Source organism: Triticum urartu, unplaced genomic scaffold (assembly GCF_003073215.2).
Source record: "Triticum urartu cultivar G1812 unplaced genomic scaffold, Tu2.1 TuUngrouped_contig_2116, whole genome shotgun sequence".
Lineage (NCBI taxonomy): Eukaryota > Viridiplantae > Streptophyta > Magnoliopsida > Poales > Poaceae > Triticum > Triticum urartu.
In genome coordinates, this window is record NW_024112583.1 from 1 (window position 1) to 63,273 (window position 63,273).

The following is a 63,273-nucleotide window of genomic DNA, read 5'->3' on the forward strand; positions in this document are numbered from 1 at the left end:
AACACCCATGTGGAAACGATGGTTCCTTCACAAATCGCAACATCCAGGGAGACTGCTCCTCAGCTCCTCAGCACCCTCTTTCCAAACAAGGAGAAGGCCTATTAGCTCAGTTGGTTAGAGCGTCGTGCTAATAACGCGAAGGTCACAGGTTCGAGACCTGTATGGGCCACCAGTCTTTTACTTTTATTTTTTTTACACTATGCAAAATGCGAAAAAAAAACAAAATATAAATGGCTTCGAACCGGAGACCTTCAGTGTGTTAGACTGACGTGATAACCAACTACACCACGAAACCATTGTGTTTATTTTGTTTCATCTAATTTATATATATTAATAAATAATGTTCAGCATTCTTCCAAGACATACAGTATACATCATGTGCTGTTCATCCACTATTTTTACAAGACAAGTATCCTTTAAGTACGGATTTTTCATGGAAAAAAGTCTGCATTGTATTCCAAGATTTATGGAGATGAGCCTGCAATAAATTATATATATAAATCAAGAAAGGACCAATGAAACATGTACATGGGCAAGTGGAGAAGAAACAAAAACAAATATGTCCAACATGATGACTGGGGAAATCCCCACTGGGCACAACCTGTCTCGAACCTAGCATCAATGTTGAAAACAGCTAACCGACACCTCCGATTGAAATGGAGGAGGAAGAGTCCCCTGGTGCCATCGAAGATGCTGAAGCACATGCATCAATGATGACCATGGACTAGGGGTGAACCCAAAAAAGGGTTCGCAACATTAGATATCAAGCTCACATCAATACATTCTCTGCCGGAGGACCTCCGGAAAGGGGGTTAAAGGAAGAAATGGCAGCTTGACCGGGACGAGACCAACAACAAAAGACGGGTCTCCTGGTAGTGCACAAGAAAATCAAGAGAGAATAAACCAACACCACGAGTCTGGTAAATAGAACATGTATTGTCCCCAAACCATTCCGCTTGGACCTCCTAAATATCGAAGTCGAGCAATACAAGGTGGTCGTTTGAGAATATAAAGGGGAAACACACAATCCGGCCACCCATATTTCAAACCAACACATAGAGATTTAGCAAAAGCAGAAGAGAGGCCATGATTCGCCAGCATGGCGTCCAATGGTTCAAATCGACATTAAAGGAAGCAAACGCTACTAAAAACTACATTATCATTAAGAAATGCTTAAACCCCGCTAAGATCTAGTAACAACTATTGAATAATGGGCATCACTCACTTCTCTTTTCCTTTATTCATATCTATGAGTTTATATTAATCTAGTTTTCAGGGAATTTTATACTACCCTAGTTTGGATGGAAAGTGGAAACTGACTCGTGGCTTGGGATGAAAACAAAGTGGAAATGGATGGAACTTGGTGTTGCCACGTGTGTTTTCATATTTGCTTCGAAAATTGGAAATGAATATAGAAACCCTGCAAACGAATACTACCGGAAATGAAACCGCAGCGAATACGACAAGGACACGGAGACGAAATCGAGTATTTGCCGGAACCAAAGACCCCTTGAACCGTAGAAAAAACACAATGGAACCAACAAAGTACAATTGAACTTCCGCAACACAAAAACTTGAAAGGTATCAAAATATTAAGATACATGTTGGGTATATAATATGATATTCATTTGTGCATAAATATTTAATTGGCAACACAAAAACTTGAAAGCCATCAAACAACCAAACACTAGAGCGCAAATCACAATAGTGCTCATACGGTCATACTACTAACATATTGTTCTATAATAGAAGATAGATCACACACCACTGTTTATATAGCTGACGACTTCAATAGTAGTATATACTAGTAATATAGTAGACACTTCAACTCAGAAAGAGAAGTGTCCATGATGCATTGATAGTAGTGAAGAAGTTAGGCCATATGGGCAATTCTGCATGATATGTGGAGGGCCTAATTATGTGTTTGTCAGGCTACAAAATAGCCATATGTTCATACTCAACACAGAAAGTGTCGTATTAATAGAAATGAAAAGTTCCATTTCCTCGCATGTTCCACTGTAAAACGTTGTTCCATTTCCATTTATGTTTCCGCATACAAAATTCCAGTTTTATTTCAGTTTTGAAAATTTCAGTTTTGTTTCTGTTTTTCCTCTCTGTTTTTAATTTTTCCCTAGAAAAACAAATCATCCCTACTCGTGGCATTATAGTAGTTTTTTTCCAGTGACGAACGGATGTTGGGCCTTTTATTCACAAGCCCAGCTGCACAGGTCTGTCGCATCTTGCCAAGCCCGAGTCAACCTTTTGTTTGAAGCCTAAAAAGAAAACCTTTTGTTTGTTCTTGCTGGTAGCCTCGTCAAAAAAGAGTTTTGTACTGCCTAAAAAAAGAGTTTTGTATATTGTGATCGACTTGATTCTGGCTCCTCATTTCTTTTGTAGCATGTTTTCCTTAGGTGATGCCTCGTGTGTCTCATACACAAAATCAGCCTTGCTACGGATATAACATAAACAACATTCAGTGTTGGTAACATTTGTGTTTTTTTGCGGAAATAATTCTTGTATTACTCAATCAATGTATAATCACGCTTAACATCGTCTAATACGACATCTGGTCCCGACCCAAGCCATACAACAGTTCGACCTTGAGTCCTCCCAAAGTTTGCCGAAACATGACTAGCTAGTGGAATTACAGCCACGACGGATGTGGGTAATACAAGAACTACGATTCGGACATGCTTCCTTTATCTCTCTAACAAGAAATGTCTATCTTGATCTGTTTGTGTCTCCACTCTTCAACATGTTCACAACCTCCAAATTGTCACTTTCAATGTCAATTGGTAGATTGCCCCATTGTAGGGCTAGCATGAGTCCCTCCCGGATAGCTAAAATCTCAGCCTCCAACACATCATTGCATGAAAAAAGGTGCCTACAGGAGCTGAAAACAATACCGTCGGAGTGGTCACGGAGTATCATACCTATACCATCAACCCCATCCAATATGGAGCCATCTGTATTTAGTTTAACACGTCTAGCAGAAGGAGGTGACCAAGGGACAGGAGTAGTAAATTTATTGTCACATGTGCGTATTACCAGTGGGTAGCAGAACTGAACCGGGGATTTTCCCTTAGTATGATCATCATTTGGGCAAGTCGCAACAGACTGTAAGGAGGATAGATAGCTCTATAGAAACCTGACAGGGACATCCACAGGGGGCCGGTCTTTGAGTGCACTATGGTGGTGTTTGGTTCAATGGCAAGGTTGGATTGGCTAAGGGTGCCCCTGTCCACCTAGTTATGGATAGCCATCTTTGCATGTTTGGTTGGAAGGTTAGATAGTGGTCGGGATAGCCAATTTTATGTTTGCTTGAAAGGATGATAGGTGGATGAATTGTTATGATTACCTCTCAGGTCAGAATACCCCCAATATATTCCCCTCAAAGAAAGAGAAAATACCCAAGTAGTATATGCAGATTTTTTCCGTTTACCTTCTATGATACAAAATCGAAACAATTCGGTCATGACTATCCTTTCTACTCGCCGGGCATTAGCACGGAGGCTAGCTTCCACTGTCCAAACAATTCATCGAAATCGCCAAACTCACTAATCAGATCTGGTGTGACCGTGTTGCCTATTCATCTGTTTGTCTCTTGTCTCGGTGCTAATCACCAAGATAGGTAAGCTGAAGCAGAGCGAGCGTGGGTGGCTGCCCTTGTCCGCCAATTTTTTGCGGCTCTCGATAGCCAAGTTTTGGAGCGAATATTCGTTATCCCTGGTTATCCTCAGCCATCTCATCCTCTCTTCCAAACGTGTGGCATCCTCAAAAAATCAGGTTATCCCTATCCCATCCAGGGATAGCCTGAGAACCAAAGGCCACCTATATCATTTCGAACATGATAGATTCTCCAGAAGAGCATAAGAAGTTGAACCCTTGTTGGTTCATCTAACTCACAAAGCAGTTGAATAAACCAATCTGGACCAGTGGGCTTGATAGATATAACATCATGTAAAGTCCATTTAGAAGACATTGTCCGTCATAGCGTTCTTGCATTTATGCACGGGAAAAAAATCTTCCTCACATGTGCTACATATAGAGCATAATGTCTTGGGTTCCAAAATTCGTTTGTTTTTGTTGCACCACGTACCAAGGGAATTATTTGCTAGGCACCAACCGAAGCTCAATACCTTTGGTGATGCACTGCATGACCATAGGGCCTTCCAACCGTCACGTCGGCCGTTTGGGTGGTGGCCTGAGGAGGTCACGCGCCCATTATGAAGATCATCCGTAGCCAAACGGTACACACTTCTCACACCGTATACACCAGATTTCTTGGGCCCATGCTATCAAGTCATCGCCAAGACGATGAGAGGGGCCAATTTTTTGGATGTCACAAATGTCGATTGGGAGAAAGAATTGCTGCAGTTTAGAGTTATCCCAATTTCCATTGTGGTCCATAAGCTCAGGAGGCCATTCAAATCTACAATGTCCTTTGGGCGATATGAGTCCACCAGTAAGATCTCTTACAATCCATCTATCACGCCAAATTCTAACATTTTGGCCATTTGTGATCATCCACACTATCCCTTTCTTTAGCAATTCAAGGCCATGACATATTGCCTGCCAAGTAGGAGACGGGTTACCCGTACAAACAGTATCTTCCAACCTCCCATTTAGATAATATTTTGCTTTCAGTAGTCGGGCACGGAGACTGTCGGGGCAAGGTAGGAGACACCACGCTTGGCGTTCTAACCAAGCTTGGTTTCTGAAGCCCAAACCACCTTGGCAACATTTTTGTTCTTCCATGATCTTTCTTCTCTCCTCCAAGGTAGTGGTCCATGAGCTTAGGAGGCCATTTCTGTTGCTTAATGCTTATCCTTTTTTTTTGAGGATGCTTAATGCTTATCTTGATGCAGCGAGGTGAGATGCATACATATGGTTTAAGTTATCCATAAATATTTTACTATTGCAGCCAGCTACCACTATCTTTTTCCCTTCCTGGTATATGGTTTAGTTTGCTGGAATATGGACCTGAACTAAACACGGTGGTCCTACTAGTACTATTTGTGCCCCCAAAGTACACTTTGATGGAGTGATGGATCTAGAGTACAACTGCTTTGATCCATTATAGAAGTAGCGAGGCTCCATGTATCGTCTTGTTTACTTCTTGATAGTTGAGAACCGTCGGATTTTCTTTTTCTTTTTGGCATCTTGAACTGAGCCTCTTTTCATTGTGTCCAGAAGTGACCAAAGGTACCAGACAGATGCAAGGAGGAAATCACTAATTTTGTTGTCTACACAGACCATGCATCTGGAATCTCTGCAGGAAGATGCATATGTAAAACTTGGGGGGGGTGGGGGGGGGGGGGGGGGGTGGTTTGAATACTAATATATTTATGCCTGGCTACTTGAGTCTAGAACCAATTTGAGTAGTGATAACCAACCAACCTACTTGCTGCCGTCGAAGTTTGTATCAACATATATATGTCGTCATGTTTCTGTAACACGCCTTTACCTATTTCTACCATCTGGTTAACCAACTCGGATTCTTCTATTTTTTTCACAAACATAGTATAAAATTACGTCAATTACAACACATATAAGAGATATCCAAGTACAATAAACTTTGATTTAAGAAAATAACACAAGGGGGCAGTGGCGCAGTTGGCTAGCGCGTAGGTCTCATAGCTAAAGCGAGTGATCCTGAGGTCGAGAGTTCGAGCCTCTCTCGCCCCAATTTTTTCTTTTGCTCCTATATTTCCTGTAACCATTCTTTCTGGAACAAAATTATTCCACTTGCTGTTCCTAGCGTTGAATTTCAATTTTCTGCCCTGTGCAGCAGGTCGGGTCTGCACGAATTCCTTGCAAATTGAAGCTGGCAAGAACACCTGCACTCCCATCAGGCATGACTCAGGTCTTCAGAGCCAAAGCTGAAGCCACCAGACTGGCATGAAAGTATGAAACACAAACCAAGCAGCAACAGCTGCTCCAATTGTTAATTCCACAGCTCACATGATTGATTCGCCTCGCCCAGATTGTTTAATCAAGCACTCTCTGACAACAACAGGGAACAATTGATGGATGGATGGACAAATATCATCCATATGTACCTTTCTTTTCTCGCAAATCTTCCCTTCTTTTAGTTAAGCACCCCACTCTAGTTAAATCATCAGATAGGCAATAGTATTCATATAGCACACACCGCTGCTGCTGCTGCTGCTTCTTTCGCATGGAAAGATTTGTGTGTTTTTCTTCCGCAAAGGACATAATTAGTTCGAGGGGACAAGAGGATGCATGATAGAAAGGGTTAGAACATTCCAATCTTGGTACATACCCTTTTCTTCAGAACCAAACCAGGCACAACAACATACACTACATAATTCTTCAAAACACATACACACTTGGTAACAGGAACGCCGCATGACACATCCATTGTTGGAAATATGAGCAATTTATCGGATGATTTTATTAACAGAAATACTAGATAAAGCATGACTAATATAGTAGAGATAAAACAAGTCATGCGTTCTGACAGAGAGAAGGAAAATAGCTTCTGCATATATGAACCGTAGCTTATCATATCTATAGCAGACAGTAGAACTAGTTGCATATATGAGGTAGAACCTAACATATTTAGGGCAAGTACTAGTACGAGAAACTGTGGCAGGATATCTAACAGAAAGAAGAACACATACGGGACAACAACATCAGTAGCACTGGACTTGGGGTCGGTGTCCTCGCCAGCCATGTCGTCGAGGAGGTTGTCGACGTCGGGGAAGAAGTCGTTGGAGTCCGGGACGTCCGTGACGAAGGAGTCAGTCAGTAGTCGCGCAGAACGCTCCCCAAAAACCTTATCACCCTTCTCCCGTACAGGACTCAAAGAGGTGCGGTTCCGGAGGCGTACTGTCCCAATCTGCAGTGCACGCCGCAAGCCGGGATGCGGAAGACAGCAGCAGCTCAGAGATTGAAACCGGTGGCGAGAGGAAGGAGAAGTTCTGGTGCGTCTTTCTGAGAGGAGCGACCTCCCTTTTATAGGCGCAAGAGAAGGAGGCGAAGGGTGCAGCATTCGTATTCAATATCCCCAAAAACCTTATCACCCTTCTCGCGTACAGGACTCAAAGAGGTGCGGTTCCGGAGGCGTACTGTCCCGACCTGCGGTGCACGCCGCAAGCCGGGGTGAGGAAGACAGCAGCAGCTCAGAGATTGAAACCGGTGGCGAGAGGAAGGAGAAGTTTTGGTGCGTCTCTCTGAGAGGAGCGACCTCCCTTTTATAGGCGTAAGAGAAGGAGGCGAAGGGTGCAGCGTTCGTATTCAATATCCACTATAGCAAAAACTTTCCAGCTCCCGAGTGACCTTTCGTATACCCGTAGTGCCTCCACTATAGCAAAAACTTTCCAGCTCCCGAGTGACCTTTCGTATACCCGTAGTGCGTGGCAAAAATTTAGACATCGGCTCGGCTCATTCCCGCAACCCGCGGCGCGTCGTGACGAGGCGTGGCGTGGCGTGGCGAGGCGGGCGGCGAAGGAGGAGCGCGCGTGGATATCCCTCTTGTTCTCATACTCGTACAAGTGGGGAAAGAACCTCCCTTATAAGGAGGTTCAACTCCCACTAAACTAGCAATGTGGGACTAAACTTTAGTAGTATCCCTTGCCTTGCACAGATGGGCTAAGTGGGCCTCTAGGATTTATTAGGAATTTCTGAAATAGTTATTGGGCTGCCCAAAATGGACTAAATTCCAGCAATCCCCCACCAGATCCCAGAGACACACAGAAATTTTCCTTTGGTTCCAAAACACTGTTTTATATACCGGTATTGCAGTGGAGACTGTTAAGTTGAACTTCCACCTAGAACTCTATGCTACACTAGTAAGCAACTTGAACAGTGGACTGGGCCTTGAACTGCAAGTTTTCTGCTAATCTAGCTTCACATAAAGCCTTGACCGATACGTGGCTACCGTGGGTCTTCCCCGCGGATGGAGCTTATGCGTCATACTCCGAGACCTTTCATGAGTTTACTAGAGAGAACCCTACTCTCATAGATTGCGACGTTTAACAATCAGACTCATATAGGTGCGTTCTTCAAAAGATGTTCTGCAGGACAACATCTCTGCTTCAAAGAGCCACTTAGAACACATTACGATATACATCAATCTGCCATGCAGATTAGGAGAGTATTGCATCTTTATGGAGTGGTATTTTAACAGTAAGGGTACTCTCCTCCCAGTTGACCAACAGCTTGTCTTCCACATCTAATTCACGGGATCTCCGATCACAAAGAATAGGTTACCACTGTGAACAACTCATATTGTGGGTCTCATACCCATCTCCCTCGATGCATTATCTATCACATTACGTGATAGACCCTTGGTAAAAGGATCTGCCAGATTTTTAGACGTTTGGATATAATCCAACGCAATAACTCCGGAGTTTTTCATTTTCCTGACAGACTTTAACCTTCTCTGAACGTGTCTTGATGACTTCATGTTATCCTTTGAACTCCTCACTTTCGTGATCACAATTTGATTGTCGCAGTTCATAAGGACACCCGGTACATGTTTCTCAACAACCGACAAGTCATTCAAGAGCCGGCGAAGCCAATCTGCTTCAACCGTAGCTGTATCTAGTGCTGTGAGTTCTGCTTTCATTGCTGACCTCGTTAAGATGGTTTGCTTGCAAGACTTCCAAGAAACAGCGCCACCTCCATGAGTGAATACATAACCGCTCGTGGCCTTTATCTCATCAGCATCTGAGATCTAGTTTGAGTCACTATACCCTTCAAGCATCTTTGGGTGCCCGGTGTAGTGAATTCCATAATTTGCAGTGCCTTTCAAATAACGCAAAACTCTCTCTAGAGCTTTCCAATGCACATCTCCTGGTTTTGAGACAAACCGACTCAGTTTGCTAACAGCAAAAGAGATGTCAGGTCTTGTAGCACTTGCTAAGTACATAAGCGAGCCAATAATCTGAGAATATTTCAATTGATCTCTAGCAATTCTTCGATTCTTTCGAAGTAACACACTCGCATCATATGGTGTTGGAGAGGGCTTGCAGTCACTATAGCCAAAGCGACACAAGATCTTTTCCACATAGTGAGATTGAAAATGTAATCCCACCATCATCGTCTCTCAACAACTTGATGTTCAGAATGACATCAGCCACTCCTAAATCCTTCATCTCAAAACAACAAGATAGGAAATCCTTGACCTCCTTAATAACATTCAGATTTGTTCCGAAAATCAGTATGTCATCAACATACAAGCACAGGATAACTCCCTCGCCCCCACCATGGCGATAGTACACACATTTGTCAGCTTCGTTCACAACAAAGCCTGCAGCTGTTAAAGTTCTTTCAAACTTCTCATGCCACTGTTTGGGTGCTTGCTTAAGTCCGTACAAAGACTTCAGCAACTTGCATACTTTCCCTTCCTGACCATCTAGTACAAACCCATCTGGTTGTTCCATATAAATTTCCTCGTCCAACTCTCCATTTAGGAAAGCAGTCTTAACATCCATTTGATGAACGAGAAGACCATGCGAGGCAGCTAGTGAAAGTAGAACTCGAATAGTGGTCAGTCAAGCCACAGGTGAGTAAGTATCAAAGAAGTCTTCACCTTCCTTTTGGGTATAACCCTTAGCCACGAGCCGAGCCTTGTACTTTTCAATAGTACCATCAGGCCTAAGCTTCTTCTTGAATACCCATTTGCATCCTATAGGTTTGCACCCATAAGGACGATCAATTATCTCCCAAGTTTCATTTGCCAAGATGGAATCCATCTCGCTATGAACCGCTTCCTTCCAGTAGTCAGCATCTTCAAATGCATAGGCCTCTGAAATAGAACTGGGAGTGTCATCTATGAGGTACACAAGAAAATCATCACCAAAGGACTTTGCAGTCCTCTGTCTCTTGCTCCTAATAGGAACTTCATTGTTCTCCTCCACAGGACTTTCAAAGTGTTCCATCGAAATTGTAGGTTCGGTAATTGTAACTGGTTCCTGATTCGATGAACTAGGCATCTCCTGATTAGATGAGGTAGCCATATCCTTCATGGGAAAGATATCTTCAAAGAAAGTCGCATCATTCGACTCCATGATCGTACCGACATGCATGTCAGGTACCTCAGATTTTACAACTAAGAATCTATAGCCAATGCTATGAAAAGCATATCCCAGGAAAACACAATCCACAGTGTTTGGTCCAAGCTTCCGCTTCTTTGAAATTGGAGCATTGACTTTCGCCAAACAACCCCATGTTCGCAGATAAGAGAGTTTTAACCTTTTCTTCTCCCATTCCTCGAATGAAGTTATCTCTTTGTTCTTTGTGGGGACTCGGTTCAGGACATGACATGCTGTCAATATCGCCTCCCCCCACCATGCCTTGGAGAGACCCGATGTGTCTAACATGGCGTTAACCAAATCAGTTAGAGTACGGTTCTTTCTTTCGGCCACCCCATTTGACTGAGGTGAGTAGGGAGGCGTCCTCTCATGGATTATACCATGTTCCGCACAAAAAGCATCAAACTCATTGGAAAAATACTCTCCACCACGGTCAGACCTAAGCCTCTTGATTTTCCGATCAAGTTGGTTTTCCACTTCAGCTTTATAGATCTTGAAAAAATTCAAAGCCTCATCCTTAGATTTTAGAAGATACACACGGCAGTATCTAGTGGAGTCATCAATTAACGTCATGAAATATTTCTTTCCACCTTTTGTCAACACACCATTCATTTCACACAGATCTGAATGTATGAGCTCTAGTGGTGCAAGATTTCTTATTTCCGCAGTCGTGTGAGACTTACGAGGTTGCTTAGCTTGCACACACACTTGACACTTAGATCCCTTGACGGTGGTGAAACTAGGGATTAAGTTCAACTTCGCTAGTCACGACATGCAACCAAAGTTAACATGACAAAGACGTGAATGCCACACACTGGATTCACTATTGTTGCAAATATGATTAACAACTTTATTGCAAACGTCTGATAAGGATAAACGAAACAAGCCTCCCGACTCACAGCCTTTACCAACAAAGGTTCCATACTTGGATATTACAAATTTATTCGACTCAAAGACAAGCTTGTAGCCATCTCTACACAGAAGAGATCCGCTAACAAGATTTTTATTGACGGAGGGGACATAATGCACGTTCTTCAGCCACACGATCTTTCCCGAAGTAAACTTCAGATCGACCGTGCCAACACCACGAACAGAAGCACTTGAACCGTTGCCCATCAGCACGGTTGAAGTCCCCGTGGTCTGATAAGACGAAAACATGGAAATATCACCGCATACATGCACATTAGCACCCGTGTCAATAACCAGTCAGGAGAATGACATACTGAAAGAATAGTGGGAAATATACCATACCCAGCATCCTTCATGTCAGTGTCTCTAATGACAACATTAGCGGTCTTGCCGCCTTTCCCAGGATGACGCTTGTCATAGTGATTAGGGCAACTAGGAGCCCAATGATCAGGATCCCCACACACATGACAAGCACCTTTCTTCTTGCCATTCTTCTTCTTGAAATTCGTGTGTTGCACAGCCTTGTTCTTCCCATCAAACTTTGCTTTTCCATCAAACTTGCCCTTGTTCTTGAACTTGTGGGGCTAGAAGTTCTGCTTCTGTACCACATTGGCACTAGATCCTCCCTCAATACCTCGAGCACGTGTGTCCTTTGCTCTCGCCTTTTCTTCCACATCAAGAGTGCCAATGAGATCCGGGACGGAAAACTCCTGCCTCTTATGCTTCAGCAAGGTAGCAAAGTTCCTCCATGAAGGAGGAAGCTTAGTGATGATACCTCCGGCAACAAACTTGTCCGGTAGCATACAACTGAAGTGCTCAAATTCTCTAGCAAATGACTGTATCTCATGAGCTTGCTCAACCACGGAGCGCTCTTCAGTCATCCTGTAATCATAGAATTGCTCCATGATGTACAACTCAGTGCCAGCATCCGAGACCCCAAACTTGGCCTCGAGTGCATCCCACATATCTTTTTCATTATCAATTGACGCATAAGCATCAACTATGTTCTCACCAAGAACACTCAAGAGAGCAGCCTTAAACAGAGTATCCATTTTCTGAAAAGCTTGTGCCTGTTGAGCATCAGGCTCTCCTTCAGGTTTGCCGAGAGTGGCGTCATAGCAACTCATGGTTTGAAACCATAAGACTGCTCTCACGCGCCACATCTTATAGTGGATACCCTCAAACATAGGAGGTCTCATGGAAGCAGCAAAACCACTCGGGGTAAATTGCCTATAATAAGGTTTTTGGATTGTTGGAAATATGAGCAATTTACCAGATGATTTTATTAACAGAAATACTAGATAAAGCATGACTAATATAGTAGAGATAAAACAAGTCATGCGTTCTGACAGAGAGAAGGAAAATAGATTCTGCATATATGAACCGTAGCTTATCATATCTATAGCAGACAGTAGAACTAGTTGCATATATGAGGTAGAACCTAACATATTTAGGGCAAGTACTAGTACGAGAAACTGTGGCAGGATATCTAACAGAAAGAAGAACACATACGGGACAGCAGCAGCAGTAGCACTGGACTTGGGGTCGGCGTCCTCGCCAGCCATGTCGTCGAGGAGGTTGTCGACGTCGGGGAAGAAATCGTCGTCGGGGAAGTAGTCGTTGGAGTCCGGGGCGTCCGTGACGAAGGAGTCAGTCAGTAGTCGCGCAGAACGCTCCCCAAAAACCTTATCACCCTTCTCCCATACAGGACTCAAAGAGGTGCGGTTCCGGAGGCCTACTGTCCCGACCTGCGGTGCATGCCGCAAGCCGGGATGAGGAAGACAGCAGCAGCTCAGAGATTGGAACCGGTGGCGAGAGGAACGAGAAGTTCTGGTGCGTCTCTCTGAGAGGAGCGACCTCCCTTTTATAGGCGTAAGAGAAGAAGGCGTGAGGCTGCGCCGGGAGCTGAAGGGAACGCAGGAGATGAAACGAACAGACAGCAGCCGAAGGGGGCAGCGTTCGTATTCAATATCCACTACAGCAAAAACTTTCCAGCTCCCGAGTGACCTTTCGTATACCCGTAGTGCGTGGCAAAAATTTAGACATCGGCTCATTCCCGCAACCCGCGGCGCAGCGCGTCATGCCGAGGCGGGCGGCGGAGGAGGAGCGCGCGTGGATATCCCTCTTGTTTTCATGCTCGTACAAGTGGGGAAAGAACCTCCCTTATAAGGAGGTCCAACTCCCACTAAACTAGCAATGTGTGACTAAACTTTAGTAGTATCCCTTGCCTTGCACAGATGGGCTAAGTGGGCCTCTAGAATTTATTAGGAATTTCTGAAATAGTTATTGGACTGCCTAAAATGGACTAAATTCCAGCATCCATAACATCAAAAATTGACGTGAGGGAGAAAAATTGTGACAACTCAGTTGTACACGGCATGCTAGCGCGTTCATCAACAGCATCCATCTTTCACCGAAGAAACAAAAAATGAAAACGAAAAAGAATCTTGCGTATTTTTTTTTCCTTTTGTATAGTAGCAGATGACTTTATTGTTATGTAGCTGTTGCATGATGATTTGCGCACACATCACATCACATAAAGTCGGAAACAGTGACAAAAAAGATTCCAACAAAGACAAATATTTGCATGCAAAGATAGCGAAATGGGAAACTAGACAAGGACGAAGATTTATTGGTGTATTGTGTGGATGGCTCCTATGAGCAAAGATGATTTTCCTACTTGCTCCTTGTGATGATTTTTCTTCTCATCATAAGATGGATATACGACTTTTATCCCCGTTTATACTCCCATGGCTTTAAACGTCGCAAACCCTGACAACGATCAATTAAGTGAGGTGGCCAGTATTTCATATGGCGTCTTGGTTGATCCATGCATGCCAGCCGTTATTTTCGTATCCAGGTATAGAGAAGGGAGGGATACCACGAAAAACATAGTTCTTCTTCCAAAAGATAGTGTCCTCGGTCCAAAAGAATTGAACAAAATTTGGCTATGTGCATCCTATGATACAGAAGTCGAGAGTGATTATTTTCTCTTGGAGGGCTTAGATCGGGTATATATAGTTGCCATTAATTACCCGCTTGCGCATATGCTTTTCATCACTATGTAGCTGTTGCAAGATGATTTGCATACCCATCCCATCACAGACACAATGACAAAAAGGCTCCAACAGCTACGAATACTTCCCAACGTCGACAGTCAAATGAGAATCTTGATAGCCAAGAATTTTGCTGATGGCTCCAACGAACAAAGATGGCTTTACCTCTGGTTCATATTATCAGTATAAGAAAGGCAAAAAAAAAAAGAGCTCCGGTGATCTGCTTACTCTTTTCATCACATCACAAGGGAGATACCGTGCAAGCCATATTCAGTTTGAGCGTCCAGCAATACGCAGTGAATTATAATACGACAAAATATGAATTTCGCACCCGGCCTATTAGCTCAGCTGGTTAGAGCGTCGTGCTAATAACGCGAAGGTCACAGGTTCGAGACCTGTATGGGCCATTAATCTTTTTTTTCTTTCTTCTTTTTTTTACTCAATGGAAAATGCGAGCAAAAAGAAAACATAATTAGATGGCTTCGCCCGGGTTCAAACCGGAGACCTTCAGTGTGTTAGACTGACGTGATAACCAACTACACCACGAAACCAGTTGACGTCTTGATCGGTAAAGCTTATAAGATCGGTATAAGCGTCCAGCAATCTCCAAAGACATGCACAACATCATTCACTGTTGGTCCACTATTTTTACGAGACGGTTGTCCTTTAAATTTTGGGGGCAGCTATGCGTCCGCCGGCGGATCGTTTTAAAAGATCGGTTGGGTCGCCAGCCATCGGATCTGGTGCATGGAGTGGCCAACGGCACTCTCCATTATTGCAACACAAGCCTTGTTGTGGAAATATTTTGCAACCAGCATCGCCCTTCATTATTGCAACGCATGCCTTGTTGCACATTTTTTTTACACCCTTCATTATTGCAACACAAGCCTTATTGCGGAATTTTTTTGCAACCAAGATCTTGTTGCAGATTTTATTTTTTTGCAACTAGCAACATCCTCCATTATTGCAACACAAGCCTTGTTGCAGAATTTTTTCGCACCATAGATTTTGTTGCAGAATTCTTTTGCCATGTTATTGAAGAAGGAGCTTTTGCAACACACAGGATATTGCAGAAAAAATTGCAACAAAGATGATGTTTCAGAAACACCGCCGCCGTTGCTGACAACACCGTCGCTATTCGCACGGCCGGTGATGGTCAGGGGCGGCAAGGACGAGGTCTTGCATGCAGTCGCAGTTCCCTGAACCACGCACTAGCTGCAAAAAACAACATCATCTAGTAAGAGATTTGGGTGGGAGATTGAGAGAAGGCTTGAGAGAGACAAAACGCCATGGAAGAAAGGAAAAGGTTGAGTGATTGGTGTGGGTGAGATAAAGATGAAGGAAACTACTCCATACAGATAATGCTGGACGGGTCCCACGCAACACGCACATCGCACGGGAGAGGCGGCGGATGCTCGCGCTGGATCGGCCATCTGATCTGAATCGTTTTCCTTAAGTTTTCCATGGCAATAATTCACTGCATTATGTTCTAAGATTTATGGAGACAAACCTGCAATAAATTATAAATCGGTGCCAATGAAAGCAGAAAGCACATGGAAAAGACACACACACCCGTCCAACATGAATACATGATGCTTCAGAAATTCCCTTCTACCATGATGTATCTGGGATAGTAGTCATTAGTGAAAGAACAATAGTTATACAAACGAGTGAAGTGAAACCATCTCCAATAGTTCAACGATTCTTATCTTCAGACCATTCTGGGCGATTTATGAACATTATGGCGAATATGATTGCGACATTTATGGCTCCCACATAAATAAGAAGTTGTGCGACAGCTACAAAGTACAAATTAAATAATAAAATGGAATACGGATATATAAACAAGAATTAATCCCAATGAAAAGGCAGAATAAATAGGGTCGGTAACTAATACTACTTGTAAACCCCCTAGTAGAAGAAGAAATCCCCCAAATAGCATAAGAATCTGATATATTGGTCTAGATAAATCCACTATGGATAATACTAAATTAATAGTTTTAAATTTTTCATGAGCTAACTAAAACTAAAGGATTCAAGAGGAAAAACGGATCAAGATAAATTTTATGTGTATAAGCTGTATATAGTTAGAAATTATATTATATCACGAAAATCTAGTATGATTCGGACTAAGAAATAATTTCCAATAAGCAGTAGTTATTTTTAGTTTAATAAATAATAATTATTTTTTATAACAAAAAAGGCAAAATCAAAGTTTAGTAATCAGTAGTTGTTCTTGAATTCAAAGATTTTTCTTTGTTTATTTTACGTTCAGAAAAATTCCTAATTGTTTGAACTATGTAATCTCCCACTATGGAGAGGCGAGACTACGAACCAACTTTGTGTTTATCGATACGTACAGTACACCCATATATGGATTCTCATCACAACCTGCTATTATCTGTTTTTATATCGGATGGATTGGTTTGCTGGCCAATGAACCTGCATAAAAGAAGTGCAAGGGCTGGATCAGATGGTGGTCCATTTGTGCCCCCAAAGTACACTTTGATGGAATGATGGATCCTTGAGAAGTAGGCTCCATATTTTTGCATTTTTCTTTTCTTTTCTTGAGAACCATGGGGTCGTTGGAATCATTAACTGATTGGTTGATAGTTATTATCACTGTGTCGGCCATGAAATGAACAAGATGAGCTTGCTGCTGTTGCATGAGCTTTGCTGAAATCGAAATGTACAGACACCGTTTAGAATCTCTCGCGGTTGCATACGTAAAACTGGTGCTGGGAATGAACATGAGTAGAATCAGATCACTAACTGATGCCTCGCAGCTGGAGACTGGACCGTGACACCACACTATTTTACTGGCTTCAGAGATAACATTTATAACTAACTTTTGATAAAAAGAAATATCACAATGGGGCGGTGGCGCAGTTGGCTAGCGCGTAGGTCTCATAGCTAAAGCGAGTGATCCTGAGGTCGAGAGTTCGAGCCTCTCTCGCCCCATTTTTTATTTAATATTTTGCTGGCATTAAATTATTTCCCTTTTGGCTCCTAGTTAAAAATCTTTTGGTGGCTTAAAAAATAAGCCGCTTTCCCCAGCTTTTTTCATAAGCCGTCTCTCTTATACATTGAGAATTTTAAACTAGTTATGGGATAATTAAATTAGAAGCCTCGTCAAGTTGGCCCTATGTCTGACCTTGTTACGACTTTTGCTGTTGCTTAGCTCGTATGCAACCACGAAACTTCTTGCCAGCTTTTTTCTTTTTTCATTTTCCCGTACGATGGATTAGGCAGGCGGTACTGCAATCAAGAGATAACGGAACATCAAAACTAAAGATTAAAAAAAGATGATAAAGGAACAACACCTAGGAAGGATAAAACTTCAGGCCATGCTTCCACGGTTCTTGTACCAAATCCAGTCCTTGGTGCCCTCTTAAGTTCTTATGTTTTGCCGTCGAGTTAAATATATATATAACCCCCTAGACTTCCAGATTTCGACCATATCACCCCCTCAATTCAAAAACGGGTACTTAATCGCTTGAAATACCGGACAAAACACCCCCAAGGCACTTCTTAAGCGGTTTCTGACGGTGATGTTGGTAACGTGGCGCGAACCAAGACAGAGAACACGGCTAGACCGGCCACATCGAGCGCATCCGCTCAGCCTCCTGTTAAAGAACTCAACTATAAATAACTATTAAATAAATAGAAGTGGTGAAGTGCCCTAAGGAGGGAAGGGGGGGCATATGCCCCTTTTCATGTTGATTTTGTGTTCTGCAAATCAATTTTTTTGTAATTTATTTAATATGTAGATATATTGGACCCTTAATTAAGATGGGCCTTAGGCCGCCACACCTTTTGCCATAGACATTCAGATTTCGACCATATGACCCCCTCAATTCAAAAACCGGGTACTTAACCTCCCAAACTTTGAAATACTGGATAAAACACCCCCAAGACACTGCTTAAGCGGTTTCTGACGGTGGTTTTGTGACGTGGCGCGAACCAAGACAGAGAATATGGCTGCACCGGCCACATCGAGCGCACACGCTCAGCCTCCTGTTAAAGAACTTAACTATAAATAACTATTAAATAAATAGAACATGACAAAGTGCCCTAAGGAGGGGGGGATATGCCCCTGTTCGTGTTGATTTTTTGTTCTGCAAATCAAATATTTTGTAATTTATTTAACATGTAGATATATTGGACCCTTAATCAAGATGGGCCTTAGGCAGCTGCACCTTTTGCCATGGCCTAGGGGCAACCCTGGCGTCCGAATGGCGAGGACGGGCAGCGCGCGCTCTTATGGTCGATAGCGTTGGCCGGGAATAGACGGGGCATGTGTGGAAGCAGTGCGCTCAGCGCGGCCACCACCATGATGAGGAGTGGTTGGGAGAGACCCAATGCAAGCGGTCGGTGCAGTGACGTTTTCGGCCTTACCTCATGGCCACATTAGCGCAACGGTCGTCAAAACCACTTAGCAGGGTATCATGGGGTGTTTTATCCGGCATTTCAAATTTTGGGGCACTAAGTACCTGGTATTTGAGTTGAGGGGGGTGATGTGATCGAAATCTGGAAGTCTAGGGGGGCTATATACATTTAACTCTTTTGTCGCCCCACCTGCTACTCTGTTCCTGAACCACAAAGGTGTGAGAAGGACAAGGTAACACTTGTGTGTTCATCCCTCATGTGCCTAGGATCAAGTCGAAATCGCACATATATTCCCTCATGTGTGTTCATCCCTCTCTCAGTAAAGCACCCACTCCAGTCTAGTAACTAGAACACGTCACATGATAACACATACAACAAATGTTGTCGGTCGCTTGTTTCACATGCAAAGATTCTCCTATTTTTCAATCATAAATTTTATTAGAGAGGACAAGAGGATGAAGACTTTGCTTCACAGGCAGTTGTTCAGACTTGGCTTGTACGAGTTCCTGTGAACCTGTTGGCACGTGACTTGTAGTAGTAGCCTGCGCAAGTGGGCTGGCAACATCAGATGACTTCTTTGTTGGTGATGCTCCTTTGAGTACCGAGTTGTCATTTCCACGATGCAAACCCAAGATCTTGCTTTTATTGGTTGTGTCTGACAGTGACCTTGTTGAAGACATTGTTTTGGGAACGTAGTCTTTCTCCAGGGTGAAAACCTATGATATTTGATCAGGCGCCGACAAACGTTCGTGCATTGTTTCCTTCCTGGCTTCCTGGAGGCATTGCTTTTGAAGAACCTTCTTTGTAGTATGGGTGCTGTCTTTGGTGGTGGTTAGAGTACTGCTACTGTGGGTGATTGATCATCATGGCAGGGTATTTTTTTTTTTTCGTTTCTCAATCTTTTTTGGTTGTGTGCATGCTAGATGTCCTTTTTAGACATCTTGTTGATGCAGAGACTAGATGTAATTGGTATCTACTTAATATTAATATATTCCCCTTTTGAAAAATGATGGAAAGGGTTATGAGCATTTGATCTTGTTACATATGGGGGTATCCCTTTTCTCAAGAACCAAACCAGGTACAACAACATACAGTACACAATTCTTCAAAATGCATACGCACGTGTAAGACTTTGAACGCCACATAACACATCCGTACGTATATGCTCAAATATCTTTACTTCTAATGGAGCAGTTGGTAGTCTCCGCCGGTCAATTTTCGTCCCACTAGAGATGGTTTTTTTCGTCCTCGATCCCACCTCCCGCATCCCATCGATTCCCCCCTCCGCCCTCGAACCAGAAAAAAACGGTATGCTCCCACAATGTCCAGTGCTAAACCCTCCGGTTGATAAAAGAACTCGTTCTGAAAATAATCTACGAAAATAAACCTACAAAAATTAGCCAGACGCTCGCACCCAAATCCTTGTGCCCTCGATGCACTTGCCCACCGCCGCTCTCCTCTGCACCAACCCCAACCCCGCTGCCGCCTCAATCCCACCGCCGCCGGGTTCCTCCTCCTCTAGCGCCGCCGCTCTAGCCCCTCACCTTCTTAGCCTGGATCCGCGCGACAAGGTGTTGGGGCTATGGGAGAGAAGGCTCCATATCGCGCGACAAGGTGAGGGGCGCCCAGATCCGCAGCGGCACCACCACGCCCTCGTCCACCTGGCCCTCGAGGTCAGCCATGAAGGTCCGGCCCGACCAATGGATGGATGGGGATGAAACCCTAGCCCAAAACCCACCCATGGATGGATGGGGATGGGGTGACGACAACGGCGGCGACGGCCTTCTCTCGGTGCTTGCTGATGTGGTGGACATCGACGTTGGTGACGGGTTGCAGCACGTAGACATCAAAGGTACTGACGCCCTCCATCCTCCTGTTGGGGATCGTAGCAGAAATTTAAAATTTTCTACGCATCACCAAGATCAATCTATGGAGTAATCTAGCAACGAGGGGAAGGGGAGTGCATCTACATACCCTTGTAGATCGCTAAGCGGAAGCGTTGCAAGAACACGGATGAAGGAGTCGTACTCGCAGCGATTCAGATCGCGGTTGATTCCGATCTAAGCGCCGAACAACGGCGCCTCCGCGTTCAACACACGTGCAGCCTGGTGACGTCTCCCACGCCTTGATCCAGCAAGGGGAGAAGGAGTGGTTGGGGAAGACTCCATCCAGTAGCAGCACGACGGCGTGGTGGTGAAGGAGGAGCGTGGCAATCCTGCAGGGCTTCGCCAAGCACCGCGGGAGAGGAGGAGCACTTGGGAGAGGGGGAGGGCTGCGCCAGAACTTGGGTTGCGGCTGCCCTCCCACCCCCCACATATATATAGGGGCAAGGGAGAGGGGGGCCGCTCCCCTCAGATCCAATCTGAGGAGGGGGCGCCGGCCAGGGGGGTTGCCTTGCCCCCCAAGGCAAGTGGGGCGCCCCCCTTTAGGGTTCCCCCAAACCCTAGGCGCATGGGCCCTAGGGGGGAGGCGCCCAGCCCACTAAGGGGCTGGTCCCTCTCCACACACAGCCCATAGGGCCCTCCAGGGCAGGTGGACCCTCCCGGTGGACCCCCGGAACCCCTTCGGTGGTCCCGGTACAATACCGGTAACCCCCCGAATTGTTCTGGTGACCGTATGATGACTTCCCATATATAAATCTTTACCTTCGGACCATTTCGGAACTCCTCGTGACGTCCGGGATCTCATCCGGGACTCCAAACAACATTCGGTAACCACGTACATCTATTCCCTATAACCCTAGCGTCATCGAACCTTAAGTGTGTAGACCCTACGGGCTCGGGAGTCATGCAGACATGGCCGAGACAACTCTCCGGTCAATAACCAACAGCGGGATCTGGATACCCATGTTGGTTCCCACATGCTCCACGATGATCTCATCGGATGAACCACGATGTCAAGGATTCAATCAATCCCGTATACAATTCCCTTTGTCTATCGGTACGATACTTGCCCGAGATTCGATCGTCGGTATCCCGATACCTTGTTCAATCTCGTTACCGGCAAGTCTCTTTACTCGTTCCGTAACACATCATCCCGTGATCAACTCCTTGGTCACATTGTGCACATTATGATGATGTCCTACCGAGTGGGCCCAGAGATACCTCTCTGTTACACGGAGTGACAAATCCTAGTCTCGATTCGTGCCAACCCAACAGACACTTTCGGAGATACCAGTAGTGCACCTTTATAGCCACCCAGTTACGTTGTGACATTTGGCACACCCAAAGCACTCCTACGGTATCCGGGAGTTGCACAATCTCATGGTCTAAGGAAATGATACTTGACATTAGAAAAGCTTTAGCATACGAACTACACGATCTTGTGCTAGGCTTAGGATTGAGTCTTGTCCATCACATCATTCTCCTAATGATGTGATCCCGTTATCAACGACATCCAATGTCCATGGTCAGGAAGCGTAACCATCTATTGATCAACGAGCTAGTCAACTAGAGGCTTACTAGGGACATGGTGTTGTCTATGTATCCACACATGTATCTGAGTTTCCTATTAATACAATTCTAGCATGGATAATAAACGATTATCATGAACAATGAAATATAATTTATTATTGCCTCTAGGGCATATTTCCAACAGTCTCCCACTTGCACTAGAGTCAATAATCTAGTTCACATCGCCATGTGATTAACACTCGCAGGTCACATCGCCATGTGATCAACATCCAAAGAGTTTACTAGAGTCAATAATCTAGTTCACATCACTGTGTGATTAACACTCAATGAGTTCTGGGTTTGATCATGTTATGCTTGTGAGAGAGGTTGTAGTCAACGGGTCTGCCATATTCAGATCCCTATGTATTTCGCAAAACTTTATGTCAATATCGTAGATGCTGCTACCACGTTCCACTTGGAGCTATTCCAAATTGTTGCTCCATTATACATATCCAGTATCTCTACTCAGAGCTATCCGGATAGGTGTTAAGCTTGCATCGACGTAACTCTTTACGTCGAACTCTTCATCACCTCCATAATCGAGAAACATTTCCTTATTCCTCTAAGGATAATTTTGACTGCTATCTGGTGATCCACTCCTAGATCACCTTTGTACCCTCTTCCCAGACATGTGGCAAGGCACACATCCGGTGCGGTACTCAGCATGGCATACCGTATAGAGCCGAAGCATAGGGGACGACCTTCGTCCTTCCTCTTGCTTCTGCCGTGGTCAATCTTTGAGTCTTACTCAACTTCACACCTTACAACTCAGGTAATAACCCCTTCTTTGACTGATCTATTTTGAACTCCTTCAAAATCATGTCAAGGTGTGCGTTCTTTGAAAGTATCATCAGGCGTCTTGATCTATCTCTATAGATCTTGATGCCCAATATGTAAGCAGCTTTATCCAGGTCTTCCTTTGAAAAACACTCTTCAAACAACCGTTTATGCTTTCCAGAAATTCTACATTATTTCGGATCAACAATATGTCATCCACATATACTTATCAGAAATGTTGTAGTGCTCCCACTCATTTTCTTGTAAATACAAGTTTCTAGCAAACATTGTATAAACCTAAAAGCTTTGATCCCTCCATCAAAGCATATATTCTGACTTCGAGATGCTTGCTCTAGTCCATAGAAGGATCGCTGGAGCCAGCATACCTTTTAGCATCCTTAGGATCGACAAAACTTTGATTGTATCACATACAACTCTTTCTTACAAAAACTGGTAAGAAAACTTGTTTTTGACATCCATCTGTCAGATTTCATAATCGAAAAATACAGCCAATGCTAACATGACTTAAGCATCGCTATGGGTGAGAAATTCTCATCGTAGTCAACTCCTTGAACTTGTGAAAAGACTCTTTCCCACAAGTCGAGCTTCATAGATGGTAACATTACCGCCCACGTCCGTCTTCTTCTTAAAGATTGATTTATCTCAATGGCTTGCCGATCATCGGGCAAGTCCACCAAAGTCCATACTTTGTTCTGATACATGGATCCTATCTCGGATTTCATGGCTTCTAACCATTTGTCGGAATACGGGCCCACCATCGCTTCTCCATAGCTCGTAAGTTCATTATTGTCTAACAACATGATATCTAAGATACGATTACCGTATGAGGGAGTCCTGGATTAGGGGGTGTTCGGATGGCCGGACTATACCTTCAGCCGGACTCCTGGACTATGAAGATACAAGATTGAAGACTTCGTCCCGTGTCCGGATGGGACTTTCCTTGGCGTGGAAGGCAAGCTTGGCGATGCGGATATTCAAGATCTCCTACCATTGTAACCGACTTTGTGTAACCCTAACCCTCTTCGGTGTCTATATAAACCGGAGGGTTTTAGTCTGTAGGACAATTTCATCATACAACAATCATACCATAGGCTAGCTTCTAGGGTTTAGCCTCTCTGATCTCGTGGTAGATCTACTCTTGTACTACCCATATCATCAATATTAATCAAGCAGGACGTAGGGTTTTACCTCCATCAAGAGGGCCCGATCCTGGGTAAACATTTTGTCCCTCGTCTCCTGTTACCATCCGGCCTAGACGCACAGTTCGGGACCCCCTACCCGAGATCCGCTGGTTTTGACACCGACATTGGTGCTTTCATTGGGAGTTCCTCTGTGTCGTCGCTTTTAGGCCCGATGGCTCCTTCGATCATCAACAACGATGCAGTCTAGGGCGAGACTTTTCTCCCCGGACAGATCTTCGTCTTCGGCGGCTTCGCACTGCGGGCCAACTCGCTTGGCCACCTTGAGAAGATCGAAAGCTATGCCCCCGGCCATCAGGTCAGGTTTGGAAGCCTAAACTACACGGCTGACATCCGCGGGGACTTGATCTTCGACGGATTCGAGTCATAGCCAAGCACGCCGCATTGTCTCGATGGGCATGATATAGCTCTGCCGCCGAGCAACACTTTGGAGGCCGCACACGCACCGGTTCCGACCATTGATTCGGAGCCCACTGCGCCGATTGAGGATCAACGGTTAGACGCTGCCTTAGGGGCTGCGATCTCAGAGGCGATCGAGCCGAACTCCAGCCCCGCACTCCGCATAGTCCGTGACTCCGAAGAGTCGGATTCCTCTCCGAACTCCGTGCCCCCCGCGCCCCTGCCGATCGAATCCGATTGGGCGCCGATAATGGAGTTCACCGCCGCGGACATCTTTCAGCACTCGCCCTTCGGCGACATCCTAAATTCTCTAAAGTGTCTCTCTTTATCAGGAGAGCCCTGGCCGGACTACGATCAGCAAGGTTGGGATGCGGACGATGAAGAAATTCAAAACCCACCCACCACCCACTTCGTAGCCACTGTCGACAACTTAACCGACATGCTTGACTTCGACTCCGAAGACATCGACGCCATGGACGACGATGCAGGAGACGAACAAGAACCAGCACCTGTAGGGCGCTGGAAGGCCACCTCGTCATATGACATATATATGGTGGACACTCCAAAGGATGGCGAAGGCGATGGAACAGTGGGGGACGATACCTCTAAGAAATAGCCCAAGCGCCGCTGTCAGCGGCGCCGCTCTAAATCCCGCCAAAGCAAAAACGGTGATTCCAACACGGGAGATAATACTACTCTGGATAGCGCCGAAGAACACCCCCTCCAGCAAAATTCAGCACAGGAGGACAGAGAAGCCAGCCCTCACGAGAGAGCGGCGTCCCAAGAGGTTGAGGACGATAATTATACGCCCCCCCTCTGAAGACGAGGCAAGCCTCGACGACGACGAGTTCGTCGTGCCAGAGGATCTCGCCGAACAAGAGCGTTTTAAACGCAGGCTTATGGCCACGACAAGCAGCCTCAAGAAAAAGCAGCAACATCTTAGAGCTGATCAGGATTTGCTAGCTGACAGATGGACCGAAGTCCTTGCGGCCAAAGAGTATGAACTCGAACGCCCCTCCAAGAGTTACCCAAAGCGCAGACTGCTACCCCGACTAGAGGAGGAAGCACCTACATCACCAGCGCATGACATGGCCGACCGGCCACCTCGTGGCCGCGACAGAGAGGCCTCTTGGCCCTACACTCAAGCCATGCCCCGACACCGCGTTAAGCATACTAAGGCATGGGAAAACACGCCCGACCTGCGCGACATACTGGAGGACAAGGCAAGAAAAACAAGATCGATCTACGGATCGCGCAGGTGCCCCACGACACGTGACGGTGATCGTCACTCCGGATGCAATAAATCCGGTCGGGCCGAACTCAACAGACAAAGCTCCTTCGAGCTGCGTCGTGATATAGCCCAATACAGAGGCACCGCACACCCACTATGCTTCACAGATGAAGTAATGGATCATAAAATCCCTGAGGGCTTCAAACCCGTAAACATCGAATCGTACGATGGCACAACAGATCCTGCAGTATGGATCAAGGATTATCTCCTTCATATCCACATGGCCCGCGGTGACGATCTACACGCCATCAAATACCTCCCACTCAAACTTAAGGGACCGGCCCGGCATTGGCTTAACAGCTTGCCAGTAGACTCAATCGGTTCTTGGGAGGACCTGGAAGCCGCATTCCTCGACAACTTCCAGGGCACTTACGTGTGACCACTGGACGCCGATGACCTAAGCCACATAATTCAGCAGCCAGAGGAATCGGCCAGGCAATTCTGGACATGGTTCCTAACGAAGAAAAACCAGATAGTCGATTGTCCGGACACAGAGGCCATACCGGCCTTCAAGCATAATATCCGTGACGAGTGGCTTGCCTGGCACCTGGGACAGGAAAAGCCGAAATCTATGGCAGCCCTCACGACACTCATGACCCGCTTTTGCGCGGGAGAAGATAGCTGGCTAGCTCGCAGCAACAACTTAACAAAGAACCCTGGTAATTCGAATACCAAGGACAAAAGTGACAGGTCGCGTCAGAACAAACAAAAGCGCCGCGTTAACAGCGACACCAACGAGGATACGGCAGTTAATGCCGGATTTCGAGGCTACAAATCCGGTCAACGGAAAAAGCCATTCAAAATAAATACTCAGGGCCCGTCTAGTTTGGAATGAATACTCGACCGGTTGTGCCAGATACATGGCACCCCCGAAAAGCCAGCCAATCACACCAACAGGGATTGTTGGTGTAGGGTAACGCAGCAGAAAACAAAAATATTCCAACCTACGCACCAGCCCAGGACCACTATGGAGACTGCATACATGGTTTGATCCTTTTCGTTACCAACTCGTAGTGCAGCGGAAGTAGAGTCGATGACGAACAGCGGTGCAGATCCCCGCAGCTAGGATTTACAACCTCCCAACCGCGAGGATGCATACCCTCATCCGCCCCACGGACAGCCCTCCGGGAGGCGGTCGGGCAGTCCCTCGGACGGTGTCGCGGACAGCCCTTCGGGAGGACCCTCAAAACTAGGACGGTCACTCGGGCAGCCCTTCGGGAGGATTCACAGAACTCGGACCGTCACTTGGACAGCCCTTCGGGAGGCACTCTCAAAACATCCCCTCGGGCAAAAGGATCGAAACTATGACCTCTCTACGGGGTTGCACACATACGGTGTCATCTATCCGGTAGGGCTTCGCCGTCCAGAACTAGTTCCTGCCGGAACCCAGACAGCCTTACGGCTCTACGAAACTCTTTTCGTGGGAGGGAGAGAAGAAGCCAGATAATGCATGACATGTGTATGAGAGCAAGGGATCATCCTTTAGGCAGCCCCCTCCACCCCTATTTATAGGCCAAGCCCAAGGGTGGCTTCTCCAAGAAGCCAAGGGGGGAAATACCAAAAAGGCCCTAAAGGCGGCTTCTCCAAGAAGCCAAGCAAAAAGCACTTTCACTATTCATGACGACATTTTTCAGCATCCGTTCGAACTGAAAATATTTATGTGGGCTCAGAACATTTCCAGTACCCACTAAAACTATTTTCAATGTGTTCTGAAACAATTTCAGTTTAGTGATTTTCATCTGTGAAAAGCAAACAAGAATGCGTTTTCACTATTCATGAAGACAATTTTTCGCGTCCATTAAATCCTAAAATATTTCTGTGGGTCTTAGAATAATTCCAGTACCCACTAAAATGATTTTGGATTCGTTCCGAAACAATTTCAGATAAGTAAATTTGACCTGGTGACGAAGATACTATTATCTTGTCAAGTTTGCACTATCCTCCCACTCACCCTTTTTGAAAGAACCATTCTCTTTAAAAGCATACCGTTTCGTGGCAAAACTATTTGCCTCAGTATAGTGAGGGAGGAATACCCAATTGCTTGGGATAACCTACAAAGTAGCACTTGTCTGATTTGGAATAGGTTTGTAACCTTTACACAAACCCCATATTCCAAATGTTAAGAAAAGATATAACATGGTTGGGCGTACCATACCATGGTGTCATTTCAACAGACCCGATGGAGCTCTTTTCAGTGTAAAAGCTGCAGTCTCTAAAGCATCACTCTTTTAAAAGGGATAATGGCAAATTTATTTATGTCATCTTTGATCTTACCATGTCATAAATGGTTTGATTACATCTTCACAGACTTTCCACTTTGCAGTGGTGTTCTGGGAAGTGCAAGTTATGAAACCCCTTTCACAACTCATCAGACATTCGCTAAACTTGTAACTCAAATATTCCTTTCTGCAATTGAATTGTAGAAATATAATTTTCTTGTTACAATAACTTCTACTTCATTTTTGAAAACCTTTCAAATGATTTCAAAAGATCCAGACTTACGTCTCATCAAGTAAATATCCATATATCTACTTGAGTCATTTCTGAAGATAGATAAATCCACTACTAACAACCTATATCGGACTACACACATCAAATGTATGATCACCAATAAGTTTGTTACGCGTTCCTTATGGCCTGTGAACGGTATTTCAGTCACTTCACTTTTCGGAGGAAAGTTACAAGTGTCAGGCGATTCAAAATCAAATGACTTCAAAATCCATCATAATGGAATTTTCCATGCGGGTTTCTCCAATGTGAACGAATGCAGTGCCACACTTGTGTGGTATTTTTTTAGTCTTGAGACATTTAGCGTCAGTGTTATGGATGTATCATATTACCATCAATATTCATAACATACATCCCATCTTGGATGGAAGTATGGCCCTTCATGTTATTCATAATACTGAACAACAATTGTTCCTTTTGTGAACAACTCTTTTGCAACAAACATTGTGCAATGGGCTAGAGTGTATGAAACTCTAAAATGAAACAAGAAATTAAACCCAGAGGTAATGTATTATTATCAATATTCATAACATACATCTCAATCTTCTGGATCCCTTTCCCAACAGTCAAATGCATAGTAAACACTTTTACTAATACTTGCAAACAAACATTACTTTGTTTGTATCTGAAAATAATTTTCAGTGTCCATGAATATCATATAACTATCCCAACTTTCGAAGTTTGGGTTTCATGGAAGCAAACATATTCCACTTGACCGTAACAGAATTCTAGCTTTTGGATCGAAGGACGAGAGTCACATGATCCATAGCATTAGCGGGAGGATACGGAAAGCATGCGATAGGACAAAGTCCTTCTCGGCACTCTTGAGGACAATCCTCACATTACGTTACCAACCGTAAAGTTTTAACCAGATATTTAACAGCTATTCAATTTTAATAGGGAAGGTGGAAACGCGAGCCATTATTCTACAACTATTTTGCAAGAAACACTTAGACAGTGTTCATAATTAATTGCACTAAGAATTAAACAAGTTAATTCAACAGTGCGCTCCCACTCAAATCAATATCTCTCATAATTGATCGTGAGTGATTCAAGATCCGCATTTTAATTCAACGCCATTGGTGTAACACCACTGATGACGAAAATCTCAACCGGTAGGCCAACTTGCCAATCACATCTCTATGTGACTCTTGTTCATCTTTCGATGTGTGTGTTCCGAGCTCATGACGGTCATGCCTGAACGTCAAGACAACCAAGTGATCTCGCTGCGAGGTCTCAACTCACCCGCCTCACACTTCTCTAATCGTTCGTACCCGTGTGACACGGCGCACCCCGAAAAGATAGGTGCCGTGACGGTGCTACACTTGGGAGAACACTAACTACTTGATATTTTTGTGAGAGATCACCCTAATAAAAAAGCGACTACGGCGCAATCAAGAAGGGTGCATCAAAGGGATAAACATCTCAGGCAATTCATAATTAGCATGATATGGTATAGCCCTTTCTGACGGAGAAGTCTTCATTTCTTCGTCTTCGGCACTCGCGTCGGTGTTCACCTTCGCGAAGATTGCCACCACCTTGTCGATGCACCACATAATATTGCTATCTCTATAGCTAATAAAATAATGCATTACAACAAGGTTGACACGCAGGTCATTTAAAGTGCAATCATATGGCTCCAGCCATCATGCTGAATCATGACACGCAGGTCATGTTAATCAATTTACATCATATAGCCATCTCATACATAATCAAATTATTATGAGCACTGCTATACCACATCACATGCACATCCTGCAAAACCAAGTTAGACGCCTCTAATCGGTTTATGCAAAATTTTATTTTCGTGGCTTCTAAGGTTTTGACTTAAACCGCAGCTACCAACGTTTTATCATCAAGTATGATTATTCAAGTTGCTAGATTAACATCTCAGGGTGTATGAAACACGAGATAATTAAATCTCGAGCCCCATACTAAACTTCGTCATACGCATGACCCCTGTGCAGATCATATCTGCAATGCCCTTTCATCTGCGAATTTCATCTTTCTTTTGACTATGGCGGAACCCAAAGAACTGATAGCACTTCCATGATCAATCAGGATCACGGATTGCCAGAACTTTGTCAAATTCCACCATGCTGTCTCGAGATTGAGCAAACGCAAATTCTAGGGAAGCAACAAAAATGTCGGGTAACAGATTTCATCTGTCACCCGCATAAATAATTTTCACAATAGATCTCATCTACTACCTAATTATATTATGCAATACCCATACATCTCCATGTATTCTAGATCGAAACCTGCATCTACGCATAGCACGGCTCTTGATGCCACTTGTAGGGTAACGCAGCAGAAAACAAAAATATTCCAACCTACGCACCAGCCCAGGACCACTATGGAGACTGCATACATGGTTTGATCTTTTTCGTTACCGACTCGTAGCGCAGCGGAAGTAGAGTCGATGACGAACGGCGGTGCAGATCCCCGCAGCTAGGATTTACAACCTCCCAACCGCGAGGATGTATACCCTCATCGCCCTCAGGACAGCCCTCCGGGAGGCGGTCGGGACAGTCCCGACGGTGTCGCGGACAGCCCTTCGGGAGGACCCTCAAAACTAGGACGGTCACTCGGACAGCCCTTCGGGAGGATTCACAGAACTCGGACCGTCACTTGGACAGCCCTTCGGGAGGCACTCTCAAAACAGCCCCTCGGGCAAAAGGATCGAAACTACGACCTCTCTACGGGGTTTCACACATATGGTGTCATCTATCCGGCAGGGCTTTGCCGTCCAGAACTAGTTCCTGCCGGAACCCAGACAGCCTTTACGGCTCTACGAAACTTTTCGTGGGAGGGAGAGAAGAAGCCAGATAATGCATGGCATGTGTATGAGAGCAAGGGATCATCCTTTAGGCAGCCCCCTCCACCCCTATTTATAGGCCAAGCCCAAGGGTGGCTTCTCCAAGAAGCCAAGGGGATAATACCAAAAGGCCCTCAAGGTGGCTTCTCCAAGAAGCCAAGCAAAAAGCACTTTCACTATTCATGATGACATTTTTCAGCGTCCGTTCAAACTGAAAATATTTATGTGGGCTCAGAACATTTCTAGTACCCATTAAAATAATTTTCATCACGTTCCGAACCAATTTCGGTTTAGTGAATTTCATCTGCGAAAAGCAAACAAGAATGCGTTTTCACTATTCATGAAGACAATTTTTCACGTCCATTAAATCCGAAAATATTTTTGTGGGTCTTAGAATAATTCCAGTACCCACTAAAATGATTTTGGATTCATTCCAAAACAATTCCAGATTAGTGAATTTCATCTGCAAAAAGCAACCAAACCGGTACCGACAGCTCCGGAACAATTCCAGAAAGTTTCCAGAATGACTCTGGCACCCTCCAAGAATTATCAGGCATGTGCCGAAACCAATTTGACTTAATAGTATATCCCGAAACAACTTTTCGGTTTCACCGAAACTCATCCGATGACCTCTCTCTGCGGAACTTTTCCACTGTCCAAAACATTTCAGTGTCCGAAACTTTTTCGGTGATTTTCTCTCAAACTCCCTGTCTAGTATTCAGCAGATAGATGACCCTTAAGCTGTGACCCTATAGGTTCGGTGAAGTATAGACATGACCGGAACCCCTTCCGATCAATGATCAACATCGGAGCGGGACACCCATATTGACCCCTATACCCACACGAATGAATATTCGAGTGAACCTCCAGTTGCCGTGTGCTATTCCTGTTGCTTCACGATATGTTACAAATACCCGAGGTGAGACATGTTGGCATCCCCGTGGATCAACAACTTGTCCACTATGCTAGTTACCTCGTTACCGGTATTGTTCTCTTTTCTCGTTCGTGTTCCGGCATCCCTGTGATCAAATCACAAAGTGTCTGGCCAGACGATGATGGATACCGTAACACCGAGAGGGCCCAGAGATATCTCTCCATCGTCGGAGGAGCAAATCCCAATCTTGAGCTATCAAGTTACCTTGACATACTTTTCCATGAACCCGTAAGCCGCCGTAATAGCCACCCATTTACGGATGACGTTTAACAAACCCCAAAGTTCATGAAGCAAGCATGAAGAAACTCGATACTCTCATGGTCTAAGGAATCATGCAAACGTTAACCATCTCTGTGTTATTTACCATTAACTTCTGACGAATGTATCTCATAGCATAACATCAATCGGGTCGATTCAACACAAATGTTCTGCTAACATTGTGCCCTCAAAATTGTTGGCATAGACATGCCCATGATCAGGAAAACAGAACCATCATGCAACACTTGAGCTAGTCTTAGAGGCCAGACTAAGAATACATTTTATCGTTTATTATTCCACACGTGCATATGAGCCTTCCTCCGAGCCTCGTTTTATTTGCAGACTCGGGAACCATAGCAGTTATAGCATGGAACAAAAACCTAATTATGAACAGGGAGATAATCAATAACATTTATTATTGCCTCTAGGGCATATCTCCTACAGACTCCCACTTGCACTAGAGTCAATAATCTAGTTAATGCTAATGCACTTTACACCTGTGGCACACTGGTGTAAATTTGCTTCGCTTGTGGTATAGCCTGATGTCCAACGGATCTGACGACTTCAGCTCCGTGTGTATCTTTGCATATCCTAGCATTTTCACGCTTTCACAAAATTCATATTTTGTGTGGACTTGGCTTTGTATGTATGTGAATCACAGGTCGAACCTGGATTCCTCAGAATGAGTTATGGAGCAACTACCTGCAGTAGTGTCCCATTGACAAAAGCCATCTTGGAACCATACTAAGTTTATGAATGAACTATATGATTCAACATCTTGTTTGTCGCTTCTAAAGCGTCAACATACTTAGCCCTTGTTATAGAAATTGCCACAGTATATTGTTTGGAACAATTTCAAACTACCGTGCCACCATATTGTGTATCACACAAAAAACCCTTAATTTAAATCGAAAATCGCATGGAGCATTGATGAAGACTGTATCGATGTAATTACTTACAACAAGCACTTTCATAATCTCTGCTTGCGAGAAAACATGTCATCAGTACTACTCTGGTACTAAATGACATCTTTCACTGTTGTCCTATGATCAATAATTTTGACCACTTTGGTATCTATACTCACAACACCTTTGGAGTATCGGACATATTTGGTTGTTTTACATACCATGGAATACATGATTAATCCAAAACACGAAGGTGTGTGGAATCTCCATCATGTATTTTACTCATCAGTGTTTCGGGACACCGAGTCTTGTAAAAACTCTTTCCATGTGACTTCGGCAAGAATCACTCCTTGGCGTTTTAAATGCTAAAAGGTTTTAGCATCTTGTCAATATGTATTCATTGCTTAGCCCCATTAGGTAAATCTATCTCCATAGATCATCATGCCTAATATTGAGGCTATTTAGCCTAAGAACTTCATCGAAAAACTATTTTCAAATGAAGTCCTAATTTGTGTCAAGGAATTTATTTCCAATTACCAATGTGTCAAGCACACAAGGTTTTTAGAAATATTATTGCGCTCCCACTTACTTTCTTGAATTACAAGCATCTTCATTACCCATTGATGAAGTCAAAACCCCCTTTTAACCATTTCATCAAAACACGAAGATTCCAACTCCATTTTGCTCTCTTCTGTCCATCGCTGGAACTCTGAAGTTTGCATACCTACTAGCATCCTTTGGATCGACAAATTACTTTGGACTGTATCACATACAAGTCCTAGGTTTCATTTCCATCAGATGGAAATCCTTTTGTTATCCATGTATCATATCTCAAGATTGAAATATGTATTAATTGCTAGTTCAACCCGAACCGACTTTAAGCATCTCTACGGTGAGACAATCTCATTGTAGTCAACTCCTTGAACTTGTTATTGCAACAAGTCGAGCTTTATGGATAAAACATTTTTATCCATTATCAGTTTTAAGTTCCATAAATATTTGATAGACTCTAAGTCTTCCGAAAGGTGTATCAAGGTTTTAATCTTGAATCACTTATATGGAAACTAACTCGGGTTGTATTTGCATTTAGCCAATTCTGGAGTCAGGGCCCATCAACGCTTCCTTGTGTATCGTAGGTATATTGTTGTCTAACAACAATATCTCGTTTGCGCACCTGAGAGGTTTGCACGAGTTTTGCTAGTCTTGCGACATTTAGCGTCAGTGTTATGGATGTATCATATTACCATCAATATTCATAACATACATCCCATCTTGGATGGAAGTATGGCCCTTCATGTTATTCATAATACTGAACAACAATTGTTCCTTTTGTGAACAACTCTTTTGCAACAAACATTGTGCAATGGGCTAGAGTGTATGAAATTCTAAAATGAAACAAGAAAGTAAACCCAGAGGTAATGTATTATTATCAATATTCATAACATACATCTCATTCATAATGAAAGTATGACCCTTATGTTATTCATAACATCGAACATTAAAAGTTCTCTTATGAACAACCTTCCTGCAAGATACCTTATGCAATGAGCTAGAGTGTGTAAAACTCTAAATGAATTATGAAAATAAATACAGACGGTAATACACCGATGGAAGGTATAGTAACATTTACTATGTTCCCTGTGTATACCTAAACCTCATTTCTGGCTAGTCTTTTAGGCCATAGTAGTTCTTACATCGATTTGCAATAGAATGCAATCGAGCGGGTATCTTTGTGATTTAACTCACAATACCCAAGAATCAGTGATCAACAATTTAATCATAATTCCCAAGGACTATATCTTTGACCAGCCTTCTATACATCAAAAACTTGTATGACACTCATACATGAGCTGGATATTTCAGTCTTCTTTCTATTTGCCTTTATACTTCTAACAGTTTAACTTTTAGTATTTCTCCTACTCGCAAAAGAAGCACCCAACTTAAGAGTGGCATTAGCCCCGGACTTCCTAGGCGTGTAAGTCATACTAACACCCTTTGGACACTTCCTTTCCCTGTAAGTTGTTGTTTTATTCACCTTTCATTATATGACAGGCGTTCTTCTGGATCCCTTTCCCAACAGTCAAATGCATAGTAAACACTTTTACTAATACTTGCAAACAAACATTACTTTGTTTGTATCTGAAAATAATTTTAAGTTCCATGAATATCATATAACTATCCCAACTTTCGAAGTTTGGGTTTCATGGAAGCAAACATATTTCACTTGACCGTAACAGAATTCTAGCTTTTGGATCGAAGGACGAGAGTCACATGATCCATATTATTAGCGAGAGGATACGGAAAGCATGCGATAGGACAAAGTCCTTCTCGGCACTCTTGAGGACAATCCTCACATTACGTTACCAACCGTAAAGTTTTAACTAGATATTTAACAGCTATTCAATTTTAATAGGGAGGGTGGAAACGCGAGCCATTATTCTATAACTATTAGGCAAATAACACTTTAGACAATGTTCACAATTAATTGCACTAAGAATTAAACAAGTTAATTCAACAGTGCGCTCCCACTCAAATCAATATCTCTCATAATTGATCGTGAGCGATTCAAGATCCGCATTTTTATTCAACGCCATTGGTGTAACACCACTGATGACGAAAATCTCAACCGGTAGGCCAACTTGCCAATCACATCTCTATGTGACTCTTGTTCATCTTTCGATGTGTGTGTTCCGAGCTCATGACGGTCATGCCTGAACGTCAAGACAACCAAGTGATCTCGCTGCGAGGTCTCAACTCACTCGCCTCACACTTCTCTAATCGTTCGTACCCGTGTGACACGGCGCACCCCGAAAAGATAGGTGCCGTGACGGTGCTACACTTGGGAGAACACTAACTACTTGATATTTTTGTGAGAGATCACCCTAATAAAAAAGCGACTACGGCGCAATCAAGAAGGGTGCATCAAAGGGATAAACATCTCAGGCAATTCATAATTAGCATGATATGGTATAGCCCTTTCTGACGGAGAAGTCTTTCATTTCTTCGTCTTCGGCACTCGCGTCGGTGTTCACCTTGCGAAGATTTCCACCACCTTGTCGATGCACCACATAATATTGCTATCTCTATAGCTAATAAAATAATGCATTACAACAAGGTTGACACGCAGGTCATTTAAAGTGCAATCATATGGCTCCAGCCATCATGCCGAATCATGACACGCAGGTCATGTTAATCAATTTACATCATATAGCCATCTCATACATAATCAAATTATTATGAGCACTGCTATACCACATCACATGCACATCCTGCAAAACCAAGTTAGACGCCTCTAATCGGTTTATGCAAAATTTTATTTTCGTGGCTTCTAAGGTTTTGACTTAAACCGCAGCTACCAACATTTTATCATCAAGTATTGTCGGTGTACTAGAGTAGGGGTACCCTAGTATCCCGAACTCGTGCACGGGCAGTCGCAGCATCCCGCGGCAAGGCTTGCCGGGTGATCGCCAAGGTCCTCCGGGATTCCTTTGGAGCCATTCAAGAACAAAAGCATCCCAAGACCCCGGCAAGAGGAGCTTGCCGGGAAGGCCCACCAAGGCACTTCAAAGAACTTGCCGCGGCACAGCACGCATCCCGGCAAGGCCCGGTGAGCGACAAGCTCCCGGACGCGACAAGACAACAACCGCGGCAAGGCGCTTGCCGTGGCAAGACACCACTGTGCCCGCGCTCCAGCACATCCACCAACGTGTCGCTCTGGGACCCCTCCAGGCGTACGTGGCGGAAGGCTGTGCAGCTTGCAGTGTGCGGTGGCAAGCGGCGCTGACAAGTTTGCCATCGTGGCGAGCGGTGGCGCCCCTGACGGTCTCTTTTTGCACTGTTTAGGTGACACAGACGGGCATTTAAGGCCCTTGTCCCCTGCCGTCAGGGTTAGGTATGGTACACTGTAGCAGGTAGCTGTGCCTACTACAGCACCTTTCCATTTTTTCCCTTTACCTCCGTTGCCACCTATCGGTAACCCCTTGAGCATATAAAAGGAGGCCCGTGTGCAACGAAAGGGGGGGTTAGCCATTTCAGAGAACACTCACGCTCGGTCTCGCTAGCTGCTGGTGTGTACTGTAGCACTCCGCGCTCCCGAGCAAGAAATCAATACAAACCACAAAGCATGAGTACGGTTTTACGCATCCGTGCGGCCCGAACCTGGGTAAATCGCTCACGTGCATCGCCTCGATTTGCTCTTTGCACGACCTCCGCCCCCGCCGAACCGAAAGGGACCCGGTCCGCCGGTCCCATAGGTGCCCGTGGATCAGTACCCCGGCATCTTTGGCGCGCCAGGTAGGGGGCGTAGAGGTTGTGTGAACCAGATCCGGCGTTCTCGCGAGCTAGATCTTCATCATCTTCATCAACATGCCGCCGAAGAAGAAGGTTTCGGAGGCGGTTGCTCCGTCCGCGCTGAACCCACCATCGCCGGAGCAAACGGCTGATGGGGCAGGCGCCGGCGGAAGAACGCGCGTCGACGAGGGAGCTCACGGTGCTGCCAGGTCCAATGACAAGGCTGCGCTGCCCATCGGCGGCGTAGCCGGCTCCCACAACGACCGGGCGCACTCCAAGACCTCGGCGTCCGTACATGCACCGTGCCCGTCACAGGAGGCATGGGACCGGCAGCGTCATGGTACTCACGGTACAATGTGCTTGCTGGATCAAGATCGAGCTGGTGGATCTCAAAGTGCTCAAGACCACCATACACGCCAACATGCTGGCGCGAGCGAGACACGGTCGCCTGGACGGGATACTGCTCCTTTTAACGTGGTTAGAAGTCCGAGCATATCCCGCTCCTCGCACCGTTCGCCACCGCCACCCGCCACTGCAGCAGAAGCTTTGGCACGAGCTCAGCTGCTCCTAGAATACCCTCCAACGGCGGACAAGATCGATGACTGGAGGGCTACCATCCAGAGTCTCATCGGCTTCGCCAACGGCGACACTCCACGGCAACCGAGCGCATCACAACCGCGGCAAGCCAGCCAGGCACGAGCCGGAGACGACAAGACTGGTGGGGGTGCAACTACTGTGCACTCTCCGCCCCGAAGGCCAAGATCACCGACTCGCCGGATCCACCTCGACATCGACTCCACCGCGTCGTCAGATCCGCGAGCTTGTCACGATCAGCGCCAAGTTCTTCAAGAACGACAACAAGAAGACGCTCGTACCCGCATCGAATGCCGGAGAGAAGCGCGACGTCAATCAGACCAGCGTGCTGGGCCCTCTGTTGACATGCATGCGCCAGGGGAACCAGGCGACTTGCCGTACGTGGTAGGTTGCCCTGCGTTCACTCGTGAGCTGCGGCAAGTCCTGTGGCCCAACACGAAGAATTTCAAACCAGATGTACCAGAGAAGTACGACGGCAAGACGCATCCGTCGGAGTTCCTCAGCATCTACACCATCGCGGTGCAGGCTGCCGGGGGGCGAGACGACAAGATCCTTGCCAACTACTCCCCGTTGGTGCTCAAGCCCAACGTCAGGTCCTGGCTCATGCACTTGCCGGACAACTCCATATCATCCTGGGCAGACCTATGCCATCAGTTTGTCGGCGCCTTTACAGGCGGCCACAAACCTCATGGCCAAGAGAGTGATCTTCATCTGCTCGTCCAGAAGGAAGGAGAGCCCCTGCGCAAGTACATTCAGAGGTTCGGCCGTGTACAGTACAACATCCCAGACGTCCACCCCGCCGCGGTCATCAGCGTGTTTCATCAGAATGTGCGTAACCGTAGGATGCGGAAGGAGATGGCGATGTGCAGGATCAGAGACGTCAGTGAGCTATATGCCCTGGCCGACAAGTGTGCACGCGCTGAGGAAGGGAGGAGACTCCCCGGAGAGAATGCAGGAGCGGGAGGATCTGACAGCGAAGATGCTGCCCCGGCAAAGAAAAACCGGCGGCGGAACAGGAAGAAGAAAGGCAAAGAGGTGCTAGTCGTTGAGCAGTCCGGCAACGAAGGTGGCGCCAACAAAGCCAAGGTTGGTAGCTCCGGCAAGGAGGTTGCCACATGCACCAACTGTCAGGCTGTGGAAGTCGCCGACAAGCAGGACGGCTCCGACAAGCAGTACTGCAAGATTCACCGCACCAAGGGCCATGACCTCCAGAGCTGCAAAAAGGTCGAGCAGCTTGTCCAGCAGCAAAAAGCTGAGTACGAGCGACGCGACAAGGAGAGGGCCCAAGGAGGTGCGGGAGAATCCGGCAAGAAGCGCGCCGGCCGGGGAGGACGCCGCGGCAAGGCCAAGCAGCGGCAAGGAGACAGACCTCCCCGCGGCCGCGACAACGATGAAGACGACGACGACAAAGACATGGATGATGTTGAGACCAGTGAGCAGGAGTTTCAGAAAGCCACAGAGGTTTTGTGCGTTGACGGCGGTGCCTCTCTGCATACTTCACACCGCCAACTCAAGCAGTGGGTGCGGAAGTCAATGCAGCGGAACCACCTGTCGAATCGCGCAAACTTCTGAAATGGTCCAGCACGCCTATCATCTTTGACATTGAGGACCACCCTGATCGCACAACTGCGGTCGGGTGTTTGCCGATGTTGGTTTCACCAACTATCCGCAACCTCAAGGTCACCAAGATGCTAGTTGACGGCGGGGCCGGCTTGAACCTGATTTCCTCCGCTGTACTCCAGAAGCTCCAGATCCCCGACAACGAACTCGAAGAGACCGGCACATTCCAAGGAATCAACCCGGGAAGGAGCAAGCCGAAGGGGAAAGCCACGCTGCCAGTAACATTTGGCAGCGAGCTGAACTACAGGACTGAGAGGGTCACATTTGACGTTGCCGATATTCCATTGCCTTACAATGGGATACTTGGCCGTCCAGCACTCGCCAAGTTCATGGCAGCCTCTCATTACGCGTATAACATGCTGAAGATGCCAGGCCCGATAAGCGTCATTTCTGTCCCTTGCGACAAGAAGGATGCACTTATCTGTGCCGACAAGATCTACCGGGAAGCAGCAGCCACAACAGATCACAAGCCACTTGCCGCTGAAGCTCCCGGGGGGAAGAAGACCAAGTTCGGCAAGAGTTCTGATGCCCACTCCGGCAAGCGCACCTCTTCGGAGTGCTGCGCTGCCGTCGAGGACGCACCATCGAGCTCCACCGGCAAGTGTAAGAAGACGATGGCAGCTCCGCCAGAGACGAAAAAGGTGTCCGCCAAGGAGGACGACACTGGTGGTACCTTCACCATCAGTGCCACTCTCGACCCTAAATAGGAAAGCGCGCTCGTTGCTTTCCTGCGGGCGAATGTCGACGTGTTTGCGTGGCAACCGTCTGACATCCCCGGTGTTCCCAGGAAAGTGATTGAGCACCACCTTGCCATTTGTCCTCATGCGCGGCCCGTCAAGCAGAATGTCAGGAAACAAGCAGTGGAGCGCCAAGAGTTCATTGCAGAAGAGATCAAGAAGCTGGAAGCAGCAGGCCTTGTCAGAGGAGTGCTCCATCCTACGTGGCTAGCCAATCCTATAGTCGTGCGCAAGGCAAATGGGAAATGGAGACTTTGTATCGATTTTACTGATGTTAACAAAGCTTGTCCCAAAGACCCATTTCCTTTGCCGCGCATTGACCAGATTGTTGACTCCACAGCCGGATGTGATTTGCTTTCATTTCTTGACGCATATTCAGGATATCATCAGATCTTCATGGCAGAAGAGGATGAGGAAAAGACCGCATTTATTACTCCATGTGGCACGTATTGCTTTATACGGATGCCTTTCGGATTAAAAAATGCTGGTTCAACATTTGCAAGAGTAGTCCATGTCGCTCTTGAGCTGCAAATACACAGAAATGTGGAAGCCTACATGGATGATATAGTAGTCAAGAGCAAAGACAGAGCAACCCTGATACAAGATTTAGACGAGACCTTTGCAAATCTGCGCAAGATCAGCCTCAAGCTCAACCCAGAGAAGTGTGTGTTTGGAGTCCCCTCCGGCAAGCTTCTTCGGTTCTTCGTGTCTCAGCGGGGAATTGAAGCCAATCCCGACAAGATCAAGGCCATTGAGCAGATTGAAGCACCCAAGCGCGTCAAAGATGTACAAAGACTTGCCGGTTGCGTGGCTGCTCTCAGCAGGTTTATCTCTAAGTCTGCTGAGCGCGCCCTGCCCTTTTTCAAATTATTGAAAAAGGCAGGTCCAATGAGATGGACTCCGGAAGCGGAGGCTGCGCTGCAAGACTTGAAGAGATACCTGTCCTCCCCTCCAATACTTGTTGCACCTAAGCCACAAGAGAAGTTGCTGCTGTACATAGCGGCAACCAATCAAGTGGTTAGTGCTGCGTTAGTAGCAGAGAGGGAGGCAGATGACGAGCCCGCAACCACGGCAAGCACATCCAGCGACAAGCAGGGCGCTCCCCCGACAAGCTCTGGTCCCGACAAAGATGAACCTGCCCAGATGCACGAGGAGATACAGAAGAAAATGGTGCAGCGCCCAGTTTACTTTGTCAGCTCCCTTCTGCAGGGGGCTAGGTCAAGGTACTCTGGTGTGCAGAAATTGCTTTTCGGCCTTCTCATGGCCTCAAGAAAGCTGCGCCATTACTTCCAAGCACATGAGATCACAGTTGTCACTCGCTTTCCGCTGAAGAAGATACTGCAGAATCCAGAAGCGACAGGCAGGATTGTTGAGTGGGCACTGGAACTGTCAAGCTTTGGCCTCAAGTTTGAGAGCACTTCAACTATCCAGAGCAGAGCATTGGCAGAATTCATAGCAGAATGGACGCCAACACCAGATGAAGAAATTCCAGAAACAAGCATCCCCGTCAAGGAAGCAAGCAAAGAGTGGCTGATGTACTTTGATGGTGCCTTTTCGCTGCAAGGCGCCGGCGCTGGCGTGCTGCTTGTCGCACCCACCGGAGAGCACCTCAAGTACGTAGTCCAGATGCACTTTCCCAAGGAGCAAGCAACAAACAATACTGCAGAGTATGAAGGCTTGCTTGCCGGTCTCCGGATCGCGGCAGACCTTGGGATCAAGAAGCTCATTGTCAGGGGTGACTCACAACTTGTCGTCCGCCAAGTAAACAAGAATTATCAGAGTCCGTTGACGAAAGCTTACGTCGACGAAGTGAGAAAGCTAGAAGAGCACTTTGACGGCCTGCAGATGGAGCATGTTCCAAGAGCTCAGAACGCCATTGCAGATGGCCTGTCAAAGTGCGCCGCACTTAAGTTACCTGTGGAACCAGGGATCTTTGTGCTCAAGCTGACTCAACCGTCTGTGACGCCATCAACTGGACAGAGCAAGAAGAGGAAGTTGGTTTCTGGTGACTATTTGCCGGCAGAGCTTCCCGAAGACGTCGCCAAGAAGGTCCCCAAGATCAACGCCAAGAGCTCTGCGGAGCAGTCTGCTCCGGCAAGCCCTAGGGTTTGTTCCGTTGAAGCAGAAGCTCCCGACAAGTTTTGCTCCGGCATGCTTGCCGGGGAACGTCGCGCTCCGGCAGAGCCGCAAGTTCTTGCTGTAGAAGCGGATGTTCCCGCAGCAGGCCCCAAGATCAACGCCAAGAGCGCTGAGGAGCAGTCTGCTCTGGCAAACCCCAGGGTTTGTTCCGTTGAACCAGAAGCTCCCGACAAGTTTTGCTCCGGCGAACTTGCCGGGGAACGTCGCGCTCCGGCAGAGCCACAGGTTCTTGCCGTAGAAGCGGACGTTCCCGCAGCCGCAGATTTGCCTTTAGTCCTTGTTGTCGAGCCACAAGCTCCAGCATGGGCGCAGCAGATTGTCTGTTTCCTTCAGACAGGAGAACTTCCCGAAGAGCAAGAAGAAGCGGAAAGAGTAGCCCGGCAGTCAAGTATGTACCAGTTTGTCGACAAGACACTGTACAGAAGAAGACTCAACGGCGTGAAATTGAAGTGTATTCACCGGGAAGACGGACAAAAGCTGTTGGCAGAGATACATGGAGGCATATGTGGTCACCACATTGGCGCAAGAGCACTTGTCGACAAAGAATTCCGGCAAGGTTTCTTCTGGCCAACAGCCCTCCAGGATGCAACTGCACAAGTAACCAAGTGTGAAGCGTGCCAGTTCCATTCCAAGCAGATACACCAACCAGCTCAAGCTCTCCAGATGATCCCTTTATCCTGGCCATTTTCGGTCTGGGGGCTCGACATCCTCGGCCCCTTTTCCCGAGCTGTCGGGGGCTTTGAGTACTTGTACGTTGCAATCGACAAGTTCACAAAGTGGCCGGAAGTGGAACCAGTGAGGAAGGTGACAGCACAGTCAGCAGTCAAGTTCTTCAGGTCGATTGTTTGCCGCTTCGGGATCCCTAACAGGATAATCACCGACAACGGCACGCAATTTACGAGCCGCACCTTCATGCAGTACGTCCAAGATCTTGGCACCAAGGTCTGCTACGCTTCTGTTGCTCACCCGAGAAGCAACGGTCAAGCAGAGAGGGCGAATGCTGAAGTGCTGCGCGGGCTCAAGACCAGAACTTTCGACAGGCTGCACAAGTGCGGAAGAAACTGGATCGAGGAGCTGCCGGTGGTTCTTTGGTCGATCAGGACGACGCCAAATCGAGCCACTGGACAGACACCTTTCGCTCTAGTCTATGGAGCAAAGGCAGTTGCAGAGGCAGTTATCCCCACGGAACTCGTATACGGGTCACCTCGAGTGCTCGCTTATGATGAGCTTGAGCAAGAGCAGCTGCGACAAGATGACGCGCTGCTCCTTGAGGAAGACCGTCTTCAGGCTGCTGTGCGAGCTGCTCGCTACCAGCAAGCTTTGCGCCGCTACCATAGCCGCAAAGTTAATGCCAGAAGTCTCGAGGAAGGCGACCTTGTTCTTCGGCGTTTCAGTCCGCCAAGAATTCCAACAAGTTGACGCCGAAGTGGGAAGGCCCTTACCGGGTGAAACGAGTCACTAGGCCTGGCGCTGTCCGCCTTGAGACCGAAGATGGCATTCCGGTGAGCAACTCCTGGAACATTGAGCATCTTCGTAAGTTTTACCCGTAAGGCGCGGTTGCCGGAACCTGTTCCGGCAACCACCTTTTGTACAAGTCTTGCCGCTGTTGCATGTAATCCTTTGTACAAAGCCGGGCGCAGACCCCGTGCATAAGTAAAGCTCATGTGCTCCGCACATTTTGTCGATTTCATGCTTTCTATTTTTGGCATATATGATCTGACACTTTGTGCAGCACCTACCCCACGGTAAGCAATAACGAGCCGTAAGGCTCCATATCTTATTTTCTCCTTCTTTCTTTTTTCTCAAGGAAAGAAGGTTCCCTCGCCCACAAGTTTGCCGGGGAAGGAGAAGATATGGTATGGACCAGGCGTCGCCAAGAAGTTTCGCCTTGCCGGGAAGCAAACAACAGAAAAGCTAAGTTGCCAAAGTTTGAGCAATCAAATTTAAATTTTAAGTTATCTCCCTTGAACGACCACACTTTGTATGGAAAACCTGTGCGCGGAGGAACCAACTCGTAGCTAGTTGCGCCTTTACTTTGTTTCGAGTCCGCTCAACAACTTAAGCGAGCTGCTAGCGCCCTTACTTTTCTTCGAGTCCGCTCAGCAACTTAAGTGAGCCCCTAGCGCCCTTACTTTGTTTCGAGTTCGCTCAGCAACTTAAGTGAGCTGCAACTAGTTGCGACAAGGTTTCTTGCCGGTAGAGGCACCGCCAGCAGGCTGCTGACGTCCCGCACTCAGCGCTCGCGGCCCAGGTGCCTGCACCGGCAAGTTCCCTAAAAGCGTAGGGTAAAAAGACATACAAAGGAGGGATCAAGTAAAAGGGAATAACATTGCAATCATTCCATAGAACAAAGCTATATTACAAAGATAGCTTGTCGCAGCTCTAATAGATTTTTCATGACATAATAAACAGCGACAAGGAAAGAAGAAATGGGCGGCCTAATCTACTAATCTACGCGATCGCCTTCGACCCTCTTGATCCCGCTCACCTTGTCCACAATGGGTGCGACAAGGGCCTTGAGCTCCTCCAGATCAGCTTCCGGCGGCAAGGTCCTGAGGATGTTGGTGAGGCGGAGGCCCGGATTGTGGAAGGCCACCTTCATCAACACTTTCTGAAGAGCTCCCGCACAGATCTTGCGCGATTCGTCGGCCAGCTGCTTGAGGATCCTTTCCCGGAGTCGCTGGAGGGCCGTCGCCACGCCCTTGAAGAACAGGACGAGCTTGGCGCTGGGTTGGAGGTTCCAGTCAGAGGGATACCCAAGATCCTCCATCCCCAGCTGCGCCAGCTCCTTGTCGATATTTGTGGCGGCGTTCACCAGACTCTCCGTCCAGTGCGTCACAGTCTCCCTAAAAGCGTTCTGGGCGGCGGCAGCGCTCTCCAATAGCGCCTTGTCGGCCTTGATTTCCTCCTTCTAGGCCGCCTCCCGCTTCTTGGCGCTGTCCAGAGTCTTGGTCAAAGTGGTTAGCTTCAACTCAAGATCCACGTTGGAGACCTTGGCGGCGCTGAGCTCTCTGCCCTTCTCGGCGAGATCGGCTTCTAGCTGCGCCACCCTCGTCTTCAACTCCTCCTTGGCGGCCTCGGCGGCGGCGGCATCCTCTGCTTGTTTGAGGGCTTCACCGAGCTTTCCCTCGCGCACGGCAAGCTCCTCCTCGTGGGAGTCGAGATTGACCTTCCGCTGCGCCAGCTCGCCCTCCTCCGCGGCTAGCTTCGCAGCGGCAAGTCGCTGCCGCTCTTCGACTTCGGCCTTCTCAAGGAGGAAAGCCTTCTGCGCTTCAGCGAGCTGCTCCCGCTCCTCCGCTAGGGATCGGACGGCTTCCCAGTGGAAACCCCCGAGCTCTTCCGCGCGTTTTTCAATGTCTGCTCCTGCCTTCGCGACAAGCGCCTCACGGGATTCCAGCTTGGCTTACCGCGCGCGGTAGAGCGACATCAACTTCCGCAGCAGCCGCTCTTCTTCGGGCTCGTTGCTGCTGCTGCTTGGCGCGTCAACCAGCTTCAACCCCGCGGAGGCAAGCACTTCTCCATCGAAGATCTCCCCCTCGATCGGCGCCCTGGAGCTTGACGCCCAGGGGAGGTTGATGAAGACGCCTTCGCCGGCCTTCAAGTAAACGCCCGGCTGGGGCTCCTCGGTGCTTGGCACTGCGGCTTCGGCGGACGGGTCGGTGGTCGGTATAGCGCCTGGCGCTCCTGCGGCCTCTGGGCTGTCAGTACGATCGCCAGATCCCTCGCCAGTCGCCGCGGCGCCAGCCTTGGCGGCCTCGGCGCCGGCAGGATCACCCGCGCCGGCTACGTCCTCGGCGGTGACCTCGATCTCCATCCGCTCCGCAGCAGATGGGTCTGACAGCCGGCAAAGGGAGAAGAACCCAAGGGAAGTTTTGAAGCAAGAGGAGTACCTGCACCAAGCTCTGCAGTAGTGGTCTCCGCCGTCGAGGGGCCGCTGGTGCTGTCCCTTGCCGGAGAACCCTCCCTTGCCGGAGACTTCTCCCTTACCGGGAAGCCCTCCCTTGCCAGAGAGTTCTCCCTTGTCGGGGAATTCTCCCTTGGCTCCTGGTGGGGCTGCTCGGCTCCTACACAAGTCAACAAGCAGATATCAGCAAAGACAAGTACCCATGCGCGCCTCGCAGTGGAAAGCAAACTAAACACTTACGTTGGGGGCTGCCCTGGAGAAAAGGCGCCGGGTCCGGCAAGGTTGTCTCGGGCGCGCCACCTGCTATCACAGTGGGCTCGTCCTCGATGACGATCACCGGGACCTTAGCTCTCTTTGCCGCTCTCTGGGCCAGAGTCCTGAAAAGGAACAAGTTCAGAAGAAAAGCAAGTGAGAAACAAGATAAACAACAAGAACTGAAGAAATGCAAGTACAGCAAGAGAAGCTTACTCTTCTTCTTCTTCCTCGTCGGAGCTTAACGCGGAGAAGTCGAAGCCCGGCGCGCACCCGGCGCGAGGAGGCGGAGGAGAAGCTTCCCTTGGCCGCTTGGCGGGAGCAGTGGCGGCGGTCTGAGACGACCCCGCTCCGGCCGTCGGCGCGGCGTGAGCAGCGGCAGGAACTGAAGCGGTGGTCCGGCTAGACTCCGCTCCAGTTGCCGTCGTAGCATGAGGCGCTCCCGTGGCAACGGTGTTTGCCGCGGTGGAGCGTGTCACGCGGCGTGGCGACTGTTGACCCGCTTGCAGCTCCGCCACGTCACCGACCTTGCGGAGACGCCTTCTTGGTGGGGATGGAGGCTCTGCTTCTGGTGGGCTGTCTGAAGACGAGGTGGAAGAGGAGTTGATTTCCAACGAGCCGCTCGTGTCCTTGGCGGGATCGCTCGGCTCGGCGCCACGCCCGGCAAGCTCCTTCTTGCCGGCGGACTCCCCTCGCTCGGCACGGCTTGCCGCCTCCGCTGCATCTGCTTCCTCCATAGTGAACCCAAATTCACCCGCGGCTGCGGCTGCCGCTGCCTCCTCCAGCCTAGTGGCGATTAGCGCCATCTCTGCGTCAGTGGTGTCGCGGGTGAGGCCATCTTTCTCGTCGGGGCGGATTGGCACCTCCACCAATTCGTCGAAGAACTGCTGCACGACCTCGTCTACAGGCTCCTGCCAAGTTGGCACGATCCCGTGCGAGTCGCACTCCGGCATCATTGCGCGGATGCGATCGAGCGAGGAGTTGTTGCACAAAGGAACGACGCCCCCCGGCAACCTGAACACCTCGGGATGTTGGGGGTCATACTTGAAGAGCTCCTGCAGCATTGCGTTGAGCTCCAGGACTGTGAAGTTGTAGTTGAGGCCCGGCCGCAGCCTCATGACATCTGCCGCGTTCTTGAACTCCCAAGTGGGCCTCCCCCGTTCCAGCAGGGGGGCGATGCGGCGGCGAAGGAAGTCTGTGCCAACGGCGCCAACAGTTAGCCCGGCAAGCCTGAGACGCAGGATCCTGGTGACGGCAATCTTCAGCCTGTCGTCTTCCGGGGCCACGTCGCTCCAATCGCTGCCGCGTGCTACTGGGGTTCGGCGCCGAGTGGTGAATGGCTGCGGGCTCTCCTCGTCAATCCAGCACCAATCAGCCCTCCACTCCTCCCATTTGCCATGGAATTCTCCCTCCAGATACGTCTCCTTCTTGCCGGCCCTTGAGATCCAGGCGATTCCGCCAGATAGAGCCTCTCCTCTCTCTACTCGGGGTATGAAGAAGTGGCGGAAGAGGGCAACGTTGGGAAGGACTCCGACAAAGTTTTCGCAGAGATGTGCGAAAACTGCCATCGTCAAAACGGCATTGGGGGTGAAGTCAAGGAGGTGGAATCCATAGGTATTCATGATGTCGTAGAAGAAATCAGAGAAAGGCGGGCAGAGCCCGTAGTAGAAGAATAGAGCAAAGAAGGGATATCCGTTTGGGGCTTTCTTCCAAGCAGCGGCGGGGAGTACCTTTGTGCGCGGATGGGCGCGCGTCTGCGCCGACCAGAAAGGGTAGTAGTTTTCCTTCAGCTCCTTCGCGCCAAGCTTGGGGGGGAAGACGACCCGCTCCTTCCGCATCGCCGCGAGCCGCTGCGCCTCGGTCGACTTCACGGCCTTCCCCTTGTCGGCTTTTGGAGCCATGGCAGAAGCAGTGGAGGAGGTTGACGGCGTCGGTGGTGCTGGTGGCGATGTGGGGGTGGAGCGCTGCTCTCTCTCTCTCTCTCAGCTTTGGGAAGGCGAGGGAGCGGCGGAGATTTCTGAGATTGGAACGGCAACGGGCAAGTGGGCGAACTTCCCCTGTTTCCCCCGCTTATAAAGAGGGAGGGGGCGGACGTTCCGCATTTCCTAATAAAGAAACCACCCACGTCCTCTCCCACGACGCCGCATTCAACGCGTGCCGTTCGGGGAGGGCGCGGTGGATACGGAGTAAGATACGGCGTAACCTAGGCCGCGCATGTCCATGCCCTGTTTTGGGCCTGGCCCAACAGCGCTCGGCACCGTGTATGGCCCAGGCCCGGGGGCTCCTATCGGTGTACTAGAGTAGGGGTACCCTAGTATCCCAAACTCGTGCACGGGCAGTCGCAGCATCCCGCGGCAAGGCTTGCCGGGTGATCGCCAAGGTCCTCCGGGATTCCTTTGGAGCCATTCAAGAACAAAAGCATCCCAAGACCCCGGCAATTGGAGCTTGCCGGGAAGGCCCACCAAGGCACTTCAAAGAACTTGCCGCGGCGCACCACGCGTCCCGGCAAGGCCCGGTGAGCGACAAGCTCCCGGACGCGACAAGACAACAACCGCGGCAAGGCGCTTGCCGCGGCAAGACACCACTGTGCCCGCGCTCCAGCACATCCACCAACGTGTCGCTTTGGGACCCCTACAGGCGTACGTAGCGGAAGGCTGTGCAGCTTGCGGTGTGCGGTGGCAAGCGGCGCTGACAAGTTTGCCATCGTGGCGAGCGGTGGCGCCCCTGACGGTCTCTTTTTTGCACTGTTTAGGTGACACAGACGGGCATTTAAGGCCCTTGTCCCCTGCCATCAGGGTTAGGTATGGTACACTATAGCAGGTAGCTGTGCCTACTACAGCACCTTTCCATTTTTGCCCTTTACCTCCGTTGCCACCTGTCGGTAACCCCTTGAGCATATAAAAGGAGGCCCGTGTGCAACGAAAGGGGGGGTTAGCCATTTCAGAGAACACTCACGCTCGGTCTCGCTAGCTGCTGGTGTGTACTGTAGCACTCCGCGCTCCTGAGCAAGAAATCAATACAAACCACAAAGCAGGAGTAGGGTTTTACGCATCCGTGCGGCCCGAACCTGGGTAAATCGCTCGCGTGCATCGCCTCGATTTGCTCTTTGCACGACCTCCGCCCCCGCCGAACCGAAAGGGACCCGGTCCGCCGGTCCCATAGGTGCCCGTGGATCAGTACCCCGGCACAAGTATGATTATTCCAGTTGCCAGATTAACTCGTGAGAACACGAGATAATTAAATCTCGAGCCCCATACTAAACTTCGTCATACGCATGACCCCTGTGCAGATCATATCTGCAATGCCCTTTCATCTGCGAATTTCATCTTTCTTTTGACTATGGCGGAACCCAAAGAACTGATAGCACTTCCATGGTCAATCAGGATCACGGATTGCCAGAACTTTGTCAAATTCCACCATGCTGTCTCGAGATTGAGCAAACGCAAATTCTAGGGAAGCAACAAAAATGTCGGGTGACAGATTTCATCTGTCACCCGCATAAATAATTTTCAACAATAGATCTCATCTACTACCTAATTATATTATGCAATACCCATACATCTCCATATATTCTAGATCGAAACCTGCATCTACGCATAGCACGGCTCTTGATGCCATTGTAGGGTAACGCAGCAGAAAACAAAAATATTCCAACCTACGCACCAGCCCAGGACCACTATGGAGACTGCATACATGGTTTGATCCTTTTCGTTACCGACTCGTAGCGCAGCGGAAGTAGAGTCGATGACGAACGGCGGTGCAGATCCCCGCAGCTAGGATTTACAACCTCCCAACCGCGAGGATGTATACCCTCATCCGCCCCACGGACAGCCCTCCGGGAGGCGGTCGGACAGTCCCTCGGACGGTGTCGCGGACAGCCCTTCGGGAGGACCCTCAAAACTAGGACGGTCACTCGGACAGCCCTTCGGGAGGATTCGCAGAACTCGGACCATCACTTGGACAGCCCTTCGGGAGGCACTCTCAAAACAGCCCCTCGGGCAAAAGGACGAAACTACGACCTCTCTACGGGTTGCACACATAGGGTGTCATCTATCCGGCAGGGCTTCGCCATCCAGAACTAGTTCCTGCCGGAACCCAGACAGCCTTACGGCTCTACGAAACTCTTTTCGTGGGAGGGAGAGAAGAAGCCAGATAATGCATGGCATGTGTATGAGAGCAAGGGATCATCCTTTAGGCAGCCCCCTCCACCCCTATTTATAGGCCAAGCCCAAGGGTGGCTTCTCCAAGAAGCCAAGGGGGGAAATACCAAAAAGGCCCTAAAGGTGGCTTCTCCAAGAAGCCAAGCAAAAAGCACTTTCACTATTCATGACGACATTTTTCAGCGTCCGTTTGAACTGAAAATATTTATGTGGGCTCAGAACATTTCCAGTACCCACTAAAACTATTTTCAATGCGTTCTGAAACAATTTCAGTTTAGTGATTTTCATCTGCGAAAAGCAAACAAGAATGCGTTTTCACTATTCATGAAGACAATTTTTCGCGTCCATTAAATCCGAAAATATTTCTGTGGGTCTTAGAATAACTTAGAATAATTCCAGTACGCACTAAAATGATTTTGGATTCGTTCCGAAACAATTTCAGATAAGTAAATTTCATCTGCGAAAAACAACCAAAACGGTACTGGCAGCTCCGGAACATTTCCGGTTTTTATCCCAAAAAATTCCAAAAAGCTTCCAGAATGATTCTGGCATCCTCCAAGAATTATCAGGCATGTGCCGAAACCAATTTGACTTAATGGTATATCCCGAAACAACTTTTCGGTATCATCAAAACTTATCCGATGACCTCTCTCTGCGGTACGATTCCGCTGTCCAAAACTTTTCCGGTGTCCGAAACTTTTTCGGTGATTTTCTCTCAGACTCCTTGTCTAGTATTCAATAGATAGATGACCCTTAAGCGTGTGACCCTATAGGTTCGGTGAAGTATAGACATGACCGGAACCCTTTCCAATCAATGATCAACATCGGAGCCGTGGACACCCATATTGACCCCTATACCCATATGAATGAATATTCGAGTGAACCTCCAGCTGCCGTGTGCTATTCTTGTTGCTTCGTGATATGTTACAAATACACGAGGTGAGACATGTTGGCATTCCCGTGGATCAACAACTTGTCCACTATGCTAGTTACCTCGTTACCGGTATTGTTCTCTTTTCTCGTTTCTGTGTTCCGGCATCCCTGTGATCAAATCACAAAGTGTCTGGCCAGACGATGATGGATACCGTAACACCGAGAGGGCCCAGAGATATCTCTCCATCGTCGGAGGAGCAAATCCCAATCTTGAGCTATTAAGTTACTTGACATACTTTTCCATGAACCCGTAAGCCGCGTAATAGCCACCCATTTACGGATGACATTTCACAAACCCCAAAGTTCATGAAGCAAGCATGAAGAAACTCGATACTCTCATGGTCTAAGGAATCATGCAAACGTTAACCATCTCTGTGTTATTTACCATTAACTTCTGACGAATGTATCTCATAGCATAACATCAATCGGGTCGATTCAACACAAATGTTCTGCTAACATTGTGCCCTCAAAATTGTTGGCATAGACATGCCCATGATCAGGAAAACAGAACCATCATGCAACACTTGAGCTAGTCTTAGAGGCCAGACTAAGAATACATTTTATCGTTTATTATTCCACACGTGCATATGAGCCTTCCTCCGAGCCTCGTTTTATTTGCAGACTCGGGAACCATAGCAGTTATAGCATGGAACAAAAACCTAATTATGAACAGGGAGATAATCAATAACATTTATTATTGCCTCTACGGCATATCTCCTACAGACTCCCACTTGCACTAGAGTCAATAATCTAGTTAATGCTAATGCACTTTACACCTGTGGCACACTGGTGTAAATTTGCTTCGCTTGTGGTATAGCCTGATGTCCAACGGATCTGACGACTTCAGCTCCGTGTGTATCTTTGCATATCCTAGCGTTTTCACGCTTTCACAAAATTCATATTTTGTGTGGACTTGGCTTTGTATGTATGTGAATCACAGGTCGAACCTGGATTCCTCAGACTGAGTTATGGAGCAACTACCTGCAGTAGTGTCCCATTGACAAAAGCCATCTTGGAACCATACTAAGTTTATGAATGAACTATATGATTCAACATCTTGTTTGTCGCTTCTAAAGCGTCAACATACTTAGCCCTTGTTATAGAAATTGCCACAGTATATTGTTTGGAACAATTTCAAACTAACGTGCCACCATATTGTGTATCACACAAAAAACCCTTAATTTAAATCGAAAATCGCGTGGAGCATTGATGAAGACTGTATCGATGTAATTACTTACAGCAAGCACTTTCATAATCTCTGCTTGCGAGAAAACATGTCATCAGTACTACTCTGGTACTAAATGACATCTTTCACTGTTGTCCTATGATCAGTAATTTTGACCACTTTGGTATCTATACTCACAACATCTTTGGAGTATCGGACATATCTGGTGGTTTTACATACCATGGAATACTGAAGGAAATATGCCCTAGAGGCAATAATAAAGTTATTATTTATTTCCTTATAATCATGATAAATGTTTATTATTCATGCTATGTCGGTGTACTAGAGCAGGGGTACCCTAGTACCCCGAACTTGTGCACGGGCAGTCGCAGCGTCCCGCGGCAAGGCTTGCCGGGTGAGCGCCAAGGTCCTCCGTGGTTCCTTTGGAGCCATTCAAGAACAAAGTGTCCAAGCCAAGAAGACAAGACCCCGGCGAGAGGAGCTTGCTGGGAGGGCTAACAAAAGCATCCCAAGACCCCGGCAAGAGGAGCTTGCCGGGAAGGCCACCCAAGGCATTTCAAGGAACTTGCCGCGGCGCACCACGTGCCCCGGCAAAGCCCGGTGAGCGACAAGCTCCCGGACGCGACAAGACAACAACAGCAGCAAGGCGCTTGCCGCGGCAAGCCACCTCTCCGTGCTCGCGCTCCAGCACATCCACCAATGTGTCACTCTGGGGCCCTTCCAGGCGTACGTGGCGGAAGGCTGTGCAGCCAGGGGCGTGCGGTGGCAAGCGGCGCTGACAAGATCGCCATCGTGGCGAATGGTTGCGTCCCTGGCGGTCCCTTTTCGCACTGTTTAGGCGACACAGACGGGCATTTAAGGATCTTGTCTCCTGCCGTCAGGGTTAGGTATGACACACTGTAGCAGGTAGCTGTGCCTACTACAGCACTTTTCCATTTCTACCCTTTGCCTCCGTTGCCACCTGTCGGTGACCCCTTGAGCATATAAAAGGAGGCCCGTGTGCAACGTAGAGGGGGGGGGGGTTAGCCAGTTCGAACACTCACGCTCGGTCTTGCTAGCCGCTGGTGTGTACTGTAGCACTCCGCACTCTCGAGCTAGAAATCAATACAAAACCACAAAGCAGGAGTAGGGTTTTACGCATCCGTGTGGCCCGAACCTGGGTAAATCGCTCACGTGCTTCGCCTCGATTTGCTCTTTGCACGACCTCCGCCCCCGCCGAATCGAAAGGGATCCGGTCCGCCGGTCCCATAGGTGTTCATGGATCAGTACCCCGACATCTTTGGCGCGCCAGGTAGGGGTCGTCGAAGTTGTGTGAACCAGATCCGGCGTTCTCGCGAGCTAGATCTTCATCATCTTCATCAACATGCCGCCGAAGAAGAAGGTTTCGGAGGCAGCTGCTCCGTCCGCGCCGAGCCCACCATCGCCAGAGCAAACGGCTGATGGGGCAGGCGCCGGCGGAAGAACGCACGTCGACGAGGGAGCTCACGATGCTGCCAGGTCCAAGGACAAGGCTGCGCTGCCCACCGGCGGCGTAGCCGGTTCTCACAACGACCGGGCGCACTCCAAGACCTCGGCGTCCGTGCATGCACCGCGCCCGTCTCAGGAGGCGCGGGACCGGCAGCGTCATGGTACTCATGGTACCATGCGCTCGCTAGATCAGGATCGAGCTGGTGGATCTCGGAGCGCTCAAGACCACCATGTACGCTAACATGCTGGCACGAGCGAGGCACGGTCGCCTGGACGGGATACTGCTCCTTCTAACATGGTTAGATGTCCGAGCATATCCCGCTCCTCGCACCGTTCGCCACTGCCACCCGCCACTGCAGCAGAAGCTTTGGCGCGAGCTCAGCTGCTCCTAGACTACCCTCCAACGGCGGACAAGATCGACGACTGGAGGGCCACCATCCAGAGTCTCATCGGCTTCGCCAACGGCGACTCTCCACGGCGGCCGAGCACGTCTCAGCCGCGGCAAGCCAGCCAGGCACGAGCCGGAGACGACAAGACTGGTGGGGGTGCAACTGCTGTGCACTCTCCGCCCCGAAGGCCAAGATCGCCGACTCGCCGGTTCCACCTCGACAGCGACTCCACCGCGTCGTCAGATCCGCGAGCTCGTCGCGATCAGCGCCAAGTTCTTCAAGAACGACAACAAGAAGACGCTCGTACTCGCATCGAGCGCCAAAGAGAAGCGCGACGTCAATCAGACCAGCGCGGTGGGCCCTCTGTTGACATGCATGCGCCAGGGGAACCAGGCGACTTGCCGTACGCGGTAGGTTGCCCTGCGTTCACTCGTGAGCTGCGGCAAGTCTAGTGGCCCAGCACGAAGAATTTAAAACTAGATGTACCAGAGAAGTACGATGGCAAGTCGCATCCGTCGGAGTTCCTCAGCATCTACACCATCACGGTACAGGCTGCTGGGGGGCGGGACGACAAGATCCTTGCCAACTACTTCCCGTTGGTACTCAAGCCCAACGTCAGGTCCTGGCTCATGCACTTGCCGGACAACTCCATATCCTCCTGGGCAGATCTATGCCATCAGTTTGTCGGCGCCTTTACAGGCGGCCACAAACCTCATGGCCAAGAGAGTGACCTCCATCTGCTCGTCCAGAAGGAAGGAGAGCCCCTGCGCAAGTACATTCAGAGGTTCAGCCGTGTACAGTACAACATCCCAGACGTCCACCCCGCCGCGGTCATCAGCATGTTTCATCAGAACGTGCGTAACCGCAGGATGCGGGAGGAGATGGCGATGTGCAGGATCAGAGACGTCAGTGAGCTATATGCGCTGGCCGACAAGTGTGCACGCGCTGAGGAAGGGAGGAGACTCCCCGGAGAGAATGCAGGAGCGGGAGGATCTGACAGCGAAGATGCTGCCCCGGCAAAGAAAAACCGGCGGCGGAACAGGAAGAAGAAAGGCAAAGAGGTGCTAGTCGTTGAGCAGTCCGGCAACGAAGGTGGCGCCAACAAAGCCAAGGTTGGTAGCTCCGGCAAGGAGGTTGCCACATGCACCAACTGTCAGGCTGTGGAAGTCGCCGACAAGCAGGACGGCTCCGACAAGCAGTACTGCAAGATTCACCGCACCAAGGGCCATGACCTCCAGAGCTGCAAAAAGGTCGAGCAGCTTGTCCAGCAGCAAAAAGCTGAGTACGAGCGACGCGACAAGGAGAGGGCCCAAGGAGGTGCGGGAGAATCCGGCAAGAAGCGCGCCGGCCGGGGAGGACGCCGCGGCAAGGCCAAGCAGCGGCAAGGAGACAGACCTCCCCGCGGCCGCGACAACGATGAAGACGACGACGACGACGAAGACATGGATGATGTCGAGACCAGTGAGCAGGAGTTTCAGAAAGCCACAGAGGTCTTGTGCGTTGACGGCGGCGCTTCCCTGCACACTTCACACCGCCAACTCAAGCAGTGGGTGCGGGAAGTCAATGCAGCGGAACCACCTGTCGAATCGCGCAAACTTCTGAAATGGTCCAGCACGCCTATCATCTTTGACATTGAGGACCACCCTGATCGCACAACTGCGGTCGGGTGTTTGCCGATGTTGGTTTCACCAACTATCCGCAACCTCAAGGTCACCAAGATGCTAGTTGACGGCGGGGCCGGCTTAAACCTGATCTCCTCCGCTGTACTCCAAAAACTCCAGATCCTCGATAGCGAGCTTGAAGAGACCGGCACATTCCAAGGAATCAATCCGGGAAGGAGCAAGCCGAAGGGGAAGGTCACGCTGCCAGTAACATTTGGCAGCGAGCTGAACTTCAGGACTGAGAGGGTCACATTTGACGTTGCCGATATTCCATTGCCTTACAATGGGATACTTGGCCGTCCAGCACTCGCCAAGTTCATGGAAGTATCTGACTACGCATATAACATGCTGAAGATGCCAGGCCCGATAAGCGTCATTTTTGTCCCCGGCGACAAGAAGGATGCTCTTATCTGTGCCGACAAGATCTACCGGGAAGCAGGAGCCACGGCAGATCGCAATCCACTTGCCACTGAAGCTCCCTAGGGGAAGAAGACCAAGTCCGGCAAGAGTTCTGATGCCCACTCCGGCAAGCGCACCTCTTCGGAGTGATGCGCTGCCGTCGAGGACGCACCATCGAGCTCCACCGGCAAGTGCAAGAAGACGATGGCAGCTCCGCCAGAGACGAAGAAGGTATCCGCCAAGGAGGACGGCACTGGTGGTACCTTCACCATCAGTGCCACGCTCGACCTTAAATAGGAAAGCGCGCTCGTTGCTTTCCTGCGGGCGAATGTCGACATGTTTGCATGGCAGCCGTCTGACATCCCCGGTGTTCCCAGGAAAGTGATTGAGCACCACCTTGCCGTTTGTCCCCATGCGTGGCCCGTCAAGCAGAAAGTCGGGAAGCAGGCAGTGGAGCGCCAAGAATTCATTGCAGAAGAGATCAAGAAACTGGAAGCAGCAGGCCTTGTCAGAGGAGTGCTCCATCCTACGTGGTTGGCTAATCCTGTAGTCGTGCACAAGGCAAACGGGAAATGGAGACTTTGTATCGATTTTACTGATGTTAACAAAGCTTGTCCCAAAGACCAATTTCCTTTGCCGCGCATTGACCAGATTGTTGACTCCACAGCCGGATGTGATTTGCTTTCATTTCCTGACGCATACTCAGGATATCATCAGATCTTCATGGCAGAAGAGGATGAGGAGAAGACCGCGTTTATTACTCCATGTGGCATGTACTGTTTCGTACGGATGCCTTTCGGACTAAAAAATGCTGGTTCAACATTTGCAAGAATAGTCCATGTCGCTCTTGAGCCGCAAATACACAGAAATGTGGAAGCCTACATGGATGATATAGTGGTCAAGAGCAAGGACAGAGCAACCCTGATTCAAGATCTAGACGAGACCTTTGCAAATCTGCGCAAGATCAGCCTCAAGCTCAACCCAGAGAAGTGTGTGTTTGGAGTTCCCTCCGGCAAGCTTCTCGGGTTCTTCGTGTCTCAGCGGGGAATTGAAGCCAATCCCGACAAGATCACCCAGTTATGTTGTGATGTTTGGTAGTACCCAAAGTGTTCCTCCGGTAAACGGGAGTTGCATAATCTCATAGTTATAGGAACATGTATAAGTCATGAAGAAAGCAATAGCAACATACTAAACGATCGGGTGCTAAGCTAATGGAATGGGTCATGTCAATCAGATCATTCAACTAATGATGTGACCTCGTTAATCAAATAACAACTCTTTGTTCATGGCTAGGAAACATAACCATCTTTGATTAACGAGCTAGTCAAGTAGAGGCATACTAGTGACACTTTGTTTGTCTATGTATTCACACATGTATTATGTTCCGGTTAATATAATTCTAGCATGTCGGGGTACTAATCCACGAACACCAATGGGACCGGCGGACCGGATCCCTTTCGATTCAGCGGGGGCGGAGGTCGTGCAAAGAGCAAATCGAGGCGAAGCACGCGAGCGATTTACCCAGGTTCGGGCCGCACAGATGCGTAAAACCCTACTCCTGCTTTGTGGTTTTGTATTGATTTCTAGCTCGGGAGCGCGGTGTGCTACAATACACACCAGCGGCTAGCAAGACCGAGCGTGAGTGTTCGAACTGGCTAACCCCCCCTCTACGTTGCACACGGGCCTCCTTTTATATGCTCAAGGGGTCACCGACAGGTGGCAACGGAGGCAAAGGATAGAAATGGAAAAGTGCTGTAGTAGGCACAGCTACCTGCTACAGTGTGTCATACCTAACCCTGACGGCAGGAGACAAGAGCCTTAAATGGCCGTCTGTGTCGCCTAAACAGTGCGAAAAGGGACCGCCAGGGACGCCACCGTTCGCCACGATGGCGATCTTGTCAGCGCCGCTTGCCACCGCACGCCCCTGGCTGCACAGCCTTCCGCCACGTACGCCTGGAAGGGCCCCAGAGCGACACATTGGTGGATGTGCTGGAGCGCGAGCACGGAGAGGTGGCTTGCCGCGGCAAGCGCCTTGCCGCTGTCGTTGTCTTGTCGCGTCCGGGAGCTTGTCGCTCACCGGGCTTTGCCGGGGCGCGTGGTGCACCGCGGCAAGTTCCTTGAAATGCCTTGGGTGGCCTTCCCGGCAAGCTCCTCTTGCCGGGGTCTTGGGATGCTTTTGTTAGCCCTCCCAGCAAGCTCCTCTTGCCGGGGTCTTGTCTTCTTGGCTTGGACACTTTGTTCTTGAATGGCTCCAAAGGAACCACGGAGGACCTTGGCGCTCGCCCAGCAAGCCTTGCCGCGGGACGCTGCGACTGCCCGTGCACAAGTTCGGGGTACTAGGGTACCCCTACTCTAGTACACCGACAGGAGCCCCCGGGCCTGGGCCATACACGGTGCCGAGCGCTGTTGGGCCAGGCCCAAAACAGGGCACGGGCACGCGCGGCCTAGGTTACGCCGTATCTCACTCCGTATCCACCGCGCCCTCCCCGAACGCCACGCGTTGAATGCGGCGTCGTGGGAGAGATCGTGGGGGTTTCTTTATTCGGAAATGCGGAACGTCCGCCCCCTCCCCCTTTATAAGCAGAGGAAACAGGGGCAGTTTGTCCATTTGCCCGTTGCCGCTTCCAATCTCAGAAATCTCCGCCGCTCCCCTTGCCTCCCGAAAGCTGAGAGAGAGAGAGAGCAGTGCTTCGCCCCCCACCGCCGCCAGCACCGCCAACGCCGTCAATCTCCTCCACTGCTTCTGCCATGGCTCCAAAGGCCGACAAGGGGAAAGCCGTGAAGTCGACCGAGGCGCAGCGGCTCGCGGCGCTACGAAAGGAGCGGTCTGTCTTCCCCCCAAGCTCGGCGCGAAGGAGCTGAGGGAGAACTACTATCTGTTCTGGTCGGCGGAGACGCGCGCGCATCCGCGCACAACGGTACTCCCCGCCGCCGCTTGGAAGAAGGCTCCGAATGGATACCCCTTTTTTGCTCTGTTCTTCTACTGCGGGCTCTGCCCTTCCTTCTTTGATTTCTTCTGCGACATCATGAACACCTATGGATTCCACCTCCTTGACTTCACCCCCAACGCCGTCCTGACAATGGCAGTTTTCGCACATCTCTGCGAAAACTTTGTCAGAGTCCTTCCCAACGTAGCCCTCTTCCGCCACTTTTTCATTCCCCGAGTAGAGAGAGGAGAGGCTCTATCCGGCGGAATCGCCTGGATCTCAAGGGCCGGCAAGAAGGAAACGTATCTGGAGGGAGAATTCCGCGGCAAGTGGGAGGAGTGGAGGGCTGATTGGTGCTAGATCGACGAGGAGAGCCCGCAGCCATTCACCACCCGGCGCAAAACCCCAGTAGCGCGCGGCAACGATTGGAGTGACGTGGCCCCGGAGGACGACAGGCTGAAGATTGCCATCACCAGGATCCTGCGCCTCAGGCTTGCCGGGCTTACTGTTGGTGCTGTCGGCGCAGACTTCCTTCGCCGCCACATCGCCCCCCTACAGGAACGGGGGAGGCCCACTTGGGAGTTCAAGAACACGGCAGATATCATGAGGCTGCGGCCGGGCCTCAACTACAACTTCACAGTCCGGGAGCTCAACGCGATGCTGCAGGAGCTGTTCAAGTATGACCCCCCGCATCCCGAGATCTTCAGGTTGCCGGGGGGCGTCGTCCCATTGTGCAACAATTCCGCGCTCGACCGCATCCGTGCAATGATGCCGGAGTGCGACTCGCACGGGATTGTGCCAACTTGGCAGGAGCCTACAGACGAGGGCGTGCAGCAGTTCTTCGACGACTTGGTGGAAGTGGCAATCCGCCCCGACGAGAAGGACGGCCTCACCCGCGACACCACGGATGCGGAGATGGCGCTTATCGCCACTAGGCTGGAGGAGGCAGCGGCAGCCGCAGCCGCGGGCGAGTTCGGGTTCACTATGGAGGAAGCAGATGCAGCAGAGGCGGCAAGCCGTGCCGAGCGAGGGGAGCCCGCCGGCAAGAAGGAGCTTGCCGGGCGTGGCGCCGAGCTGAGCGAGCCCGCCGAGGACACGAGCGGCTCGTTGGAAATCAACTCTTCTTCCTCCTCATCTTCGAGCAGCTTGCCGCAAGCAGAGCCTCCGTCCCCACCAAGAAGGCGTCTCCGCAAGGTCGGCGACGTGGCGGAGCGGCAAGCGGGTCAACAGTCGCCGCGCCGCATGACACGCTCCACCGCGGCAAACACGTTGCCGCGGGAGCGCCTCATGCTGCGACGGCTACTGGAGCGGAGTCTAGCCGAACCACCGCTTCAGTTCCTGCCGCTGCTCATGCCGCGCCGACAGCTGGAGCGGGGTCGTCTTAGACCGCCGCTACTGCTCCCGCCAAGCGGCCAAGGGAAGCTTCTCCTCCTCCTCCTCCCGCCGGGCGTGCGCCGGGCTTCGACTTCTCCACGTTAAGCTCCGACGAGGAAGAAGAAGAAGAGTAAGCTTCTCTTGCTGTACTTGTATTTCTTCAATTCTTGCTGTTGGTCTTGTTTCTCACTTGCTTTTCCCTGAATCTTTTCCTCTTTAGGACTCTGGCCCAGAGAGCGGCAAAGAGAGCTAAGGCTCCGGTGATCATCACCGAGGACGAGCCCACTGCGACAGCAGGTGGCGCGCCCGAGACAACCTTGCCGGACCCGGCGACTTTCCTCCAGGGCAGCCCCCAGCGTAAGTGTTTAATTTGCTTTCCACTGCGAGGCGCGCATGGGTACTTGTCTTTGCTGATATCTGCTTGTTGACTTGTGTAGGAGCCGAGCAGCCCCACCAGGAGCCAAGGGAGAATTTCCCGACAAGGGAGAACTCTCCGGCAAGGGAGGGCTTCCCGGTAAGGGAGAAGTCTCCGGCAAGGGAGGGTTCTCCGGCAAGGGACAGCACCAGCGGCCCCCCGACGGCGGAAACCATTACTGCAGAGCCTGGTGTAGGTACTCCTCTTGCTTCGAAACTTCCCTTGGATTTTTCTCCTTTGATCTTCTTGAGTTTTTGCTGGATTTCGCTTGACTCTTCTCCCCTTGCCGGCTGTCAGACCCATCTGCTACGGAGCGGATGGAGACCGAGGTCGCCGCCGAGGACGTAGCCGGCGTGGGTGATCCCGCCGGCGGCGAGGCCGCCAAGGCTGGCGCCGCGGCGACTGGCGAGGGATCTGGCGATCGTACTGACGGCCCAGAGGCCGCAGGAGCGCCAGGCGCTACACCGACCGCCGACCCGTCCGCCGAAGCCGGAGCGCCAAGCACCGAGGAGCCCCAGCCGGGCGTCTACTTGAAGGCCGGCGAAGGCGTCTTCATCAATCTTCCCTGGGCATCGAGCTCCAGAGCGCCGGTCGAGGGGGAGGTCTTCGACGGAGAGGTGCTCGCCTCCGCTGGCTTGGCGGTGGTTGACGCGCCAAGCAGCAGCAACGAGCCTGAGGAGGAGCGGCTGCTGCGGAGACTGATGTCGCTCTACCGCGCGCGGCGGGCCAAGCTGGAGTCCCGCGAGGCGCTTGTCGCGAAGGCGGGAGCTGATATCGAGAAGTGCGCGGAGGAGCTTGGGGGTTTCCACCGAGAAGCCCTCCGATCCCTGGCGGAAGAGCGGGAGCAGCTCGCTGAAGCGCAGAAGGCCTTCCTTCTTGAGAAGGCCGAAGCTGAAGAGCGGCAGCGACTTGCCGCTGTGAAGCTAGCCACGGAGGAGGGCGAGCTGGCGCAGCGGAAGGTCAACCTCGACTCCCACGAGGAGGAGCTCGCCGCGCGCGAGGGAAAGCTCGACGAAGCCCTCAAACAATCAGAGGATGCCACCGCCCCCGCCGAGGCCACCAAGGAGGAATTGAAGACGAAGGTGGCGCAGCTAGAAGCCGATCTCGCCGAGAAGGGCAGAGAGCTCAGCGCCGCCAAGGTCTCCAACGTGGATCTTGAGTTGAAGCTAACCACTTCGACCAAGACTCTGGACAGCGCCAAGAAGCGGGAGGCGGCCTTGAAGGAGGAAATCAAGGCCGACAAGGCGCTGCTGGAGAGTGCTGCTGCCGCCCAGAACGCCTTCAGGGAGACTGTGACGCACTGGACGGAGAGTCTGGTGAACGCCGCCACAGATATCGACAAGGAGCTGGCGCGGCTGGGAATGGTGGATCTTGGGTATCCCTCCGACGACAACCTCCAGCCCAGCGCCAAGCTCGTCCTGTTCTTCAAGGGTGTGGCCACAGCCCTCCAGCGACTCCGGGAGAGGATCCCCAAGTAGCTGGCCGACGAATCGCGCAAGATCTGCACAGGAGCCCTCGAGAAAGTGTTGATGAAGGTGGCCTTCCGCAATCCGGGCCTCCGCCTCACCAACATCCTCAGGACCTTGCCGCCGGAGGCCGATCTGGAGGAGCTCAAGGCCCTTGTCGCACCCATTATGGACAAGGTGAGCGGGATCAAGAGGGTCGAAGGCGATCGCGTAGATTAGGCCGCCCATTTCTTCTTTCCTTGTCGCTGTTTGCCATGTTATGAAAACAGACTATTAGAGCCGTGACAAGTTATCCTTGTAATATAACTTTTATTCTGGGCAATGATTGCAACATTATTTCCTCTACTTGACTACCCCCTTTGTATGTCTTTTTACCCTAC

General features: G+C 49.2%; 1 long non-coding RNA gene and 4 other non-coding genes across 6 annotated transcripts; 4 read left to right on the forward strand and 1 right to left on the reverse strand.

Annotated features, from left to right (window-relative positions):
- The first annotated feature begins 95 nt into the window (after positions 1 to 95).
- TRNAI-AAU lies at positions 96 to 169 on the forward strand. The gene has a single exon. It is a non-coding gene; the product is annotated as a tRNA-Ile (tRNA).
- A 4,090-nt stretch (positions 170 to 4,259) lies between these two features.
- On the forward strand, positions 4,260 to 6,061 carry LOC125526872. 2 transcript variants are annotated; one of them, XR_007291920.1, is made up of 2 exons: positions 4,260 to 4,465; positions 5,792 to 6,061. It is a non-coding gene; the product is annotated as an uncharacterized LOC125526872 (long non-coding RNA). The 2 variants fall into 2 exon arrangements; XR_007291919.1 differs by lacking the exon at positions 4,260 to 4,465 and adding an exon at positions 4,472 to 4,780.
- Positions 6,062 to 14,362: 8,301 nt separating this feature from the next.
- Positions 14,363 to 14,436, forward strand: TRNAI-AAU. The gene has a single exon. It is a non-coding gene; the product is annotated as a tRNA-Ile (tRNA).
- Positions 14,437 to 14,506: 70 nt separating this feature from the next.
- TRNAV-AAC lies at positions 14,507 to 14,580 on the reverse strand. The gene has a single exon. It is a non-coding gene; the product is annotated as a tRNA-Val (tRNA).
- Positions 14,581 to 16,903: 2,323 nt separating this feature from the next.
- Positions 16,904 to 16,990, forward strand: TRNAM-CAU. Its single transcript is given in 2 exon segments — positions 16,904 to 16,941; positions 16,955 to 16,990. It is a non-coding gene; the product is annotated as a tRNA-Met (tRNA).
- The last annotated feature ends 46,283 nt before the right edge of the window (positions 16,991 to 63,273 follow it).